Here is a 72,089-nt window from a genome sequence, read left to right on the forward strand (position 1 = left end):
GGACTTTGTTTTCAGTGTGGCTGTGACCCAGCAAAGGAAATGTACAGTGTAAGCAGCTCTACCTCGAGCTGGTCACTGTGTGTTGCCGACCCTAAATCCTTTCATAGTTTGATATTGGTGTCATTTTGATCCAGCTCTCCAATCCCATAGTTGTTCAGTTGATTTTTTTTTTTGGAATTAAATATAGATTTTACCAGTTCCTTTAGATTACCAAGTATGAGTTTGTTAACTCATGAGTTGTGTCATTTGGTCAAAACTAACTGTATTTAATAGTCTACGTGGTGACTTTAACAATAAGTCAAGAGTTTGACAAAACACCAGATTTGAGAAACAGAAGGGCCTTCCCTTTCAGAGTTGACAGTCAAATCATATTAATATCTAATTTTTCTTTATTGATGGGCATGTTCCTGTCCCTTTGCTAAGGATCAAGCAGTTACTGCCTTTCTTAGTTCTCAAAACAGTCATACGAAGAAGGGAATATTATTATGGCTGTTTTGTAGTAGAGGAAATGGCATTAAGCAATGGTTAAATAACTTGCCTACTTTTCACAGCTAGTGAGTGAAGGAGCTGGGCTGAAATCCAGGCAGTCTGCCTCTGCAGACAGTACCTTAAATCCATGCTGCAGCATCACCCAGGAAGCCCCCACTGGCCTCTGGCTTGAATTTGTCTGATTCCAGGTCCAGAGGCAGTCTGGAATGTGTGGACACTGTCCTTGGAAATGAAAGGACTTGTCAGCTTGTTTTTGATGGATCACATTTCTTAGAATAAGCACAAAATAAATATTTTCCATTTGCTAAGTGATTTTATCAAGCCTCTCTGGGCTGAGCTTTGGAGGGGAGAGAGGAAGCAGGTTTCATGGTTAAAGCCTGATAAATACCTCTCAGGCAGTCATGGGTGAGGGGTTAGCAATGGGTGACTTCGGCCCCTATTCATGCTCACCTGGCACAGGAAGCGCTGGGTGGTTTGGCCCAAAATATTCACAACAAGCTCCTCATCTGTCCTGAATTGATGCTCTGGTGGAGAATTTGTCTTAGGGAATGAGTTCCAGGAGAGACCCAGCTGCATCTGGCAGGAAAGGGAGAAAAGAAAGACAGAGGCATAAATATCTGGCCTTTTGCCTTTTTTTCTTGGGAATCTGTGCTCTCCAGCCAGGAAGCATGGAAATGAGTAACTAGTGGCTTTCAAAGCCTGGGTGAGTGTCAAACCCCTGGGCAGATATATGGGGCCCCCCTGAAGAGAGAGCTTTCCCTTTTGGAAGAAACCATCTATATCCAATATTAAAAAGTTACAATAGCCATTAAGCACATGAAAAAATGCTCACCCTCATTAGTCATCAGGGAAATGCAAATCAAAACCCCAGGGAGACACCATTTCACACTCATTAGGTTGGCTATAATCAAAAGGATAGGCAATCACAAGTGTTGGTAAGAACGGAGAGGAATCGGAACTTTTACCCATTGCTGGTGGCAACGTGAAGTGGTGCAGCTGTTTCAGAAAACGGTGCTGCAGTTCCCCAAAATGCCAGCCATGAATTTGCCACATGACTCAGCAAGTCTGCTCCTAGAAATACACCCAGGAGCACTGAAATGGGATGATGAGGTGGAATCTCTTGGGAAGTCTCAACCATCTTGGTAGTCCCCTTTGGCCCTCTGTCCTAGCCCTGTTTATTTTATGCCATTTTCTCTAATGACAAAGTTTTCCAAGATGAACTATGAGATGCTCGCCTCCCATCTGCTTCCCATTCAGGCTGCCTCATCCAGTCACTCTGTCCGCTGTGCCCCTGAAGGCATCTGAATCTGTGTCTGGCTCCTCCAGTCAGGGAGCAGCATTCTGTGGGACCCCACAGAGGGAAGAGGGGACACTGGCTGAAGCCAACACACCTGTAATTGGCTGCTGTCAGAGGTGGGGCAGGGTCTTCAAGAGGGAGTCAAAAGCTGCAAGATAGGAATGGCTGGTGAAATATTGGGAAACAGATTTCAGAGCAATTGTGGAGGTGAAAAGAAAAAAAAAAACATTTGCAACATGAAAGAGAGAAGAGTCTAGCCCTCTGGGCCCCGATCAGTGATGCAGCCATGGTGGAAGAGGACCAGGAGCTTAGGAGCAGCACCGTATGAGACCTCCTCCTCTGGAGTCTTGGGTCTTGATCCCGGGGACTTCTAAAGGCTTCCCATTTTTGGAGGCCCTTAGGAAAAGTAACAATTCTTTTTAAAAGATTTTTCCTGTTGGCAATTATTATCTTCATGTAGAATGCGTATAGGTGGTTCCAAGCAATCGATCAGACATGTCTTCCTGGGTCTGAACTTCGCTTCTAGGCAGGGCTAAAAAATTCTGTCCCACGGGAAAGCTGGGTGCCCTCTGACTCCACACGCTGTTGTATGCGGCTAGTAGAGTTCTTCTAGCTGTTTTATTCCTTCAAGTTTTTGTTCTCCTTGATCAATCCCCTCTCTAAACCAAAGGCAACTTAGTATTCCAGTTGTTTATCCTTCTTGACCATTTACTGATATTTCTAAGATTTACATACATAGCCTTTTTGTGTGTAGTGTGTTTTAAATTTACGCCGATCTGACATATTTAAACCTGTTTCTGCTATGTTTTCTATTTACCATATGCGTTTTCTTTGCGTGCCCCAGTGCTCCACTCCATTTCTTGTTTTCTTTTGGGGTGTTCTAGCTAGGTTTTTGTTTTGGGGCTTTTCTCCTCTTTTTTTTTTTATTTGTCTACATGTTCAGAAGTTATATATTGCTTATTATTTTAGTAGCTACTCTTAAAGTTTTAACATGCAAAATTATCTTAACAAAGTCTCCAGTGAGGCAACCTGTCTCCTTTCTTGGCATCAAAAGGACCTTTCAAATTCCTTAACTTGGGTCACTCCACATTATCAATTATCCCCTAGATAAGGCGTTATTACTACAATTATTACATTTTAAAGCAACTAAAACAATTTTTAACATGTTTACCACTTTCTTTCTTAACATTGCTTCTTGTATTTCACTTCTTCCTTCTTGAATCAAATTCCATTTTACAGATGAAAAAAGGCATGGGGAGGAAAGTGCTTCACCACAATCACAGAACTGGTACATTTCAGATGCAACCGGTTGTTCTATTCAAAGATGTACAAGAAGCATCATACTTAGAGCCAAACAGAAATATCTTGGGCTAATCAAGAAGCAATTGGGGGGTTGTAGAGTACTGGTAGGAAGACCATGGTGCTTCGACTCAAGTGATCTGTATAAGAAACTTACTTATAAACCATCTATTATTCCTAAAAACCTGCTTCAATAGTCTTCCAAGCCTGAGGGTTACATTTGGCCCATAATTAATCAGGAGCAGGGAAGGGTGCTGTGATGGGGAAGGTAATGATATCAAATTGCCAGCTTGGCTTTATCTAAGTACCTGAATCTTATGGTTAAAGAGAAAATGTTAAAACCTAACAGTTTATAGGATAACATGTTGGGGAGTAATCATTTAAATGTTAACTGCAGAGATTTTTTTAAAGACTTATTTTAGAGCAGTTTTCAGTTTACAACAAAATCGAGAGGAAGGTACAGAGATTTCTCACAACCCCCCTGCTCCCACCCATGCATAGTCTCCCCCATTATCAACATCATTTCCCAGAATGGTACATTTGTTACCAAAGATGAACCTACATGGACACATCATAATCACCCCAAATCCATAGCTTACCTTAGGGCTCTCTGCTGGTGGTGTACATTCTATGGGTTTGCACAATGTGTAATGACATGTATCCTTCATTTTAACATATATAGGGTATTTTCATTGCCCTAAAAATCCTCTGTGCTCTGCCTTTTCATCTCTCTCCTCCTACCTCTGCATAGATTTTTATTTTAAGTTTTTCAAAACATATCTGAGTCAGAGCCTGGGCAAAACACATTACACTAAAGCTCATTCAGGGTGGCTCCATGATGGCTGGTGATGCTTAGGAAGATAACATGATATTAGTAAAGAAGGGAAAGGAGACTTCCGTCATAGCCTTTGGTGGTATTTGTGGTTGTTCGTGACTCGAGCACTACTACTACTACTACTAATTTCAAACATTCATCCAGAGTCAATGTTAAGCAATCACAGACAAAACAACACCAAGTGTTAGACATGCGGCACTTAAAATAATACACTCAGTCTGTCCGTGGATTCCACACTTCTCAGAAGCCGGAGATCCACTTTCGCAATTAAAGCGAGATCGTTAAAACTGCAGCCTGTTGGTGGTGACACATTTCGCAGCTCAAATCCTCTTTAAAACAAAACTTGCAGTCATTAGAATGGTGACAATGTGCTGAAAACACTCACATCCACCCTCCCTTGGGGCTCTATTCTTTCTGGCTTGCACTTCAGCAAGTTGGCACCCTGGTTTTATGGGCAATTTTAGTAGACTGCTGACTCTGGTGACCACCCATCCTCAGGTGAGCTCAAGCAGAGATTTTCTTCCTCCAGTTGAAACACATGCCTCAACCTCATTCAAGTGACTTTTGTGCATAACTTTCAATGTCTGGGGGACTTGGATGATGTAAAAATACCAGTGTCAGGAGGACTGGCATCACTGAAGTGCCAAACCACATTCCGGTGGCTGACTGGCTGTGTGACCTTGGTTGTATGACTCAGTATTTCTCTGTCTTGATTTATTCATCTGTAAAATGGAACTGTTAATACGTACCCAATAAGAATGTCAATGGTCCAGCGAAGAAAGGCAAGTTATTTTCTTACTGAATGATCAGTAAATATTAATTACCACCAATTTATAGTAGCTGAATTAGTTGGTGATTGACGCAGGCATAGGATGGATGGGTCAAGGTCAGGGCAAATGGGTAGTTGTTTTCAATATTGGAGAACCTATCACTTGAGTTTTTTTTATTAAACATGACTGACTTACTTTTATAGTACTATTACTCTATTGCCATCATTACTAATGGTGATTGATAATATTAATAATTCTGAAAAATCACACAAAAAGGAAATAACCGCCCAGTTGCACTATTAAAATGTATACAAATTTAGAAGTGTGCCCCTGCTCACCCAACTTCACCCCTCCATAGTACCACTCCGACAACTGTGCCGCATCTCCTTGACCTTACAGACAAGCCTTGTCTTCATCTATACCTATGTCTGTATCTACATATCTCATCCACATTTTCAAATACACATTTGCTATGGATCATGCAACTCATAATGGCATATAATTTGCTTATCTGGTAACATCATGAACATCTTAACCGATTAGTACACACAGATCTCCCTCATTATTGCCAATGATTGCACACTACTTTTATCTTAGCGGTCTGAGCTTTCATCTGGCAGTTTTTATTTTCTGTGGTTAATTACATTTAGACAGTGGTCACAAGGAAGTTGCCATTGGAATCAGCCTTAAACAAAAAAAATCTGCTTCTTGAATTAAATATATTCATCAATTTCACTAAGGTGAGAAAATTAAGCTGCTTTGCATTACTCAGTTTCTTGGTGCCATTCATCTCCTTCCCAGTGGGTTAGTGCTTTGGCTTGCTGGGCTGATGTAGACAACTCTGCTAGGCCTGGGAATGACCTCTGGGAATGTAGCACCTGAAGTACAAGCCCAGCTAAGCTAAAATGTCAGTCTCTCCATATTCAAAGCTTTGTGAGAACTCAGTGTGGCAGAGCTTAAATCTCTATTACATAAACCCCAAAGGACCTATAACAATTGACTGCATGTTCCAGTGTTTTTAAGATTTGCTTAAGTTCGAAAATTCAGTCTTATTTTCCCTTGAACTTGACAGACCTCGACCTCAAATTTGGGAGTTGGAAAATATGGCTTAGTACTCATGTTCTAACTTCCACTGAGGATTCTAGAGAAAAGAGAATGCATGTGCCGAAGTGAGTATATGTTACTTTGTAAACAGATGAGTAACAGTCACCAAACGACCTATAACAACAATGCCTCATGAAGCAATAAGGAGGAGGAAGAACAAGAGGAAGATGGAAGAGGGATGGAAACTTCTAGAGCACTGTGCTGTCCAATAGGGTAACCACTAGTCACACGTGGCTACTAAGCAATTGAAATGTTGCTAATTTGAATTGAAATGTGTTATAAGCATAAAATACCTATCAGATTTCAAAGACTTGGTGTGAGAAAATGTCAAATACATCATTAATAATTTTTATAATGATTTAATGTTGACATGACAATATTTTGCATATATCAAGTTAAATACTATATTGTTAAAATCAGTTTCACCTATTTTCACTTTTAAGTGTGGTGACTGTAGTATTTAAAATTGTATATGTGGCTTAGGTTCTATTTCTGTTGGGCAGTGCTGCCCTACAGCTTTCTTTCATGAACAGGTAAGGATAATTTCCTATTTATTGTATGTAAATAGCATCTTTAGAAGAATGAGAACAGTTTATACATTATTTATTTAAGTATGCCTACTGAAATACCAATTTCCCAAAAAGCTCTTCTCACTAGCCCCAAGGTAAATCTAAGCCCTGCCCTGGCTGTACACTCACAAATTATGAATTTGTGGATCCTAAATGAAAACGGGCTCACCACACAGAGCACATGAGATAAAAATAAATTAACGTGACTCATTTGTAAGCTGAAGTTTGACTCAGAAAACCAAAGATTAACATCTAAACAGATAAATCAGAGACCGAACAGTCTAAGTGGCTTGAACATATCTCTCAGAGAGGTCTCAGATTCTGATGGACATGTGGCCACTATGGCCATCCTGGCACCTGTACGTGCATACGGGTGTTATGGGTTTCGCATTATAGATGCGTCCTTCACCCCCAAGAGATGTCTCACTGGCTGGAGGAGCTCTCTCTGCTCACAGCTGCAGGAGCACGAGACTGTGTTGAGAGGACGGGAGTGCTTGGCCTGACTGAATTGCCTGCTGTGTGCTCCACATCTCCCCAGTCCGCTGATAGCCTCTGTCAGAAGACACTCTCTTCATCCTTCCTGTGCATCCTGAGCTTATCTTGTGGGTTCTTTTCAGGCCAACATCTCTGTGCAAGTAGCAGTGACCAAGAAGCCTGGCTGTGCCGTGTTTGGAGAGGAAAACACTTGGCTCGATGACATCCGCAGCCTGCTGCCAACTGGTAAATTGCAGGGCCGTGGGCCAAGACCAAGGGTACCTGTTACAGTAAGACCTCTTAACAAGCGAAGTCCTGCCAAAGCATAGCTCTTAGTCATAACCCATTACCAGAGGCAAGACAATAGTGGGGGTAGAGGGGAGTGTTCCAGGGCCTCAGAGATGGGGTATTATTGCACAGCCTTCTCTTTAAATGCTCAGGAAAGCAATGTGAAATGTTCCAGAAAGCATAATATTATGGCTCTAGGAGTCAGAGGTAGGGATAGGGAAGGGATGCGGCAGCGCGTATTTGGGCGCGGCAGCGAAGTGAGTCTGGAGTGGAGCAGGACAGTTACTCAAGCAAGGAAGGGGAAGTGAGGGCAGCAGGCAGGGATGTCAACAAAAGTGTTGACAGCAGCCACTGGCTTATTAAGTCCTTATTAAGCATCCGGGGCTCTAAGTGCTTCCCCTCTTGGCTTATGTGCTCTTTAGAACCACGCTGCTGTTCTCTCCTCTTCACAGGCAAGGGAGCTGTGGCTGTGGGTGGCTGAGTAGGTTGCTCAGTATGACACAGCCAGTTTGTAGGCAGCGCCAGGATGCAAACATAAACCTGTCTGATTCCAAAGTCTCTGAATTTTCTGCTGGGCCAAGAGGCCAAATCATGAATACAATCTGTTCTCTTTTTCTCCCAGGGTTGAGAATTTTGTGAATATTGTCCATGTAATTACTATAAATCATTACTATAAAACATTTGGCTGAGCCGTGGCTTATGGAAAGTTGATGTCAGTGTGTAACTCCAGATCACTAATTTGTCAATGTCTGGAGACGTGTTTGATTGCCACCACCGGAGTGCAGGTGCTACTAGCATGGAGAGGGGAGGCCAGGGAAGCTGGTAAGCATCCTGTGATGCCCAGGGCAGCCCCCACATGAAAGAGAATCAGCCAGTCCCAATGACAATGGTGCAGAGGCTGAGAACTGCAGTAGGGGGAAAGCATGGCTGTCTAAGTAATCGCCTGCCTCTTCCTGTCCCACCCAGTCCACTTTAGAGCTCAGTTGGCCATTTATTCATTTAACAAATATATACTAAGCCCCAACTAAGTGGCAGGCACCATGTTAGGTTCCATGAACTCACATTATTAAAACACCAAATGATTTCACTATTTGTCAAAAACACAGTTGAAACACATAAGCCACGCATTTAGGTGATGTGACACTTTCTGTGAAGAGCGGTTGACACACAAATATTTTGGAGAATGCACCATGCTGGGTTAGCCTTTAAATGTTTTTAGAAAGATAAGGAAGAAGATTAAAGAATGTTTACATATCAGTTACCAGATTTGTATTTGAAGTTAAATCCATACTTTTGCGGCATCTTGTCACTGTAATGCTTTTTGTCTAATTAAATTACTAAAAAGTACAAAGAGCTTTCTGAAAACATTGAGCGATTTGTTTTAAATACATCTGCAAAGAATGTTGCCTTGTAACCTTCAGACTTACACACTGGTAATGGAAAATCACATTGTTGGGCTGTTTGTTGTAGAGAATTACATTTACTCACAATTTAAGTACTGTTTGTCATAAGAGTTGAAGTGTGTTCACATAACTTCTGTTTATTAACCCACTGACTAAGACTTCACCAAGGCTGGGAAGAATGTGGCCTTGAACTGCTTAAGCAACATTTTTCAAGGTCTTCCTCCTTGCATCAATTTATACAAGCAAAAATGCAAAACTACTTCACAGAGATTAATTTTGTAAGACAAATCACAATCTTCTACAGGACCAGGAATTCAATGGTTAAAAGAAATCAGGGCAGTTCCTACCTCAGGAGTTAACTGACTGACAAGGGAGGCAAAAATCAAAGAAGTAATCACACAAAGAACTAAAACTACTACCACATAGCTGCCTGAGGAGTGCTCAGGATTGGAACATGGCCTCGTCCGGAGGGCCAGTGACCGCTGCTCAGAGGAAGCGGCATGTGAGCTGAGAACTCACCAAAGTGGGCAGCGTTACTCCAGGCAGAGGGACAAGCTGGTGTCAAGGCCTGGGGTCTGGAGAGGGTTGGCGGGGGGTGCGCCTGGAGCTGTGGGAGGCAGGTGCATGCTGTATGTGATGGACTCGGAAGGGTGGGCAGGGGCTGCATGTTATGAGCCGCAGGAAGACCACGCTGTCACATTTATGTTGTCACTTTGCTATGGGCATGGAAAAAGCAAAATATCAACATAAAGATGGAAAGTGAGAAGGGGCTTTTTGAAGGCTTGCACTGCCCATTGGGTGCTGAGTAGATAATTGTAAGAGCAGCGAGAAAGCAAACAGACAATCTGGGAAAAAACTGTGTCGATCAGGATGAAATGCTGACAAGTGGGGATAAGAGGGAAACAGACCTGGAATAGGGAATGGCGAAGAGAAAGTGAAGTGGAGAAAGGAGGTAAAATTCTAGTGCTTTACATTAATGGATGGGCTCTGACAGAGGCAGACAAGGGAAATGAAGGTGATGAGGACTCGTCTTGGGCTTGGGGCATATGTCTCATACACTGGGAACAGCAGAAACTGGTGGTGGTTCAGTAGAAGTTTCATGGTGTGTGCCTGCACGGTCTCCTGTGAAGAGGAGAGGGGAAAGACCTCTCTCACTATCACTGTATGCACTATTGCAGGTGTTTGGTAGGCCCTTTAGGAAACGCCCACCAGATGTGAAACAGGAGGGGAAGTCTGGGACATCTGAATAGTTAGCTCAAGGAATTCAAGCCCTGCCAGGTCCTAATCACAGCGCAAACCTTTATGCCCCCATTTCCCTTGTGCCAGTAATGACATTTGAAACCGGAGGCAGGGACCTACGAAGGCCGGATCCCCCTCAGTGAGCACGCTGGTCACTCCTTGCTGGGCTGTCAGCTTCGGCTGTTGATTTGCACAGCAACAGGTTCTGGGTTGATTCTGTGATGGGTCTCTTGCCAAGATCAGCCATTTAGAGCTTACTTGCATTTCTGCTTTCTGCACATGACACAGCGCAGGGCCAAGGAAGAGTGAGTGAGGTGCAGAAACCGTAGCCTGAAGAGGAAGGAGATTGGACAGTTGCCAAAAGTCAACGACTCCGGGAGAGACAAGGGGCCAAGGCTTGTTGGATGGAGCCACGGCATCGGCTTGACACCAGGCAGAGAGCAGCCACTCTCCACAAGGCAGCAGCATGGGTCTCTGAAAGGACTCTGAAGTCCAACCTGGATTCAGACCCCAGCTCTCCAAGTTGTAAATATCAAAACAAGTCACTTTACCCCTAGCCTTTTTTCGCAAAATGAAAATCATAATGTCTATCTTGGGTGTCTATGAGGATGAAATGATTTTGCCCTTTGGCAGAACCTAGTTTTAAGAAGTGAAAATGTACAAAGGAGAGCGGTGTTACCTCGAGGTCCTTTCTCATTCCTTCCACTCTCCCGGACCAAAACTATATGGGCCCCTAAACATCCATAATCTTGGATTCAATGCATTGGCTGATTTAGTAAGTTTCTCCACTGACCGAGGGCAAAGCAGCTGAGGCAGGCATTCAGAGGGGCCTTCCTGTGTCACACACTCATCTTTGTGAATCAGCCTGGTGAAGTAATGGGGTGTTAGTCACATGCACACTGAGGGGTTAGGGGATTTAAACTACCTCACTCCAGTTGTTATTATTTCATCTGTTAAAATTAGGTTTTTGCCTGTAATTGCTTAGTGACAATACTCCTGGACTGTCTTCCAAAAGCCGTAAAGATGGGCTCTCAAATTTAGAAAATGCTGAAATTGTTGGAAAGTCTTATTAAGCTGTTTAGAATTTAGAACAGCAGCCTACAGCAAAGCAGTTAAGAAATAAACAGCATCGCACGGTGTTTTCCAGTTCCTTCACCAAGCAATTACTCAAAGTCTTGTCACATTTGGAAAAGGAGGCAGACCCAGTGTCTAAACATCCCAAGTGTCTTTAAGGAAAACCGTTCTCCCTCTGGAACAGTGAATCCAATATTAACAACATGGCTGCTTGGTGAGTTACATCAGAGCATCTTAGATCTGGGAAATACTTCACAAGTCATTTTTCAGCCTTTTTTGCAAGTCAACAAAATTTTCCTTTACTTTCTAAATAAGGGGTAAAGTTTTCCTTGTAAAATTTTTAAAGGCTAATTGTATCCATTGCAGACCAACTCTAATCTGTGTTTCCTTTCCAGCTCCCACCTAAATCTGTATGTGTCCTACCCCTGACAGGCAGGGTACTAATAGTCCCTTACCTCAGGGCAACCAGAGGAGGTACTCAGAAATGTTCTCTTTTATTTGCGTTGACATCTGCTTTAATAGCCCTACTACATACCTATCTCTGTTTTCCTAGAGGATAGTGGGCACATCTGTGGATTTTTAACTTTGTCAGAACAAAGTTACATGAAGCTGAGGACATGCATGCATGGAAACCTGATAGCATGGTATACCTCAGACCTATTAACAGAGGGGAACTCTTAAAAGTAGTGGATCTTTGTTCATAAGGAAAGAGATGCTTATTTTGACATAAAGCAATGGGCTTGACTTTTTACAATGATGAGCCTAAATATTGTCCCTAATGATTAGGAAGGCAATGAGCTTGCCTAACTAACACTTAATGTCTTTCTAGAAAATGTCTATTCCCTTTAATTTCTAGAAGTTGTATCTCATCGCCTGTAGGGAACTGTTTATCTCTTCATGGTGATGTCACCATTCAAACCTATAAGGCTGTGAGGTACTTGATAGCAGAGAGCACAGAAAGCTTTTCTAAACTGACTATTTTTATTATTTTTCACTTTCTATTTTGAAGTAATTTCAGACTTACCAACAAGTTCAAACAATATACAAATAATTTCTGTAAGGCCTTCACCTAGATTCTCTGCAAATTATAAAAGTTGATCATATTTGTGTGCTATTCTATCTATTTATCTATCTATCCACATGTGGACATACAAACATACTCATTTTATCCTGAAATGTATGAAGGAAGGTTGCATGTGACACCCCTTCATCTCTAAATGCATCAGTATGGATTTCCTAAAATCAAAGGCATTTTCTCCTGTAATCATATTTCAATCATCAAAATCAGGAAATTATCATGCCTTCAATACTATAATCTCATCTGCAGGCCTTATTAAAAGTTCACTAATTGTCCCACTAGGCCTAGAAACTTTGTCCAGGGTCAGATCCTGGATCACACTGATGTCCTTAGTTGGCATGCCCCTTTTTTTCTCCTTTAATGTGGAACTGTTCCTTAGCTTGTTTTTGTCTTTCGCAATCTTAACTAATCTATGTTATTTAGTAGAATGTCCCTTAACTTGGGTTTGTCTGAGGTTTCCTCATAATTAGATTCAGGCTATGCAATTTTGGCAGGAAAACCACAGAAGTGATGTTATGTCCTTCTCAGTGCATCATATCATGAGGCACATGGTGTTGATTTTTCCCGTTTTTTGGTGTGTGTATTGTTTAATTTCCTCACTTAAGTGGTGTCTGCTGGGCTTGTCCACCGTAAAGTTACTGTTATTCTTTTTGTGATTGATTAGTATCTTGCGGGGAAATTCTTTGAGACTATGTAAATACCTTTTTTTTCATAGTACCTTCACCTACTAATTTTAGCCCATTAAGAAACCTTGACTGAAAGAATTACTACTAGGGTGGTAGCCAAGAGGTGATTTTCTAATTCCATCCTTCCTTCTCTATTTATTAGTTGGAATTCTGGTATGTCTTTTCCATTTGTGTCCTCTGCCTAGTTCAGTTTGGTCCAAAAAAGGCATTATGTTGTGTGAGTTGTTTTAGTTAGTTACTTACTTGGTGTTATCATTAAAACATTTAAAGCAAGAACATTGTTTTAAAGAAGAAATCATGCCAACAGAATAGGATGTGCTGTTCAATAAACTTTAAATGGATTGCAGTTTAAGTGGATCCTTAAAAAATTAGCATGGATAAAGGCATTTTGCAAAAGTTGTCAGAATAACAAACTGGCCCGTGACCCCGGGGGCGAAGTCTTCCATCCTCTCCTGCATCAAGTGGGAGAGTGTTGGCTCTCTCGGAGATGGAGGACTGAGTCAAACCAGGCACCCGCTTTGGCTTGTGGGTCAGCAAATTACCCAGATGAAACTTGGCATTGGGATGGCATAGTTGAGGAAAAGCAGGCAGTCTTCACAGATGGTTCCTGCTACTCTTTCTGCTTTTTGACTTGCTGCTTTTCAGTTTCTCCCTGAACCATATACAGTGGGGCTGATCTGTATGCCGCCCCATTATCTTTGACTCTAAGGAGACAAACTTATGGTCATGGTGGAGCCATAGATGGGTTAAATCTTGTATCACAAGATGAAACAACAAATTCCTCAGGATCCTGTAAACACCTTCCCTTCCCTCCCTCTCTTTTCTCAAGTTCCCTGGATGTTTCACTATCCTAAACTTGACCCTAGCTGCTGACCAGTTTCTCCCATGACTCAGCCAAAATATTGCCCAAACCTTTACCTTCAGCCCTCTGGAGTTTTACAACTGGGCAAGTGGTTCTCATTCCTGGCCAGCCTCTGATCTTTCTTCCTGGAATCCTCTACTGCCACATCTGTCAGTCTGAGGTCTCTACCCCATCTGGCTTCTCTTCTGGGCCACTGGCCCTCTCCCAAGGACAGCCAGAACTCCCGAGTTAATGATCTAGGGTCACATTGCTTCCATGTCTATGCTGACTTAATAGGGGGAAAAAATCAATTTCCCTTTTGGTTTTCCAAAAGAGGTCAGGATTTCTCAAAAAGAATTTCCACTAGAAACAAGAATAAAGCATAAGCCCAAAGGTTAAATGAGTAAATAGTTAAGGAGACCCCAAATTTCACATTAAATTTAATTTTGAGTACAGGTTATATTGAGTAGCCCAAGGGAGAATATAAGCACCCACAGTGCAGATGACTTAATACCATCCATCAGTTTTATCCTTTAGGGAAAACCCTTAGTGGGGGCCATTTTTATGAATTATTGAGTGTTCCCTGGTACTACCTTATAGGCAAGGGACCAAAATATAGTCCTACAATCTCACAGGTGCCCAACTCAGTGAGGACCAAGGATATGCCCATGATGATCGGTTACTGACAAATCACCCAGAATGCATACAGAGTCTGGAATAGAATAGGTGACCCAGTGAACATGCAACTGAATTTTCTCAAAACATCCTCCAGAAAACTTTGGCATATCCCCAGATTTCCTATATTTAGACAGCAAACTAGCTTCCAAACTGGGGGACTAGAAAATAGTTATATGCATATGGGCAACTTTCAAATGACATTAGACATTTATGTTCATCATAGCAACCCAAATCCACACTAGACAGGGTAAATAGCCTGGTGTCAAGCTAGTCTGTTCCTACGTTGTTGGAAGGAGTTTACTGTGCATAAAATCCTAAGTTCTGAGATCACCAAAGGGTTGAGAGAAGACAAATGGGAAATACGGAAGCAGGGTTCCATAATATGTTGGGTACTTGTCTCTGATAAGCATGCCAGTGACCACATCATGTTCCATGCAAAAAGAAAGTCCTTTCATGACTGTCTGGCTTTCACATTCAACATGTATTTTACCATATTTTCAGACAAAAAGTTGGAGTCGTGGATTAGGCTTACTAACACTGAGACCTGGAGAAAGTTGCTAAATGGCTGAAGAGTTTCTTCATCTACTAAGTAAATGGGAGCATGACTCATCATATAATGTTGTTATGAAGATGAACTGCAAAAGAAAGGAAGGGCTTTACACAGAACCACCCTGAAATGACCTGGAGTAGTTTCATTCCCAGTCTCCAGATAAGAGCCCAGCTCACTTCCCATGTTGACATCAGCCTTGTGAGATGCTCAGCAGAGAAACCAGTTGAGTTCATCTGAACTCTGAAACTTATAGAACTAAGAGATAAAATGAGTCTTATTTTAAGCATTAAAGTTTGTGGTAACTTGTTATGCAGCAGAAGAAAACAAATACATGTCCCTTCCTTCTTCCTGGAATGAATAAACATTTATTCTTGCCATAGTTTGTGTGGGTGCTGCTTCAGACACCCTATAAAAATCAGGACATTTAGCTCACAGAAACACTGCTGAGAAGTAAGTTTCAATCTCTCCATTTTCACAAGCAGGAACATAGAGTTATAGAATTTTGGCAACTGGCCTCTACCCCAAATTCTTCTGCAACAGCATGTTTCCCCTATTTTTCCCTCTTCTCTACAGGATTTGGATTTTCCTCTGTCCCCATGGTTGAGTGGGGCCGAAGAACCTGGGAGCAGGGGGAGAGTGAAGAACATCATTCTTGGGGTTGCCAGGAAGAGAGCGCAAAGTGGATGCCAACGTCATGAGTTGGGAGCAGCATATGGGGAGACTTCAGAGAAACTCTGACTATCGTCCAGCTTGCTTCCCCCGTGATCCTCTCATTTCCTCGGGACTGGGGTTGGCACAGCCAGTCAGGAGCTCTGGTTCTGCTTTGGAGATCATGAGAAGGGATTGTGATAATAATGATAATAAATAATATTTAATAAATATTTATGCTGTTCCAGCTATTAATTCATCTTCAAATCTACCTCCTGCTTTGCCCTGGGGGCTGCCATACCAAATCATATTGGCACCTGAGACAGAAGGAAACACATGCCCTGGATTTAATGGCAGCAAACACATCAACAGTATTTTCAAAACTTCCTTCATTTTCAACCGAGAGAGTGTCATGTTGACAAGTTCTCGTCACCAAGGGGCACGTCTTAAGCAATTTTTAATGAATTTAAGCTGTAGTAAAGTGATCGTGAATTACATTTTGGTATAAATAAAACAAGCTGAAAATAATGTCAGTTTTAATACATTTACATTTCAATTTCTGTATTTTCCCAACTACTTTAATGTTCCGCCAACAAAAATGAACCACAAACAAAATACACAAAAACGTGTAGAGGGGCATGTATTTTTTTCCTTTTGCCTCAGGCTCAATGTGGCTCAACAGAGCAATGGTCATTATTTAGAACTGCGATATTTTGTTTTCATGGTTTTTCTGCAGCAATTTTGATTTCTAGAAAATATATTGCAGCAAATTATTTATCTTGATTACTCAGATTCTTGGTGCCCTCTTTAATTTTATTCCTGAGGGGAGTGCCTCACTTGCCTCACCCTAGTCCTGGCCCTTGCTCAGGGCAAAGACCCAGCTTCTAGAAAAATGTCTCTAGACTTTTCTGTACATTGAAGAAAATCCTGCTATTGGCTCTTATTTTTCAGACATGTATTGGTAAATTTTAACTTTTCACAAGTCTTGAGGGGTCTAATTTTCTTAATAACTTTAGCTTGTCCTAAGATACACTAGATGGGCTTTGCAAGGCTTTGGTTTGCAAAAAGGAATCTTGTAGAGACCATGTTGCACTGGCATAGCGGGACTTTTAACTTTAGCCTGAGGTATCCTCACCCTAATATTTAGGGGTCCAGAAGACCACTGAGGGTCAGTTTACTACATGTAGAGCCAAGGAACTCTGGGAAAGAGAGAGAAGGCAGGTGCAATTTTCCACAGTGAGTAGATGTTAATTATTTGACCAACAGTGTCTTTATTGTTCTGATAGTGGAAAAAAAGCATAAATGCAAATATATTCTTGGTCATAGAGATGACTGCTCTGTAGATACTGCTAGATATCATTATTTCCCTATGCTTCCATTTGTGTTTTACCCCTTTATCCACCCCCCCCAGAAAACAAACCAAAACAAAAAAACAGACAAAAATCCATGAGAGGAGGTCTTACTGCATAAGAGAGGTGCCTTTTCTAAGCGAAGGTCAATTAATGTCTCCAATCCATTTGTACGCCCAAAGCCTTTGTAGCAGCTCAAACAGGCAGACAATGTGAGAGAGTGCGGAGGGATACTGAATCATCACACTGCATTGTAGTATCGGCTTGCCAGCCAGAAAAGATACTGTAGAAACCTAGCAATCAATGTCATGTTCAGATTTCAAATGGCAATTTAGTTTCAGGAACACAATACAAGATGCCACACTGAATTAATATTTTAATTCAAATGTAACAGCTATTGTTACTTTGTTTCTATTCAAGTAGTGAGTGAATGGGTTTTGTGTTACTGTTGCATGAGATGTGAGGATAAACAGTTAACACCGAGCTCTATGTTTGTATACCTTGAAGTTATATTATGATAGAAAGTATATCAACACTGGACATACTTTTTTTTTTTCCTTCAGAAAGGGCCCTTATGTTGCCCAAGTTTTAAATCCTGGGACTCGAAGCAGTATCTCAGTTAAAAGGGACTATTTGGGAAGGAGAGAGATGGTGGTACTTGACTCAGATGGTCAGAAACCTGTGGTACCCTGTCTCATATCTATGATGCAAAAGAGATTTGGGAGCCCTGAGCCTCCTAGACACCTTTCAACTCTACCTACAGTCTTTGCTTAATGCTGAGCAACTCTGCAGTTTGTTCACAAAGTGTTAGAACAAAGTTAGAAGGACTCGTGTTTCCTCCTCACACCAAACAGCCTAATGAGATTGTTAGCAGCACTGTGAGAAACCGTTATCGTCGCGACATCTTGGCAAGAAGGTGTGTATGTGCGGGTGGGCATGCCCATGTGCGGACGAAGTGTGGAGTTCTCACTGCTGCTACACTTCCAAATTGTGGGAGCTGTGAATTTGGCTGGGCAGGGTCTGGGCTTCCAGCCAGCAGCTAAGCTGTCCAGGTAGATGACAAACTAATTAGGGGAACTGCAAACCAATTAGCATTTGGGCTGGATTGGCTGATGTGTCTTAGAGACAGGTTCACTGGGTGTTCCGTGATAAGATCCAGCCCAATGTCAATGCCCTCTTCCCCTATCATCCAGGTGGGTGATCCAATCTGTCCTGGAAAGGGGGGTACTTTAGCTCTAGGGGCATGTTAATTTTCCAAGGGAATTTTTCAGCACTAAAATGTTAAGTCTTCCTTTAGACGCTGACAATTCTTTCCTGAGAGATGACCATCTTGCTTTGGGGCAGGTGGACCAAGAGAGTTCCACGGTGAAGAGAAGCTAAACAAAAAACTTGCTTGGAAGACTGGAAGGTAACTCGCTCCCCAACCAACACCTTAATCCATATATGTCATTGTCGCCTCTGATGCAGATTCCAGGGTTGGGTTTCTTTTTCTTTCTTTTGAAGCGTCCTTATCCCCACCTTCTGCAGACTGCAGACACCTCACCTTGCTGGTAAGCTCTGCTGCTTTCCCTCACTGGTGTGGTTCTGCTACACCAGTCCTGCTCTGTTGACTTCTGATGGCCTTGTGGCAGAAAAGGAGAGGCAAAGCTAGGGCCTAGAGAGGAGGAGAGGGGCTCCTCAGGGTATCTTCTGCTTAGTTAATTTTTATTTTATATTTTAAGATGCTGTTTACGCATCTGAGGACATTGTTTACTTCTGAACAGTAGCAACAAATCATCAGGGAACATGTTTCTCATTTCTTTTGTAATAAGGTAACAAGTATTTTATTAGTATATAACAACTTCCAAGTGGCAATAAAAATTGGAGAAAATGAACAAGGGACTATGTTCTGGAGTCCTTACCATTTTATGGGAATCACACCTGAGAACCTAATTCTAGATGTTTCCCCATGTGTGTCCATGTGTGTACACTCTGTGTGACCTAGGACCCCAGTCTTGCTTCTAGCATGTGAGTCATTCCATCCCAACCAGAGTCTGACCTCTCCCATACATAAGGAAAGGGAATTTTCAAAGACCTCCTCTTTGAAAATAGACTTATCATAGAGCTCAGGACAATGTTCCCTTAGTTCATGGTTGTGTGCAAGATTCTATCACTTTGGCCTCCCTCATTTTGGAAGAAACAGGCAAACAAAAAATGATACATGTAATTCAAACAGTAAGTCCCCCACACCTTTGAATCAGCAGCCTCTGCCGTCCGCATCTTAGCACCTTGGCGTGGTGCTTGGCAAACCTGGAGAGGTTAGCATGATTGGGATCAGGACTTTGGATTGGGGACATAGGAGCCTCTTTGGATAGAATTTACTCCAAATATGGTTTACTTCCCTTTCCAGATCCAATCAGTTGAGATCACCGTATTGGGAAAAGTCCTCAATTGTGTCCCTGATCATCCATAAATCATACTGGAATCTATCCGCCATAATTATCAGGGAGGTAGGAGGTGAGGATGGTGACATATATAATCTCTGCCTTAAAGACAAGAGAAAGACAACACATGAAATACTGATTCATGATTAGCTTGCATTACTGGTTCTTACCCTTGCCCTTCCCCACGTCTACAGGCATGCTCTGGCCTCACCATAGGTGGGGTACATTTCCCAGACCCTTAACTTGGGACTTGATTGCACGATTTTGTTTGATGAATGGCATGTGGGTGGAAGAGACAGTGGGCTGATCAGGGACTAGAACTTAAGAGGCCTTGCCTGTTTCTACTTGCCCTACTATGCCTCTGCCACCACGGAGAGTTAAACATGCCTTCACTAGCTCGCAGTTCCAGGATGAGGCAGACAGTCAGAGCAGAGCTGGCCCAGAAAAGCGAGTCTCGCCAAGCCCAACTTGGAGCAACTGAACTCCAGCCACTCAGCAGACTTTTGAGTTACCAGCAGTAAACAATACAGTCCACAAACAAAACCCTGGTTACAAAATGTAAATGTAATTCTGGAGGCAGAAGAGTGTCATTTTCCCAGCCTACCACCAAGCGGCTCATGTGTGATTCCCTGGGCAAGGGGGCTGCAAATAAACACTGCCAATAAAATGGCAAGAGGTGTTTCATTAATAAATCATAATAAAGACCAAGAACCTGCTAATGCCAGGCAAAGCAAGTTTTTAGTCCATGTTGCAGAATGTAATACTTAGGGGTTTGGGTGTACGGGTGCAGTGGTTTCAAAATATGTCTGAAAATTCTTGACACTCTTACCACTAAAAGGTGGAATCTAATTCCCTTCTCCTTGATTATGTGCCAGTTTTAGAAGTTGGAAATGACTTGCTTCTAATAAATATTATACATTGCAATGACACTGTGTGGCTTCCGAGTCTAGGTCATAAAAGGTAATAGAGCTTTTAAACAATCTCTCCTCTCTCTCTCTCAATTTCCTGTGTCTGCATCCTCCCACTGCAGGGCCCAGACACCATGCCATGTGAAGACCCTGTAATGGGGTTCCATTCCCAGCCCCAGCTAAGGTTCCATCTCACCATCAGCATTGTCAGCGACAGGTGTGAGTGAGCTCCCTGATGACTCCAGCCCCCCATCTTTGATGCTGAGATGACCTGTCCATGGAGGCCTGGTCAAACTACAGATTCATGAGCAAAATAAATATTACCATTGCTTAACTAACTAGGTTTGCGGGGTGATTTTTATGCAGCCATAGATAAGCCAGGATCGAGGGCATTTCTTTTTAGAGGATAATATTGGCATGGGAGAGACACAGCTGTATGGACTCGCAAGCTCCGTGCCCAGACAAAGAAGAAACCAGTTTCCAAGGGCTGGAGGGAGAGATGGCCTGGAAGGTGCGGCTTGGGCCCCACATTCCCTGTGATATGGGGGCAGGACTGCAGCAAGGAGGACAGAAGCACGCACTGAGAACATGGAGAACGCTGTGGAGTAGCAGAGAAGGCCATGTGCGCAAAACCCAGAGGCACCCTGGGGAGAGCACCCCAAAATACTCAATAAAACACATCAGCAGGCCTGGCCCTTCCGCGCCCCTGGCTGAGACAGAACGGGGACCTGTGTGTGGGACCTGCCTTACTTTCCCGGGCGGCTGTGGCCTGGAAAGCAGAGCTTGCACATTTGTTACAACCCTCTGGTTTCCCGAAGCCCTCACATGCATCACCTGTCCCGGGGCTCACATTACACCTGTGAGGTAGGCATTATTATTTCCAGCTCTCACAGCCCATAAATGGCAGCTCTGCCAGGAAATCAGGATCTGGTTTGTTCCCTGCACCACAGCGGCCCTGGAAAATTAAATCTTATTTTTAATGTAAGTCCATAGAAAGCTTCTTAAATTAACCCTGGGGTGAATTCTGCCCCTCGTCCGAATCCCCTACTGATTTATCTATTCTGTGAGTTGTAAATTCTCATTAATTCAGTTGTCATGAATATAGAATTTGGGGTAGGAACCAGATAGTCTCTCCTTGATGCTTAGTTTGGCCCATTGACCCAAGTTTTGTGTTAAGGCCTTTCTTAAAGTGATCTCCAGGGCAGGCACTTCCTGAGTAGAATCTGTTGCCTTATAAACCGAAGGCCTGGCGGCTGGCCTGCCTTGGTCTGGCAGGTGTGGCTTCCATACCTGCCTGAGAAGAGGTCTGCCTGCAGGTGCTTGGCCCCTCGACACTTCTGTCCCATGTGTGGGTTCTAGATTGCAGGACTCTGACTCCTGCTCACTGGCCTTACCCACCTTACAATTTTGCTTCCAAGGAAGACAGGCATTTTGGCTGGTTCAGGTTCCCTCTCTCATGTTCATAGTTGCATGGCACTGGCCACAGACACAGGCCACAAGTATCTGCCAAGCAGCACAGGCCAGCCAGAATGAGGACATGACTGCCCTTGGTTTGGCCTCTCCTTCCTTAGAAACGTCAGAGAGCAACTCACATCAGTCTGCAGCTGGGAGTGTCTGCACATCATCACTGTTCTGACAAAGGTGGTGTCTGCCCAACTTGAACTTGTGGCTCCTGATCCATCCCTCAGTTTCCTCCTTCCTTAGCTGCAGGGTTGTCATTTGGATCTGACCCTATGCAGTGCCGGGAGGTTGGAGGGAAATAGGCCCCCTCCTCAGCTGTGTTGAGTGTGAATTGGAGGGCAGCTTGCCACCATCTATCAATTTTCTAAATGCACATCAACTTTGCTCCTGCAATTAGATTTTTAAGAATTTACCAGAAGTCTGGGTATCAAAACAATTGAGGAGGCTTATTTTAGCTCTGCTCGTAATGACAAAGGATCACTAATAACCTGAATACCCAACAGTGGAAAACAGTTGAATAATTTGTCTCATCAATGCATAGGAAAGTGTCCAGTCTTTATAGAGAATGAGGCAAACTTTTAGAAACTTCATATGACATATATTCGAGGAAAAACAAACTAAACAACAAACAAATGAAAAAAAAATGACACAATTCAGTAAAGTGTGTAAAATAAACACAGGGAGCACACACACATATAGAGTGCTAATTCTGGAAAAGAAATTTTGGAAAGAAAAAGACAGAAATAATGATAGTGGTTACATCTGACATCCTGCTATGGAAGAAAATTTACTTTCCTAATACCCTTTTGCCATTTGAAGTTTTGTCCTATTTCATTTCTGTCTTTCTTTCTTTTTAACCATGTATTTGTGTTAATTTTTTAAACTAAAAGCAAGCAGAAGAGTGGTTCAGGAAGGACTGTTAATGTGTAAAGTATGAAGGCACAGATTTTTGAAAACTGGATCCCAGAAAGGTCAAGGAACGCCCAACTTTGGAAAGCAAATAGCACCCCAGTCCAGGGAAAAGTCTTTTAAAGAACTGGATGACTTGGATTGGAAGACTTTAGGCCTAGGGAATTTTGTGTAAAATTATTCTTTATATTGTAAAGTGCACATGCTCCTGGGGTTGACTCCATTCAACCTTATCAATTCGTTTCTTCTTACATTACAGAGTAATACTCTACAGCACTCTTTCTAAATCAAATTCGGTCCACTTGGCATCAGCTGGTGCTGCCTGCTGGTCAATAGTTCTACTTTATCAGGTTTCCATCCTCCACAAAAAATGCTGTCTTTCTTTTTGTTTACTTTTTTCGAGTCTGTTATTGGAATTCTATGGCCCAAAGTTTCTCCAGGAGAAAATTTAGGTGTTGTCGAGATGCAAGGGGCAGTTGCCAAGACCCTCGCACCTCCCCAGCCCCTGCTCCCTCTTCTGGGACCCCCAAACTGCTCATCCCACTTCAGTTGGGAGAGTTCAACTTTTTATTTATCTTGGGATTAGGGGTAAAATTTTATTTGAAAGATAGAGTTCTGCTACTTAAACACATTTGGAAAATAGTCTTTTGCTGCAGTTTGCACATATTATTATTTCAAAATAAATAGAAAATAGACAGATTCATTGGCTAATGCTAGTGCTGAAATGTGAGACTTTCCAAAATGTAATGTAACTGAGATAAATATAGCAGTTGTTATGCCTGCAAAGAGGTGAGTATTTAAACAGAAGGAGGGTTGAGCACATAACTTGTAAGCCAGATGTCTGGGTTTGGGCTCAAGCACCTGCTAATTACTAGCTCTGAGACTTTGGGCAATTACTTACCCTTTTTTTGTGCTCTCATTCCCAAATACACAACATAAAAATTGTCATGGTGGTGGTGATAACTCATAGCTTTGTTGTGTAATTACATCAGCTACCTGAAGGGCTTAGACCCTGCCGGGTACACAGTGTCTAATAAACATTAGTATTGTCACTCCCTTTAATCAGATGCCATTCATTGGGTTTAACACTATGTTCAAATGTGAATGTGCGTGAAGTATTGGAAACACGTTAAAATTATTTGGAGTTTTATAATATGCTTCGGCTTTAGGGGACCAGAATCACTCTTAGGATATGGAGGTTAATTCAACTTCTAAACACTTAAATTCCATACACATTTCCAGGAACCCACTAAACAAGACAGTAGAAGCCCAAGGATCTTAGTAATTTTTCAGACATAACTGACATACAGTAAAGCACAGATATCAGCTGTACAGACTGATGAACTCTGACATTTGTAGACACCTGTGTAACCACCACTCAAATTACAATAGAGAACGTTTCCAGCAGCCACAAAGGCCCCCCACCTGCTCGTTTCCAATCGATATCCTCCATATCCGGAGCTCTCTGTCCTCTAATCCTGTAATTAGCTTTCCCTGTTCTTGGACTTGATCTAAATGAACTCATTCAGTCTTTGTGTCTGGCTCCTTCCCCTTCAGCATGTCTGTAAGGTTTGTCTGCGTCAGTCTGTGTCTGCATCCCACGGTATGGTTATACCACTGTACTTTGATCTGTTTTGTTGATGGACCTGTGGGTTGTTTCCAGTTTGGGGCTATTTGAACGACACTTTTCTGAGCATTCTTGTGTGTGGCTTTTGCTGAACATAAGCGCTCACATTTCTTGGGTGTATTAATAGGAGTGGCATTGCTGGGCCATAGGGAAGGTATAGCATATACAGCTGACTAATCTTTTTCTTAGCATCTCCCAAAGCAAGTTCCATCATTCTTGTCCCAGACTAGAGGCCAGCCTTCCACCAGCACTCTGGCAGGATGGCCCATACAGTTGGTAAATTCACTGAGTGAAGCAGAATTCTTAATGGGTTAATGAAGCAGCCAGCAGAGCATTGCTTCAGCTGAGGGGGGTGGTCCAAGAGCAGATGTCTGGGATAGGAGACCCTCAGACCCCAGCTGCATGTCTACAGTTTCTGTGGAGGAAGGTTCCTTCTGGCAGGCCAGCCCCTGCCTTCCAGGGCACCTCAGGCCGTGAGGGTGCATCTCTCCCTTCAGGCAAGGTCAAGTCCCACATTTCTGGGCCAGGCAGACAAAATCATTTGTGAATTTATGACAGAGAAAATCTGCTTTAAACAGAATCTTCCTTGATTAGTGGAACAAACCTGGCTGCTAGAAAATCCTTCTCCCCATTAGCTCTTTGAGAACAGAGGTGAGTTTTGTTCTCTGCTTAACCCCCTATGGCCCTGTTCCTTGCCATAGAAGGGACCGGCCAAATGCGTGGTGAGTTAAATGGAAGTGATTGCTCCTCCTTATAAATGTCACCTCAATAATGCCTGTCATTCTCATGGTGCAAAGCGGTATGATTGGCCTCCTTTCTCCTCCTACTGAATCCTCATGTCTTTCTTCCCCCATCCACTTGCCTCACCTCATTCGGGACTGGACACCCAGTATGGAATAACAGTGGTTAAAGCACAAATTTTGGGACCAAAATGCCCACATTCAAAACCCTGTTCTGCTCCTTCATCACATGCTTGCACTGTACCTCAGTTTCCTTGTGTGAATAAATAAATTAATGCATGTAGAAGTGCTTAGAAGCTAGCCAAGCCAAGCCCTGCCATTACATTGGTGTGAGCACCTATCGTGTGAGAGCCTTGGGTGGGCAGGGTGGGAAGATGGGCCCTGTTTGGCCAGGATTCATCCTCTACAAAGGGCTTCACCTGGAACCACCACCCCTTCATCACTCCCAAGACAGTCTTCACACTCAGGGTCAGTGGATACAACTGAGCCCACGTGAGTGTATCTGATTATACCATTAAAGTGCACAAGCACCTCATATTCCAAATATGTTTGAATTTTTACAAAAGACGTTGAAAAGGGGAAGGACTATCTCCATTTTGCAGCAAAAAGAAACTAACACTCTTGGGTTTTCTTTCATCCATCCATCTGAACACCCATCCACCCATCCGATTAATGATTCTGTGGCCTGTGATAAGCTCCACCCTCTGTGCTCCATCCTGTGCTCTGCATAGTCAATTAGAGCCCCGTCTTCCGGTTACCATTCAGCACTGGTCCCTTGGCCAGACCCCACCTCTCCCGGGCTTTCAGTCCACTCCTCATTTCTCCATGTCTGCTTTCTACCTTTGCCTCATCCAAACTTCCCACACCTGACCTTCATGTTTACTGCATTTGAGTTAAATGACTTAATAACTTAAATGAAAATTACATATTTTCATTATGTGCCATATGTTTAATATTTAAATGAAAAATGTATGAAAGAAGAATGAGTGAATCAAAGAAAATACAGATAAACCAAATAATGGAAAAGAAAGCTCATAATTTTACCAAAGATAACTACTGTAAGCCCCTAAACACATCTTGTTACTTGCTTGTGACAGCCACAGCTCTATCTTGAGAATATGTAAGATATAGTTAAATTTATAAATATAGTTAAATTTCAACAACTTTGCTCATATAATTTACCTATTTTAAAGCATGCTTTAAACTGTACAATATCTTTCCATGCCAATAAATATTTATCAATATCAATTTTGATTGACTGAATGATAGCATATAGATACCCATTACCTAATTTCACCTGTTATTGTACATTAGGTCATTCCATTTTATAGAAATGTTTTCCTATTATAAACAATGCCGAGGTAAACTCTTTGTTGTCCATTTCTATTCATAGGCTTAAATATGTACTCAGATAAATTCCAATTGGTGACATGGAGGGCCTGTTTTGAAAATTTGTCATAGCTATGCAACATTGTCCTTTGGAAATATGAAGGGACCCAACACATGTCTGCACTGGTAAATATGGAATACAAACTACATAAAAATAAAGGTTCTTTGTCATTCTCATACAAAACTTGTAATCTACTTTAATTTGCACTCATTTTATTAACAGTAGGGTCAAACTTATGCTCACAATTTTATTGTCTATCAATCATTTCTTTATCTTACTGACCGATTTATAAGATGTCTTTTCATATTGAAGATATCAAACATTTGCTTCCACATATGTAGCTAATATTTTATCTATTTTCCTTTTTAAAATTTTAGGCTTTAATTTTTTTAAATTAAATAAAGTTTAAGACCCAAAGAAAGTGCCACCTCTTCCATGTCTCCTTGAATCTGACAGACAATCTCCTATTTGGACTGTAAGTGCATCATTAACAATTGTGTATCATGTTCATCTGTGCATCCTCAGCTCCTTTGATTTATGGAAGATGCTGGAATAAAGTCTCTTCAAGGAACACATTAATGATAGACTGGCCTCTAAATAAACCAGTAGAACTCTATAGCTGACTATATCAGGGACATTTCTTGGTTCTCTTCCCAGTACTCATTCCCAGCTTCACCTCAAATTGGCAAGATTTTTTCCAACAATTAGGAGGATGCTAATTTCCAACATGGAATTCACCCCTCTCCCATGCTGCCAGCATGCATTTGAAGTGAGACTATCAGTCCAGAGTCGCTGATTGACTTAGGACAACCAGCCCATTCCATCCTAGCCACAGTGGAAGCTTCCTTCCTCCCTTCCTTCCTTCCCTTCCCTCCCTTCCTCCCTTTCTCCCTTCCTTTCTCCCTCCTTTCCTTCCTTCCTCCCTTCCTTCCTTCCTTCTTTCCTTCCTTCCATTTCTTTATTAAGGTATCATTGATATGCAATCTTATGAAGGTTTCACGTGAGCAACATTGTGGTCACTACATTCACCCATATTATCAAGTCCCCCCCCCACACCCCATGCAGTCACTGTCCATCAGCACAGTAAGATGCTATAGAGTCACTACTTATACTTATCTTCTCTGTGCTATGCTATATTGCCTTCCCTGTGACCCCCCTACATTATATGTGCTAATCATAATGGGTAGCCTATTTCTTGAGAGGATGAAGTCAGAAGCCACACCACCCAGCTCCCCTACACACACACACACACACACACACACACACACACACACACGTGTGAATGAAGGAAGAAAGGTAGAAACCTCAAAGGCCGTTGATAGTCCTTATCAGACCTAAAGAGCTTTCCAGAAAATGTTGCCCACAGTGAACAAGCACAGCCAAGAAATGAGTAGACAGAAACCCATTCCTTCATATAATATTTAAATCCTGGATCACACTGCATCTGAAGTGGATGCACTGCAACACTTTGGTTACATGAGCCACTGATTTCCCCAAATCATGTAAGTCAGTTTGAGTTGAGGTTTCTCTTAAAATGTGAGATGTGGTAAATTAATGCTGCAAGTACTAAAGGTTACCATCACTGACCATGAATACTAATATTTCTAGACTGCTTTCCAGATACCAAAATCACTGTAAGCAAAGTAATTTCCCATGTATTTTATTAATTGCTTCTATAGATAAAATGTTTGCATTCCCCCAAATTCATCAATTGAAACCTAACTCCCAAGGTGATGGTATTAGCAGGTGGGGCCTTTGGGAGCTGATTTGGTCGTGAAGATATTGCCCTCAGGAATGGGCTTAGCGCCCTTATGACAGAGGCAGGAGAAAGCTCCCCTCCCTCTCCTACCACATGAGAACACAGTGAGAATGCACCATCTACAAACTGGAGAGCAGAATCGTACCAACCCTACATCTGCCAGCACCTTGATCTTGGAATTTCCAGCCTCTAGTACTGTGAGAAATAAATTGCTATTGTTTCCAAGCAGCCCCGTTTATGGTATTTTGTTACAGCAGCCTGAACAGTCTAAGACAGTTGAGTGGAAGGATGTAAAGTTCCTTGCCCAGTCGCGGCACAGGGTGTCCTTCAGTAAACAGTGATTCCTATAACCCCACTTTTATGACAATCAACAATTCATCTTAATGTAATAAAATGACAATGTGCAATCATGAGCTGTTATCCTCAACTTTAGAGAATTCACAAAGTTTAAGAAAGTGTCAGATGGAAAAATGTAGGAAGTTGACTCATTCCCCTGCAGAAAGCAAAAGTTAAATGCTAAGTGATTCTTTCTGGAGGAATATGAATAGTCACAGCCCTGGGGGACAGAGCACAGGGCAGAGGAAATTTCACTGTACCTCAGCAATGGTGATGGAACCCTACCCCATCTGTATGGCCAATAGTGATGGAGAGTCAGGCATTGTACCTGGCATGGTGGGTTCTACATTCCAGTGGAGAAACCACCCATAAAGCCAAGTATAGTAATTTAACTTGTAATAAACTGTGTGTTTAGGGATGATTCAAGTCTCTCAGAATGGATGGCTTGTCAGCTGAGATACAAAGTGTGAGAAAGGGCCAGCCAGGCAGGGGTCTTGGGGAAGAAGAGTCCAGATATCTGGACCAACATGTATAGAGTAAAGCACCAAACACTGTGGGCATCCAAAGAGGGCAAACGTGGCAGCTTACAACTTGCAAGAGCTGGGGTGGAGGGCTGCTCATGGAGAGAGGCCTGCAGAGGATCAAAGGCGTGAGCCCCAAGGATGGGAGCGGGGCTGGACCTGACTGATCCCCTTAAAGCTGGGCCAACAGTGACCAGAGGGAGGGCTGAGGCCACTGGCACTGGCAGGACCCAGGCGGAGCCAATGCTGACATCCCTCTGCAGTGTGGTCCCACAGCACTGGGGCCTTCAACAAGGGGAGCATCATCAGTGACCGGGCTTCGGGGAGGGAAGAAGACACACAAGCAGAGAGAGAGAGGAAAGAAGGCACGTGGGAGGAAGAGAGGTCAGGCCACATCATGGTGCTAGGGACCCAGGGCCAAGGGGGTGGGGACCTTAGCCTCAGAGCACTGGCTTTGACCCTGGGCCCTTGAACCTCTGGCCCCACTGCTGCTCCTGAGAGGGGAAGTGTTGAGATATTGGGGCAGAGAACATTGAGTTTGGAGGGTATTCCTGGTAGTGAGAGCTTCACTTGCCTCCTCTGAGAGGAACTGACTCTGTTTAGGGGGTACCACCTCAGGCCGGGCATGACATTGCTCCCCAGAGAACTAAGTATCTTTCTATTAGGTTAGTATTTTGCAAGAAGCTGCTAAGTTCCAGGCACTGCCGCAAACACTGCCTCCTGAATAAGTGGTCATATGAAATATCATCTAAAGTGGGACTTCTAAGGATTAGGGGGTGAGACAAACATTGAATCCTCTGGAGTAGCAAGACAATTGGCATTAACTGGGTAACTGAGGTGAACAGTGGACTTGCTTAAACCTCTTGACCCTTAGAGAGGTGTTGCTGGCCAAATTAAGGGGTCAAGGGTGTTCATAATTACACATTCTCATCTGGTCCTTTAAGAGGTGAGCAAGTGGGAGGCCTGAAGAGTCAAGAATATTCTGGGGGCTCAATACTGAAGCAATGCAGCATTTTGGATAGAGTGTAGGCCTGGGCTTAGAGCCTCATGACTCGAATCCTGCCACCATTGCTAATTCTGAGCAAGTTGTTTAGCCTCTCTGAGCCTCAGTCTGCCCAGGGGTAAAACAGGAACAACAATAATGACATTATAAATTTGAAATGAAACAATGTGTATGCAGGGGTTAGCATGGTGCATAATAAGCGATAATAAATGTTAGTTAATAGGATTAATTCTCAGGTTTAGAGAGAAACCAATAAAAAGTTGCATCAAGACTCTGTTAGATACATCTCCAACAGAACTATGTCATCCGTCCCCAGGGCCTGGTAGGTGACCTCTCCTTTTCGAGGATACACAGACACACATACCCTCCCCAGAGCATGTTTTCCCTTGTTACCCAAGAGGAGAATGTCCTGATCCATTTTCCCTACTAGCCGGTTGAGTGGAGAAGGCAAGGGGAGACCTGTGGTCATTGGCCCAGAAGCTTCATTTCAGTCTCTCCAGAGAATCGGTTTGGATTTATTCACCAAAAAGTGACAGATGAGAACAACTTAGTAATTGGAAGGCCTGGGTAAAGAACACATATTCTAAGATGTTCCCAGTGCTGGTTTGGAATGAGCATTGCTCATTTCTGCATTCAGTGGACTGTGCTGTTCTTAGCATGTTTGGTGGCTCTAGAAGTTCTGAGATTAACCCAGCAGCTGAGACTCAGCTCCAGGGATCTGCATCTGAGGTGAGGCCATAGTCAGTGTTCAGAACATGCCTGTCGGCTTTTCAGCTCCTCTCACGCCTATATACCCACTCCCTGCCTAATTTCCTGCCCTCAATACTTAGCTTAATTTCTGTTTCAAGACACATCCACAGAATGGAGTAAGATGGCAATGCAAGAATAAGACCGTGAGACACCACAAGTGCACCAGTTATGTCCTCAGGTGCTGGCAGACAGGGGAGCTAAAGGAAGAGGCGACATGTGATTGGGGCTTGGAGGATGAGTATGAGGAGTTTAAGGAAGAGAGGGAGGGAGAGTATTGGGAACACAGGAACAATATGAGCACACTCACGGAGACAAGTTGTGTCTGGCAGATAGATGTGCATGTGTATATAGGTAACATCTGAGGACAGGCGTGGAGGAAGAAGTTGCCTCGATCTGCTCTCTTGTAAATTAGATCAGTATTTTTCCTGGCCACAGACTGTGGTATCCAGGCTCCAGTGAGACTCTCCATGATTCCTTCCCCCTGGTTTTCCTGTCCTTGGGCATTTTCCTCTCCCTCTGAATATGGAACCAGTAGGAGTGGTCGAAATTAAGGTGGCCCTTCCATGGCTAGGTCATAAAATACCATTTCTACTTGGCTGTCTCTTAGCTCATTAGCAGTGGAGAAAGCCAACTGTCATTCCATGAGGACATTCAAACAGCCCTGTGGAGAGGCCCATGTTGTAAGGAGCAGAAGCTTTCTGCCAATAACCAGCACTAACTCGCCAGGCAGGGAAGTGGGACACATTGGAAGTAGATTTTCCAGCTCAGTCAAGTTTTCAGATAAAGGTAGACTTGACCAATAGCCTAACTGCTATTTCAGGAGCCAGAATCACCCAGCTAAACTGCTCCTGGATTCCGGACTCATGGAGACTATGTGAGGTACAAAGTACTTATGTTTGAGGATGCTATGTTTTGGGACAATTTGTTATGCAGCAATAGGTAACTAATACACAGGTCACCAAAGTTATCTCTACTTTGAACTCTTAATTAGATAGTCCTACACTGTCTCTTTGGTTGGAGATTCCATACAAAAGGATCTTCGTCATGGATAGCACTGCTGCAATAAATAGATCTCCCAGAGTAGCATATGAAAGGGCAATGTGTCATTAGGTACACTGGCCTTAGACTTTTGCCAGGGTGGCTCCATATCACTGCTATCCCCTGCACACAGACTACATTCTCCTCTGTGCAGCCCCCTCCCTTTGTAAGGCTGTAACTTTCTGCTTCCTATACATTTAGTTGGCATACGGTTTGCGGTGGGAGCCTTGGCTCTAGCCTCACATGATCCCATTATTCAGTCAATCCTGATCTTATAGCGCATTAGGCTCGTGCATATTCTCAAGAGTGAAGTGGATTGACTCCACCTGAGTCAGGCACCTGCCCATGAGCCTTTCCGGCAGGACCAAGAAGCAGCTAAGCATGGCTGTCCTGGCCTTTCCTTTGGGATGGACTAAGAGAAGCATTCCCAAACAAGGGGCTCTGGCAAATCCTTCCAAAACTGTCTAGTAGGATAAGCCCCAATTTAGAGCTTCCCGGCAAGCCTGCTACAAGATCAAGATCACACACTCTCTCCATTTTTATTAACTCACTGGGGTGTGAAACATTCTCTTCCGAATGAGAAGAGACATGAACCATCCCCCTCAGCATGACAAAAGCCTGTTGGCAGCCTGGCATTAGGATTCATGACTCAAGTCCCATATTTCTACAAAAGCAATTCCAAACCCTCAAAAGCAATTATACATCATATTATATCATCAGAATAAAATAAATATAAATCCCAGGATTAATATGAAGGCATAAACAACTGCTGACAGCCTATAAATTGTATTAGGAATATTTTCACAAACTCCCAGTTTTCCACACTTCCCTCAGCCTCCTCGTAGCTGCTTAGAGTCAGCACACGGGAGGGGCGTGTGTGGTAAGTGTCTCAGTGGCAGTGAGGAGGGTAAGGAGGGTTGGAAATGAAAAAGAAAAGCAGAAAGAGCAAGAGAAAAGGTGGATGAGTAATGACTTTAAGGAGGGAAAAGCCAGAAAAGAAGTGAATCTGGGGAGAGTTCTTGGTCCCTTATGACCTTCTCTACAAAAGGAGGTGACTTTGATCTTCACGCTCCACCTCCAGCCTTCAGCAAAATGGCAATTCTGAGTGCGTTCTTTATTTAGTCAAGAAATACTCATTGAGTGTCCATGGCTGAAGGGAATAAATAGGATCATGGTCTTGTGCAACTTACAGACCAGTGCAGGAGATAGGTGAACAAACAACTGAAGTTTAATGAGATCATTGCTATATTATAAACATTGAAAAAACTAAACATGTGCCCAAAGAGGTGGGAGATGCTCTCAACTCTGTTGTACTGAAGCACAGAATGGGCATTCCTAAGGGCATTGAATTGTACTTCCTTAAAATTCGTACGTTGAAGTCCTAATATCCAGTATCTCAGAATGTGACCTGCTTGGAACAGAGTCATTAGGGATAGAATTAGTTAGGTGAGATGATTAGGGTGGGCCACATCAGTCCTTCTATAAAGGGGGAAATTTGGACAGTAACATGCATGCAGGGAGAACACCTTGTGAGGATGAAGGCAGAGATCAGCATGATGCTTCTAACAGCCAAGGAATGCCAAAGATGGTCAGCAAACCACTAGAGGCTAAGGGACTGGCATGGATCTGATTGTTTCTTAACCTTCAGAAGGAACCAACCCTGCCGACAGACACCTTGGTTTGGGACTTCTAGTCTCCAGGACAGTGAGAGAATGAATTTCTGTTAAACTGCCTAATTTGTGGCATTTTGTTACAGCAGCCCTAAACTAATATGGGCATTGTAAGGGCTCTGAAGTTTGAAAGAAAGGAAGATCTTCCAGGCTGAGGGGTCAGAATGTGAACTCAGTTGCTGGGAGAAAAGGAACTTTCAAGAAGACAGCAAGATGCCTCGTGTTTCTGCGAGGACATGCTCATGAGTGGTAGGAGTGTGGCTACAGAGAAAGACCAGGGGGATTGTGAGGAGATGCTTTCTGAGGTTGCAGCATTTTATTATAAAAGCTGGTGAAAAGAGAGGGATCAAAGCACTGGAATAGCACGAGGGCTGTCCTGCGCTGTGCCTGTGACATGCCTAGTATTAACAGACATTCAAGGACTATTTGTTGAATGAATGGACAAGAACTGGCTATAAGAATTCAGTGCAAATAGGCAAGACTTTGGGACCCCTTGTCAATCTAGTTCCAGTCTCCACCAGGTAGCCTCCTGCATGGATGTTGCAGTTGCTTCCTAGTCTCAGATGAAGAAAAAGTCTAAAGTTAGAATGCCATGTACTATTATTCCTGGAATGCAAAAGGCCAGCACTAGCAAAGGGGGGTGTGGGTCCATTGTGCTTCTGTCTTCCCCATGCCCCTCTACATTTCTGCCTGACCCATTCATCATATGTAGCCTGGCACTGTGGATTGCCAAAGTTGACCTGCAACTCAGTTATAGATTTTGGCATCTAGAGAAAACTGTAGGATGTGTTGAGAAGCCAGGAACGGTAACTAGAAGGTAACTAGAAAGAGTTACCAGCAACTGGGACCCTGACCTTGACTTGACCCGATCCTGAGCTGTGCTTTCTTACACAAACTTGATTTCTCCACAAATCACATTGTGGTGGGAGCCAGAGGGGGGCAGCCTTGTAGCAATGCCCAGAGGCTGTATTAACTTCTTTCTCTGGCAACTTAGAAGGCAGCTAATTTACATGCTAGCTCCTATTAGTTTTGGGGAAAAAATATAGCTAACAATAAGGAAGAGAATGCCATCTATTTCTTCAGCTTAAACATGCATGCTTCAGTGGTGAATGGTTGATCTCTAAGCTTGCTGTTTTCAGGCTATAAAAGCTGTTTATTTCACTCTATAAAAGAACATTTGAACTTACAGAGCTATCTTAAGTTTAAATGTTTGGGTGGAAAGAAACACGCAAAGGGAATTAGCAAAGCAAAGCTGAAACCTGATCCTTACCGGCTGCAGGGTTTGCATAGAAACTTCCTTCATTGCAATTCCTTCCTCCCTGTCCCCAGCACACCCCCAGCAGCCCCTCAGCAGGAAATGTACCCAGCTAAGCAGGGCTCCAGCATTAGCAGTCATCTCAGCAAAGCTCTCAGGGTCAGTCACTTCTCATGCATTGCTGTGATCTGCACTCACTGGGGACCCCTTGGCTCTTAAAAAGCAGCAGCTGCCCAAAGGAGGTGACAGACGTTGACATATCTGTGTTGTTTTTCTCCTAAAAACCGTGAGTTTGTGGGAGTGCTCGAGAGAGAAGTGTGCTTCCCCTGCATACAGCGTGCTGCTGATCGGCTAGCGCTGCGGACGGGAGGCTCCCAGGTCCTGACAGAGGAGCTAAGTGCCTTCTCCTGGGGAGCGCGCAGAGCCCACTGGTCAGCCAGCAGAACTCTGGCCTGGACACCTATGGGAAGAGGGAAAGCTTCACTGGGACAGGCATGACCGTTTGCCCACCACAGTTCCGGTTTATGCCTGGCGTCCTTTTGGTGTGCTAAAAGTAGTGACCCCCTCCCTCTCCAGAATGCCCTGGTTTAGGTCATATATTGTATGACCAATCTATTCCCAGAAGTTTGTTTGGGCTTCTTAGGTTCACATTTTGTGCCCAACTTGGGGGACATATGGGATCTTAGGGCCACAGAGGAGTTTGAGAGAAGAGTTCTCTAGGTGTAGGTTTCCAGAAGAGCAGACTGGAGTCAAGGAATTGGGTGCAAGCAGTTTGGAAAGGAGGTGCAGACAACACCTGTAGGGGAGTGGGGAAGTGAGGAAAAGAGAGAGCAGCCAAAGAAGGGGTGCCAGCTAGCACACCACACTGTGGGCACCCGCAGTTCCATCCTTAAGGAACCTGGCAGATGATGAATGCCACAGAGTCACTCCGTGTGCTAGGGGAACACTGTTCCCATCTTCTCAGAGGCGTTATTTCCAGCACTTCCTGTCTGTCCTGTCTGAGGGCACAGCGCCCTTCAGCTGCTTTGGACAAAAGCTGTAAGCAAAGAGTTGCAGACACTGCTGCATATTCTGAGCAAGGTGAAGGGATATGGGCAGACGCTGATTGAAACTGGCTGCTACTGGAGAGAAAGACGGAATAGAGAAAGAAAACACGAATGTAATTGAGCACCCACATTTTTCCTGATGCTTCAGAGTAGCTTAATTGACATATATGCTCCCTCAGTAAGTTTATCATCATCACAGTGAAATTATTTTAAGTGCGATGTTTAATGTATGTCTCTCCTGCCCACCTACGATCTCCATAGGGCAGATTGCATTCATTTTCTTTACTATGTTCTTTCAATGCAGTGATATATATATGTCAATAAATGAATGAATTATGTCAGCCTCTTTCATATACTTTATCACCTCATATTTTCCACTCTGATTATGAGGTCTACATTATCATCACCAACTTGTGGACAAGGAAACCAGAAGAAACTTTCCCCAGTATTACATTGCTGAGAAATTCAAATCCAGGCCTGTCTAACTTCTAAGCTCACCCTCTTCCATGATAATCTTCCAATAAACGGGAAATATTGATTCCGAAAGATCTTTTTTTTTTTTTTTTTTGTGTGTGTGTATAGTATATTTTCATCAAAGCCCCAGGCAATGCCTAATACTAGTTGCCATCACTTGACTCTCTAGTTCAGGGCATGTCTGACTTAAGCCTGCTTTAACTACTCGACATCTTAGCATGGAAAAGGACAATTATTTGTTTATTTAAATCTTCAGGCAAGAGAAAAAAAGCCAAAGTTTCAGAAAATAGTGTCTACTTTTCCCTTGAGTGATCCTTCTCATCAAAGAGGTAAAGGAATTTAAGGATCTGTGATATTATTATTTTTTCTTTGTAGTTGTTCAAACTATGATCAAGATTCAGTGGGGAGGGGAGACTCCAGTGTTGTGCTGGTCATGTTCAATAACCAGATCTCTTATAAATAACCAGCCAACCAACCATCCTTGATTTGTAGCTTATGCAAATTCTCATGATGTAAACACTCCCACCATGGCCCACTTATCAATGGGAGGTCACTGAATTCAGATGTTGGGAATAGATGGATAGTAGCCCACCATTATTTCCACCACTTAAAGAACCTCACAAGCATAGGTAATAGTAAAATGTAGTAAATAATTAGAAAGCAGTGAATTTTGAGCAATAACTACCTTTGTTTTTAATGCAACTTATTTAACTGTGAGTTTATTAATTCAATTTCTCATAATGGCTATGTCTAACAACTGGCACCGAAAATTCCTGGAAGTTTAGCAGTCAGATCTCGTGATCTGGTAGGAGCTGATTCTAGCACACCATTTTGGAGACTCTCTTGAATAGTCTACTTTTTGTAGATTTTACCCGGATCTTGGTCCTGAATCCAAAAAAGGAAGGTCTTCAGGTGCAATTAGTAAATGGCACATGATTCAGGATTCTGGCTGACTAGGGCACGAACCAACTGTCTTCTTGACGTTATCAAAGTCTGAGATCCTTTGTGTATGTTACTTTACTTGGTAAGACTCTAATCCCTGACCAACTACCTGCCCTTCACTGCCCTGTGTGTCCAGAGGCTGACAGCACAGGACGGCACTGTTCAGAGTCCTTTGACTTCTTGCTTTGATAGAGTTCAGCAAAAGGAGGCATTGGCAAGAGATATGAAGGAAGAAGAAGAAAGAAAATTGGGGGTCTGTATAGACACCATTCTTTCCCTGCCCCTCTGCAGTTCTGACAGGAGCCTCCTCTGAGGCAGCAGTAACCCCTGGCGCTCCCTGGGCCAGTCCCCTCATGCCTCTTGTCTTCCCCTTGGAGCCATTCCCCAGATGTTTCTCCAATCCTCAGTCCACGCCTCTGTAAATAGTCCCTTCATTAAATTATTTCCAGCTAACCCCTCTTGAGTGTGCCTTGTATGATAATGAATTCCTACATGATATACCAAGTGCATCTATCCAGCGGTATATCCAGCTGCATTGGTCTTTAGGAAACCTAGTCACCTAATTCCTTGCATTTCTGTGACATTTTCATTATGCTCACCCCACCACATCCAGGAGGCTTTCAATATCACTATCTCTGCCCAGTTACCATCCATAAGCAGGAAAGAGGGGACAGAAACAACTACCTTTCCCAATACAGAGCTTCCTTACTTTCCAAATGCAACTCCATCCATTCAGGTGGGTGTACAGTCTAGTTGCCTTGGCCAGTGGGCTGAACATGGCTCATGCTTTGCTCTGAGAGCCAGGCTCCAGCTCCAATGTCAGATGTGCTCTGTGGGAACTAAAATGAAACCAGGTACCCGCTAAGGCTCTTTTATAGCCCCTATCCTGTTCATCGGTCACTACAATTCTCTTTGAAGTCTGAGTCCTTATGCATACCTTTCTCCAGTCTGACATCCTTCCTGTACTAACATCCCAGTCCCATGCACACATTCAGTTGTCAGAACTTCCAGAATCAATAATGGGACATTGGACTAATATGAATTGAGTGTGTACCATGCACTGGGCACTGTGCCAAACAACTCACACATACAATCTCTTCTATCATGGTCACAATCCAATGAGACTGGCACCATCATTATCCCACCTTTCCAACCTATTACCTACCACTAGTGCAGGTCATTTATCTGTTGGCACTCACATACATTCCCTACCATTCTCTCCACCAGCTCTGTATTATATGAAATTACAATTCCAGGTTCCCTTGAGTGTTAGTTTCTGAGCAGGCACCACCATGAAGGACTTGGCAGGAGATAAAGACAGGTAAAAGCTGGGGCAATTGTCTCCATCTCTCCACTTGGGGCAGCATCTTTCACAGCAACTGTGCTGTTGTGGCTCTAGCTCCTGCCAGATGGCCTGTCTCTGCATGATCCCAGCAGGCCTGCCCCAGTTCCAGGTTCCGCAGGACTACTGGGCTCCTGCAAAACTGCCTCCTTCCTTTGTCCCCCCAGCCCTACATAAAGAAATGACTTTCTACAGTTGCTAATCTCTGGATTGCCCCATCTTCTCTTTGCTATTTTAGCTCTTCTTATATCTTGAAACTAATTTCCTACATTAAATTCTCCCTATTGAAATACCTGGCATGTGATTTACTTTCTTGTCTGCACCTTGATTGATATGCTTCTCTAACTCTTGTCCTCTGTACTCACACCTCTATGGAGTGTGTGTGTTTAATTTATTGAAAGCAACCTCAATTTAATTATTTTTTCCCTCTGTAGCATTAACTAGCTATAACCAGTTAAAGTAATAACTACTTGTTCCCTTTTCCTTGTTTATTATCTACTTTTCTGGTAGCTTATAAACTTTGTAAAGGCAGGCATCCTACATTATTTTATTAATTGTTGTGTCTCAAACACTTAGGTAGATGACTAACTCATGGGCATTCAAGTTCAATACATGGATGAAGAAATGAATGAATCTTCATTTTATGCATAAAGACACTCAAACTTAGGGAGATGAAGTAAGTTTTCAGATCACTTGATTTTGTGCTGCCAACCAGACCACAGCACAGCCTCCCTCTTGCCAACTGCTTTCTTCCATGGAGTTTAGAATTGTGACCCAGATTCCTCATGGCAGCAGCCACCCTATTTCATCTTAGCATCCTACTCACATTGTCCTGTTTCTCCAGCACTGTGTGTGTGTGCCTGCTGTCACCATGACCCACTGCTGTGTGATTCCTTCACGTGCTGGGCTTTGATTCTTCCCTCCATAGCAACCTGGGCCTTACTTACCAATATCTCTCCAATGCTGCGGGTGGGCTAAATTTCATTACAACCTTGATCCTGTCCCCATGAACCCAAATTCCGAGACTCTCGAACAGTGTACAGTGTCTGGTGGAACTGAGGTATCCAGATGCAGGCCTAAACCAAGGGGCCTCCCCAAATGGCTAAGTATCAGCATCTCCCTCCCAGGTTCAATCCCAGACATAGTTGTTAGGTGGGACTGGGGAATCTGCATTCTGTGAGTCAGCCAGGCTTGAGGACACCTTTCGTTGCTGCCACAATGGAAGCAATGTGAGGAAATTGCTGGATGCAGGTAGAAATGAGAACAAATGAAAATAAAGAAACAAGTGTTAGGTGAATGCCAGGAATGGGGCTCTCTGATTCTCAAATATTGTGATTCTCAGAGCAGAAGGGAGGGACTGCCTGTGCCCAGAATTGTTGACTTTTCATGTCCTGGGACTGCTTCCTGTCCCCGGACCCCATCCTTGCCTCCTCAGCACTCTGTGTGGCAGAGTTCCTGACTGTAACCGGGCAACTCTGGAGTCTGACCTGAGCTCCTCACTAGGGCTGCCAGATAAAATATAGAATATCCAGTTAAATTTGAATTTCAGATGAACAATGAACAACAAATACTTTATATATATATATGTGTGTGTGTGTGTATGTATGTATATTCTAAAATTCATGTTTAACCGGATGGCCTGTATTTTTTTATTGCTACACCTGGCAACCCTACTGTCTACACTTATTTGACACCAGCAGCAGAAGCACTAATCAGAACCATGTTCCCTTCTAAGAGGTCATACTGAACTTCCGTTTCTGTGAGTCGCTCATGGAGCTGGTGATGATGAAGAAGTCCCACTTTAATAAACATGGATTCCCTTTTGGACACATTTATTTAGTATCTGTGGCTGGCTGTCCTGAGGGCCCTCAATCTACCCCAAAGATCATGATGGCCAATGCTCGGTGCTCTGAGGGGACTTGAGGGAGAAATTCCATCTATTTCAGAAGAGCAGCATCAATTCCACTAAACCAGCTCAATTGCTTTAGGTATACACTTTGTCTTTTCCATTTTTGTTTTTTGGAAAGGTGCTTAATAATTTGTTTAAGGGCCCATCCCACCTTACTTTGCATTTCTCATAAATACGCATCAAACACGGAAACTTTTCATGAATGATGGGATTATTTTCTGTTCTTTGGGAAGCCTCTCTGTGTGTCAGTTATTTATTCACTCAACAAATCTTTTGAGAGTGTTGTGTGCCACATACTATTCTAGAGGTGGTGGGGATGTCAGAGTGAAGAAAAGCCCACACAGCCTTGAGGGATCTGCGCTATGGAGAAAACAGAGGAGGAAGGGAGACAGGGTGTGCCTTTGGAGAGGTAAGGGGCTTGCAATTTAAAAATACTGATAAGATAAGACCTCACCAAAAAGGTGACATAAGCAACAATGTAGGATTTTAAGAACTCTTTAGTGAGTTTGTTTAGTCTTCATTCATCTAAAAATATATACATTTACATAAACAGGAGTGCTTTATACAAATTCTATCATTTTTCAAAATACCAAATTTGCAAAATGATATTGAAATATGATGCACTTAATGCAAACATCCACTTTTGCATCTCAAATGGACCAACTTAGGAATACATGGTGTTTTGCAGTTGTTTCCAATTAATGTTTGGGCAGGTGGCATAACATTTTACGTGAAGGCTCTGGAGTGTGAACACTTGGTTTCAAATTCTGTCCCCACCACTTGATAATACTATGTATGACAAGTGGATTTATCTTTCTATGCCTCAGTTTCCTAATATTAAATTGAAATAATGGCATTAGTTACCTCAGAGTATAGTAAGGATTAAATAAGAAAATGCATGAACCCTGTCACACAGAAAGTTCTTCATGGTGTGCTAAGCTGGTTCTCCAGAAAAATTTTTTTTAATACAAATAAAAAGAGTATGCACCATTGGCCAGTTTCCAAAGTATAACTATCCCCATCCTGGTCAAACTATCAATGTTGTCATCAATTGTGGATTTGGGGGGATATGTACACATGAAGCTCTAATGAACTAGTACAAGCTGGTAATAACACACCACACCAATGATTCATAGTGCCATGTTATCAATGGTAAGCATTTATTTCTAGAAATATAATAGTGTGAAGAAAGTACTATGTACATTTATTTTGAGAAGTTTCTCAACCTTAGCGCTGTGGGGTTGGATAATATTTTACTCTGGAAGTTTGTATAGAACATTTAACAGAATTAACCTACTAGATGCTGGGATTGCTGCCCTGTTCCTCTTGTAACAACCAAAAATGTCTCCAGACATTGCCAAGCGTCCCCTGGGGGACATGCTGTCCCTGGTGGGGAATGACTGACTTAGAGAAATACAAATGTAAGTGAGAAAAAATCATTTCTAGAGGAAATATTCTTAGAAGAAGGTAAATGTAATAAGATGCCCATGTGGCTGCAAATACACTAAAAAAGACTTGATTTTCAGGTAACTGTAGGCTAGATAAACTGAGCACTGGATTAACAGATTAAAAGGTGGGCTTGGACATCATAGGTGGGAAGCATCAGGGTGGGCTGGCTGGGGCACTTAGTAGGGGTGGTTGTGCGGCGTTCACACTACAACCGCCTCTTGATACTCTGATAGGGCTCAGCTCTCGCCTAGACACTGCACGGTATTAGCTGTGTGATTCTGACCCAATTGTTTAACCACTCTGAGCCTCTGAGTCCTCATTAATAGAAAAATGATGAATACTGACTTAAATAGGTTATGAAAATAATAGTCAAATCTTATAAATATTTATTAAAGAGGACATAAAAGGTTGTTAGCTTTGGGTTTGGGGGATTGGTTAAATCTTGGGCAGGGACTGATGGAGAGGGGAAGGAAAATGGGAGGGGTGGGCTGGGGGAGGCAAGCTGATGAAGTGCCTGTCCTGTCACACATGGCTGCAGGTCACTGCTTAGAAACTAGAGAACAAAGTGGGACCCCAAGCTAATGACTTTCAGGTGTATTGGCCCAGCTATCTGGCCACCCGGGAATCACGCTGAGACCCAGGCTACCGCTCCAGGGCTGCCAAGGCAAACACCCAGGCCCAGGGTGAACCCACCAGAGCCAGGGGCCTGGGGCCTCCCACCAGACTTTCCAGCACCCCGTGCTGGCCAGTCCCACACCTACCCACTGTAGACAGAGCAGGCGCTGCCCAACTGCCCCTGCTCCCAGAAGTCCTTGTTACCCTGTCACTTGCCCAACTGAGCCCAGGAGAGGTGCCATTGTTCCTTCTTTTCCACAGCTCCAGTGAGAGCCCTGCTGGCTGGGGTTAGGTGTATAGAAGGTCAGTCTGTCCATCCTGCCTCCCAGACCCCTTCCCACTCTGATCTCTGCACCCTGAGTCCCGCTTGGCTCTCACTGGTACTCCATGGTGCTCCCTTCCTCCCTCCAGCACCCAGCTATGGAGAAGGACCCAGCCCGAGCTGCATTCTACCCGAGCTCTGCTCTGGGCAAGCGACGCTCCCTGCTGGGGCTGCAGGGCAAATGCGGCACAGATGCAGTATTCATGACTCCCGAGGGCAGGACGGAAGGAGGCCAGAAAGGGAGGCATGCAGGTGGGCAGAGAGCCAGCTCAGTCCACAGGTGCCTGCTGACACCACACAAATTCCACCTTGCAGATGCCTGACCCTAGGCTTTGAGGAGGATCTGCTCAACGCCACAAAGTAAGAATCTTGTGAAACTATTTTTGCTTTGTACCTTACGGACATGAATCTGAATTTAGACAACACTGCTTATTTATTAGCTGTGATTAGCTGTGCAAATGTGAATAGGCTCTGGGGATTCAGATGAGAGTACACCATAGTCTCTGATCTCCAGGGGTCTATATTCTAGGGGAAAAGCAAATGAGAAACTAGAGTGAGGAGATACATTATATATATAAAATACCTCCTATCTATTATTTACATATTTCTATCCTTAAACTCCTTCCACCAGTATCTGCAGATGTTACCCTAACAATCTTGAGACCTTTGCTCAAGTGTCATTTTGTCATAGACATCTTGCCTGACGCCCTATGTAACATAGCACCCACTTTCTCATGCTCTATTCCCCTTATCCTTCATTTTCTTCCTACTCTGAAATATACTTTTTTTTAACTTTTTTTTTTACTTTTAATCTTACTTCACTCCCTTTCCATCTCTAGAATGTCACCTCCATGAGGGCAGAGATGTTACTCTGTTCATTGCTGTGTCTTCAGCACCCAGGCCTATGTCTGTAATGTGCTCAAACACCTCCATAATTATTTGTTGATTGAATGAATCAATGAATAAATGAATCGAAATTGGAGTGAGCAGCGAGTCAAAGACAGAATTCTCCCCGGTAGAGTCACAAGGACAAAAGTGCTTGTGAGAGACTGGAGGAGGGGTAGGAGCTATTTGGGGGGTGCAGGGAGGGGTGAGGGGAGGACATGTACAAAGGACAGGTGGAAAGTCTTGCTTTTTCCCCACATTGTTGGTATTTTTGAATATCTAGGGAGCTGCAGATTAGGATCAGAGGCACTGGTAAGAAATGTGCGCAGAGAACAGGCTGGAAAGAAGTCTCATGTAATTCCTCAGTATTGGAAACACCCCAAGCTGGAGGTTTCAGTCTATGCAGGGTATGACCTGCCAAGTGCGGAGGTACAAGCCACCCACACAGTGGTTGCTACTGCAAGCAGCAACCCGGGCGTCTGAGCAACCACTCTGGGGAAGTAAACACACAGAGCTGCTTTGATTGAAGGTCCAGTTTCAGTACTGTCACACAAAGGAAGTAAAGTCACAGGTTTACTACCTTCAAGTCCCAAAGTGGCTGTGCAGTGAGCTGCTGGGAGGGCAGTCCTCCACCCCAGGCACAAGACACCAGGAGGCAGAGAGCAGGGCAGCAAGCTCCCGTTGCCTACAAGGTTGTTGTGGCAGTGGTCACGGATTTTTCTTGGGCTCAATTTTAAGTGGTTATTTTAAAAGGTGCCCCAGGAAAAGCAAAGCAGGAAATTGGGGTGGGACTCCTTGGCTCAGTCCTTAGCTGAATGTCCGGACTCTGGATGCAAACAGGTTGTCACAGGGCAACATGCCTAGGCAGCCACTCAGAATGGCTGTTTCCTCATCATAGACTCTTAGGAAGATTGGACTTGGTATGGAACCTAGAACAGAATTTAAGTTTTTAAAAGGACCACAGTACCAGGTGAACAGAAGATGATCACTGCTTTCCCAACCCCTGCTCCCCCTACATCAGTCTAGGAGGACCACATGGAAATCCCCAAGGGAACAGGCTATGCCTCTGACCCCCTCTGGTCCCACTGTCCCTGAACCCAGGGGAGGGCATGATGGCTGTAGCTCTATATCAATGCGCAACTCAAGACAATGCTTGTGCCTTCTCAGAATTCAGTCAAGGCCGCCGGTCCCAGCCCGGCCGTCCATCCCATTTTGAAATTCTCCATTCCAAATGTGCTGCTCCCCAAACTGTTGATGAATTAGGGCTTAATTACCCCAGCTCTAGTCCACTCTTCTCTGGTTACGGTAAATAAACCAGAGCCTGCTTAAATGGACTTTTACCATGGGGTGAACACTTGCCTAGACTTTTTACAGAAATAGTATCACTGCTTTGAAGAAGACCCACATTTCAGAGAAAAGGTTTGTGGCCACTTCTCCCCTGCTCTGTAGATGTACCTGGAGAAGGCAGAAGCTGATGCTCACACGGACCAAAATGAGGGAGTCTGGAAACTGGAGTCAGCAGTACTGACTCTGTCTCCGGGTCCTCATACATATCGGGGGTTTGAAGAGATCGCAGTCTATTAAGAGGGGTCATGGTAACTTCTGTTGTTTTGTGAACTCATGTTTTAAAAAAGTAGTATTTCAGAAACGAATGAGCACAGTCATTGTGGTGTGGAGGCATGGTGTGAGGTAGGGGTGTGCGTGTGTATGTGTGTCTAGTAAAGGGAGTGAGTATAAACTTTGGGAAGTGGGTTCTTAGGCCAGCTCATTTATGAATGGTATTACAATTTTCTAATTATTTTAGGGCCTCATCACCTCTCACCCAAAGGAATTTAATTAATCCCTATGCCTCAAAGCTCACCCAGGTCCAATCTATGCAATGATTTCACCAGAAAAATCAAATGTACAAATTACATAATGCACTCTTGCTCAAAACCCTTTCAATATAAGCTGATGTCCTAGAGAATAATGTCCAAACTCTTAACCTGGCGTTTATGAGTTCCTCTCAAACGGCTTCTATGTCCCTCAGCTCCTGCACCCCACATCCTATATTTCAGGTAGAAGACAGCAGCAGGACCTGCTGTATCATTATCCTTACTGTTGAACATACCCACCTGTCAAAGACTTATTACTCATCCTGTTGAGAGGGCGACCAATACAGATTTCTCTACTGTAAAAGTAAAGGTCTATGACAGAGGTACCCAAAGACAGACATCTGTTTATGTTCTCTCCTTTTTATCCTTTGCTTTCTTATAGTCCCAACATTTGTAACCATATGTAACTTCTCTGATGGGATCCATGGGTACATAAGTCAAGGAAAGAGGACAAGCTATTGAAAGGGTAGATAAGCCAAGTTCACTTTTCATTTCAGGGCCCAGCATTCTCAGAGACGATCGCCCATGTCTTGTATTGAGAGCACTGTGCCATCTTTGGGAAGTTCTGAGACAATGAGTCAAACACAGACTGAGTGAGGATGACTGAGCCTTTGCCTGACCCCACTGAGGAGGGAGGGAGGGTTGCAGGCATTTTCATCCTCCCAGATTTGCCCATGGAGCCACCACGATCCTGGTCACAACCAGCCTCCATGGACTTTCTCCTCCTCTAGAGAAAACCTTTGATGGCAGCCTGCTCTTGACAGTGGCTGCTCAACTGTTGCTTGGAGTCCCAGTAAAAAGCCAACTCCAATGGCCAGCATCTCTGTACTGACCGCAAAGGAAAATGCTGCCATTTCAAAGAACCAGGGAGACAGCAACAGGCTATAAAATTGCTGATTTCAGAACTTTTTTTTTCCTAACTTATCTCTAGGAAACAAAATAAGCCTTTTACTTAAAGTGAATCTTTAGAAAATGCCTGGTCTGTGTTCCAGTTAGCTTTGATCCTGGAAGCTTGAGATTCACTGACACCAACAGATGCACAAGAATGTGGGAATGACTGAGAACCCTCAATGGTTCTGAGGGGTCCGTAAAACAAGAGATGCCTCCAACCATCAGCCCTAGATGGTTGAGGGCTCTTCTTCTTTTGTTTCCACCCAAGGGCTGGACGTGTGTTGGAGTCCAGCTGACCACAAGAAGGGTAACTGCAAAGGGATGAGATCCCTGGAAGGAGACGGGAAGCTCGTGTGATCCACTGCGCTGGGCCACTCAGACACTGGGAACAAGAAGGTCCAGGAATAGTGTATGGACAAAGTCAGGGTGTGAATCTGGGTCTTCTTAACTTGAAATCAGCATGTGCACATGCAGTCCCATGGTCTCTCCCTGAAGTCCACATTACGTCTACTGGGGTTTATTGTTAGGCCATACCAAAAAGGAATCCTTCATGCCCTATGTGTGTACCAGCACACAATACCCAACCATGACCCTGGAGGTTGTGTTTCTGTCTTTGGTTGATTTTAATATGACATGAGGACCCAGAAGTCCCTCTTACTCATTTTATTTATTTATTTTAATGGCCTAAATTCAACTCCACTAAGCAAATCAATTCAATGCCAAGGCTGGAATTTACAATACACCCACCAATACTATGGCTCAACAGGATGCATTAAGAGGCTAGTTAAACACCAAATGTGGTATAAATCTCGGCCTTATAGGTGTGCTGAAAACGTAAATAGCTTCCAAAGAGCTTTGATCAATACCAAGATATATTAGCTCAAAGTGTGCAAATAATTAAAATTTTAAATTAGCCCCTCCTTTGTAACCCTGCCCCCATTTCCTGGGCTCTGCAATCTCTGTTAATGGCACCAAATTTTTAGTATCTGGATATTGGTTTTTGAATTTCTATTAAGATATCAAAACTGGGGCTGAGGTGGCATCAGTGTCTGTTGGTTGGAATCCAGACATGAAAATGAGAAAAATCTGAAGGAAATCACAGGGCTTGAGAGAAAGGGTGGGGCTGTGGGAGATAATCTAAAGGTACCAACAGGTAGGCTAGAATTCAGGGTGGGTAACAAGTTGATACTGAGGAAACCGGGAGCAAGTAGAAGGTGCCAGATCATACAACAAAGGTGTCTTGGCAATGCCTTAAAGGGGCTGGACTGGACTTGTTCTGGAAAGCCATGGATGCTGAGCACAGGCACAAAGTGAGGGCCTCCCCCACATGAACACCAGACATAGTCGCAAGATCTAAGCGGCATCAAAAGCAATGCAGAACTGATGCCCACTGCTGAGGAGTGCATGCTGGTGTCGGCTCTGAGGCTGAGTGAACAAAAGAACATGTGATATATCACGTGGTCCATGTTACCAAGGAAAACTGACAGAGAGAGGCGCTAGAGAGTAAGGGGAGTGCCTATTTAGCTAAAGTAGCCAGAGAGAAAGCCCTTCTGAGGAGACATGTGAACAAAGACATGAGTCAAGTGAGAGAGTAAGCTATGCAAATGTGTGCAGGAAGAGGGTTCCAAGCAGAGGAAATGCATTTGTGCAAAGGTCCTGAGGCTTTGCCGCAAGGAGCAGCAGCATAGCCAGAGGGGCTGGAGCAGCGGGAGCAAGGAAGAGGGGGTAGAAGCAAGAGCAGGTGGCCTTGCAGCCATAGTGAAGATGTTAGTGTTTACTCTGAAGGAGATGGAAAGTGGAAGGTTCCGAGAAGGGCAGCTCCATGTCGTGACCTACAGTCCGAGAGCGCAACAGTCGTCCCTGGATGGAAGGTGGAAATGGGGGCTTCTTAGGAGCTCCTGGCAATTCTCCAGGGGAAGGTGATGAGGAAGGCAGTCCTCCTCCTTCACGCAGTTGTCGTTGGTACATTGCCTGGTACAAGCTAAGACCACGGTAGAAGTTGTCTACCCTTATTTCATTCTTCAGTGCTCCCTTACTTGCCTCTCTCTCTCATTTTGCCCCTGGGGCCTATGCAGGACCCTGCCCCAATCTTCCTGGTCCTGACATCTGGGAGTACCCTGTGGACCTCCCCTGTGAACCAGTGCTACCTGGTCAGCAGAGCATCGGCACAGACACAGGAAACACCCTCATTGCCTGTGTGTGGGTGCTAATGAATGGAGACACACATCCCATACTGTGGATGGCTTGGGGGCACATGCAAAGCCATCTGGTCCCCTTATCTATGAAGCACCTTTCTGCCTAGTCTCCTTGCTGTTCCACTGATCTACTAGGTGACCAGGCTGACCTACATGTGGCCTGGAGTTCCAGGAAGAAGTCAGCAGGGAGGGGTCATTTCCAATGGACATCAGTTCCTGTAACTGCTGGGTTCTGAGGCCTCACTATCCCACCTCAAAGGAGATGTCATGGCCAAATTAACAACCAAAGGGAAAAGGTGGTAATGGATATAATCCAAAGACAATATACTCTGCGAAGACGGCCTGGCAGGCTGTGGACTGGCCCTTTAGTTGGAGCTGCCAACCTTCTTGCAACTTATACGTCAGGTCACATAAGGTGGTCCATCTTCCAAGACTTCCCGCAGTGGGAGGGGCTTATCTCAGCTTCCATAGCTCCTCCTGGGACTGACAAACAGCTGACAGGGATATGAGCACAGGTCCATTCCCGTGAGTTTCACTAAGTTTAGTTGTTGCTTCAAGAAGCCTTTACCACACACACGTCTTTGGTGCCACCAGTTTACTAAGTCTTTCCATCCAGCCTTCCAAATATTCCATCAGCCTTTCTTTCTCTCCCTCCAATGCCCTGGTGCAGAGGAGTCTGTATTGTCTCTAGAATGGGTGAATGTACCAGCCTCTTGAATGTCCATCCCTTCTATCATTCTTGTCCCCTTTCCAATCCTAACCTGAGCAAGAGCCCCACCCCACACCTCAAGGGCCTCAGAGGAAAGTACAACAGAGCCCGTGTGACTCATCTTGCACCTGCCACCACCCACCCTTAGTTGTTCTTCAGCTCAGCCTGAGTCTGCAGCTCTGTGGAAGGATGAGGTGCCTTCATACGCCTCTGGGCATTTACACAGGCCTTGCCTCCCGTCACCTCATGACCCAGAATCCAGCTCAAGAGCTACTTCTTCTATGAAGTTTTCCATGCTTCACCCAGGAAATGAGATTGCCCATTCTCTGGGTACTCGAGACACTCTCCTACCTTTGTTTCAGGTTTCCCAAACTGTTCTCCAATTATCTGTGCCCAGGATTTTCCTGCATGGGGACACTGACTCTGAGCACAGTGGCTATTTTATGTTGTCAGGCATCTGGCATTGGGACTGAGGGTTGCACAGTATCCTGCTCAGTAGATTAAGGCAAATCGGATGAGCAGAGTGTGTAATGACACAGTGAGTCACAACTACATTGGGAAAAAAAAAAATCCCCAAACACATTATAACAATATTAGCAAGTTGTTTCTCAATCATCGACTCATTTACTCTTCACGTAAATCCCATGAGGGAGGTAGTCTTATTCCTATTTTGCAAATGCCAAACTGGGGCTTACATAGAGAGGTTAACTGAATTGCCCAAGGTCAGGCAAGTAACTTGTGGTGTGGAAGCCAGAGTTTAAAGCACACTCCAATCCAACCCATGAGCTCTGAGCTCCTGTAGACATACCTCTCCCATAGTGGGAGGTGTGGATTTCTTGGCCTGTGCTTGTCTAGCTCTGGAGCTGGGCTTGCAACGAATTGAGGAATTACAGAAGAGAGGCGATGGCAGCTGGTCTGCAAAGTGTCTGCCTCCAACTGGGTTTACAGACTTGTTTCTCTGGGATGTTGACAGTTCAAAGCACTTAATGTAAAAACAAAGTGAAGGGGACTTACATGGCTTAGCCGGATAGTTTAGAATTGTGTAGAACTCCAGATCATACTTAACTTTACCATCTGAGGCAGGCCCTTTCTTGCCTTGCATAGAGTTTTCAGACACAAAAGGAATCTTATGTAATCAGTAATCATTACAGAGCCTTAATTTTGCCCTGGCCTTGACTGTGGGGTGCAGTTATTTGTGGTTGACAGTGGTGGATGAGGACAGAGGCAGCAAGGGTTGATGCCCCCAGGGACCCCGAGCAGCTCATGGATTGCTTGTCCTCAGCAAGCTCCTCATGCCGGAAGTTTTGCTCCATGATCCACCCAGAGCTCCTATGGATCTTCCTGTATTCATTCAGCAAATTGCTTCGCCTCATTAATACTTAATATACCAAACCCTGTTCTAGGTGTTGGGCAATGGTGGCAAACAAGGAGAAGGTTCTTAAAACAATGAAACTTGCATTTGTATGGAAGGAGACGAAAAGTAACCACATACATTTTTATAAAAGTAGATGATTTTGCATTGCAATATGTTTTATCAAAGAACTTAATAGGAAGCAGGAAGAGAAAAGAATGGGGGTTGCCTTGTTTTAGATAGTGTGGTCAGGGGAGGCTTCCCAGAGGAGGTGTCCCTGAAGTAGAAGCCTGAAGAAAGAAGCCAGGCATTTGGGAAGAGTGGAAAAGAGGACTCCAGGCATAGCAGGCCAGACGGCTGGCTTGGTAGCTGTGTTGTTAAAAAGCATGTGTAAGGTGAGGGCACACAAGTTCTGCACAGCATCAATATTGTCTCTGAGATTTAATTTTGAATACCAGGGTGCTTGTGCCCCGAGTGAGCAGGAAAAGTACTTCCTTTTTTTCTCCTCTAACTGTAAGAACTAGGTCTCCTATCAGTATTCTGTTTTATCCCTGGTGTTCACAGAAGTTGAAAACATACCATTGGAGAATATCCTTGGCTCAAAGTCACCAGAGAAAAAAAACAATATGGATGCTCATTCTGAAACCATCCTACAGTGACTGGGGCTTCTAGTCCAGTCCTGCAATGGCCAGGAGACCAGAGCAGCTTCCCCAGCACCAGGGCCACCTATTTTTTAGACCCTAGTGAGAGAAGCAAGCTACCAATTATCAGCTACACTGATCACTTCTCTTTGCGTGGCACTATATGGTTTAAAAGCAGTCAGGGAAGTCTCTTGGAGGAGGTGACTTCAGGATGCATGCAATGACAGTTGGTGAAAAGGAGAAAGATGCACATTCTAGATTGAAGAAATAGCCTCCTTAGTTTTGGAAATGTGTATCAACTGGTTTGTGCACACGTGGAGATAAGCCAGTTAGAAGACCAGCAACGGGATCCTTGAGAGCCAAGTCTGAGCACTCTCATCCTGTGCCTTCATTCCATCCGCGCTCTCCTTTCTTTGGTGTAACTGGGACTTACTCCCCATCACCCCCACGGGCAAGTGTACAGCTACTATCTCAATTCTCTCAACCAACCTTGGGAGGTACACTTACTCCCGTTGCTAGAGAAGGAAACTAAGACTCAGGGGTTAACTGAAAGGTGGCAGAAATAGAAATTGGACCTCTGCCTTCAAAGCTGCACCATAGCTGCGTCCTCTCCTACCATGAGCCCTGCCTCACCTCACTGCATGCATGTGTTCAGGGCACAGCCACACTTTGCTTCTTTGTCTCTGCACCTCAGTGCACGTAGCTACCATGATTATCTCCTTTTTACAGATAAGCAAACAGGTTCAGACATTTAATTCCTCCAGTGCCACACTGCTAGGAAGTGGCAGATGTGTTACTCAAACCCAGGGCCTTCCTGCTCTTAACAGCACAAACCACTGCCCCCAGTACCTACTAGTTGTGATTGGTGGATACTTAACTATGGTTAATAATAATAATATTATTACTCTGAGACAGCGTCAGAAGCTCAGCAGTGAGTCAGCGAGCTAGGTGCACGGGCAGCTCGCTCAGCCACGCCTGCCTTGGAGCTGCCGTTTGCGTGTACACCAGGGGCCCTCGGAAGCCTTAGAGCTGTCAGCACAGATTCCACTAGGGAGAGAGCAACACCCCACGCTTGCTCGGGCCTCTGAAATCCAGCCAAGGAGCCGGCACTGAGCTAACACTCAGACAGCTCCTGGGGCCTCCAGCCCTGGGCATGGTGCCCTCGCTTGTGGAGATGGAAACTGTGAGGCCCGTCTGACTCGAAGACGCCTCATTGACCCTGACACCTCAGACTTAAAACCCACCATCACTGTCCTTCAGCATGTACCCCGCGGGGCATGATGGGGGCAAAGCCAGGGAGAGAGAGGGAAGGTACTGCAGAGGAAGGACAGGGGAGGGGAAAGAGGCCGGTGGAAAGAACTAAGGACTTGCTTGTGGGAATCCTCTGCTGTGGAGGATCGAAGGGACCCAGCACAGCCCAGGCCAGAGGATCAGCACCTTGCAGCCTTGATCTCCCTTCTCCTCAGCCTTTGAGGACAAACTGCAACCACTGACTGAGGAAATGCCACCCGGGATGCAGGTCTCCCCTTGGGCCTGCACAGCCTTCCTGCAAGAGGCCCAAGGGGAGTCTCGTGAACCTGGATTATTCCACAAATCGTGAGGCAAAATCATATCAAGAAAAAAGTAAGTCATTTCCTTTCCAATTGTCTTTCAACCCCCAGGTTATGCCGGGGACCGCACATCAGATTAGCTCTCGAGTGTAACACCTGACTCCTTCCTCAGCAACCTTAGAAACAGGGAGTGAGCTAAGTTGCTGGAAAGCAAAGGTGTCTAAGTAAAGCAAGATAAAATTGTCTAGTTTTTGTTGTAGTTATTTTCACACTAAACTGCTGCTTAGAGCAGGAAGTACTTGTTTCTCTCAAGTAATAATACAAAGTTCTGTTTAAATCCCTGGGCTTGACGTTTATGAAGGTGAAAGGAAATAACAGCTCAGCCCTTCGCAGATACTCTGGTTCAGGGCCACCTGAAGGTAGGGAAACAAGGCCCAGGATGACACATCTCTGAGGGATGCCGGAAGGTTCTGGAGTCGGGACAGACACGCCAGGAGCTGCCTGGTGGACAGCCGGCTCCTGGCAGCCACAGGAGCTCCTGAGCAGCGGCCTTTCTCTGGAGCAAACATTCATCTCTCTCCTCTGTCCTTAATGACCACAGCCGGGGGGAGCGGCTCTAACTCCCAAGGAGGCTGTTTGTATCCAGCCGGCGAGGAGAAGCCTAAATTGGCATTCCACATCATAATAAAAAAATTCCCAGCAATTATTAAAAGATTCTTATCTCTTGCTCCCTACGTGGATAATGAGGTCCTTCTCTGCTGGACTGAGACAGGCTGTCTCTGCTCTCACTTAATGAAACAGGCCCGAGTTTGCAAATGAGCTGCCCCGGCTCTCCCCTTAACCTCTGCTTGTCGAGTTGTACATCAAACCTCCCGGCTTCTGTCTTTCCTTATTAACAGCCCGTAATCTTCACAGGGCCCCAGGCCTGGCACTTCCCCTGTGCCTGCACAGACCTGGGATGCCCTGCACGGGATGACGGAGGGCTGCCTTTGTCTTTCTGGGACTGAGGTTTTAGGGGCTCCAGGAGCTTCTGGTTTCAGCTAACAAGAAGAGTGCAGAACGTGAGACAGAGAGAGAGAGAGATGGAGGGAGAGAGTTTTAGCTGAAAAGTCACTAGCGCTTTTTCCCTGGGAGCCACGGGCGCCGTAAGTGGCGTTTGGTAATGGTTCTCGCTGAAAACCTCTTCCCACGGTTGTGGATTCCAGGGGTTCACATCCCTCCCCAGGCGCAGTCCGCCTCTGGGGGAAGGATCAGATCAGCCGAGTTGTCATGATCGAAGTCACCCAAGTCACCCTGCTTGGATTCCCAGGGACTTTCCTTTATTTTGACCCCATTTCGGCAAAACCCGTTGGAACAGGGATAGTGCTTGTAAGTGGAGAGTTTGGCAGCTTTGCCTTAAAGGCTCGTCCCCTTCTAGGAAGGAGGGAGATGGTGGGTGTGTACTGGAGGGACAGTTTTATGGACTAGGTTGACCCATTTGGTCTCTTGTGTGTATAGGCTAATGTGTCCATAACACGGGAACGAATGCACCCTGCTCCCAGGAGGTGCTGACTGCCTCCTTCTGGTGAAGTGTGGCTGACACTACAGCTCTTGGGGTAGATGTTACTTGGAACATCAGCCACCTATCATTTCAGGAGGGCTTCACTTATTCTCTGAGGTTCTGTTCCAGTTGCCTACTGCTATTTAACAAAGTGTTCCAAAACTTAGTGGCTTTGAATATAAACCAGCTTATATATATATATATATATATCCTATGATTTTATGGATGAGGAATCCAAGCAGGGCACAGTGGGGGCTATTCTTCTGCTCCTTGTGGCATCGCCTGGCATCTCCAGGTAGCGTTCAGCTCTTCACTTGCTTGATCCAACTATCGAGGACGGCTTCACTCAGACGTCTGGAGGAAGACAGACTCTCTTAGCAGGTGCCTCACCTGGACTCCTCCCCCCTTCCACGCTTTCACAAGGGCTCTCCAGTGATCGGACCCCTTCCATGATTGTTCAGGGATCCAAGAACCAGCGCTTCCAGAGACAGGAAGTGGAAGCTGCTGGTTTCTCACAGCCCGGGGCTGGGCTTTGGTTCGGCCTCACGCCTGCTATACCCTGTTTGTCACAGCCGCCCTAGTCGGCCCCAGTTCCATGCCTTAGGAGTAAGAGCTGGGTTCCAAGCCCAATGCCTACAGCAGAAAATACTGGAAACACACAGAAAGGCCCTGGAGTAATGCTGGACATGGTCTCCTGACGGGCCTGACCGAAGGAGTAGCCACTCTGGGGCAGCCTGCCAGTCTCTACATGAACTTGATCTTAGAAAGTGACCTCAGGGTAAAGACGTTAAGTCGATGCTGGTCTCTGTTGCCAGTGATCCCCCCGCTGCACAGCCCTTTGCAGCTTGGGAAACAGGGTGACCCTGTGTCGAGGATGGCAGTCCCACCCAGCAGAGCCAAGCCCCGAGCTGCTGCCTTCTCTTGCTGCATCTGCTGCTCTGAGGGAGGCACAGAGCCTCTGTCAAATGGGATTCTTCCTCAGGAAGCTGGGGTGTGGTGGCGCATCTCCATGAAAAGTCTCTTCTGCTTGTATGAACATTACTGTACTACCAGCTTATTTTTGGGGGTTTTGGAGACACCAGAAGCAGTAGCTCCTTTCTTACTTCCTTCCTTCCCTCCAAGGCAGGAATACTGTCGCCCTTCGTCCCTAGGCCCCTGACCCTGTTACTGTCAGCTCTTCCACCAGCCACAAGCACAACAGAGTAATAAACTTGAGATACAATGCACACCGACTTATCTTCCATTTTTCCCAGCTCAGCGCTTGTAGCCTCCACTCTACTTGATTATTCCTGGAGGCATATGAGAGGGGAGGCTATTTTCAGTGGTTCTTAAACCTAGCTGTGCAATAAAAATAACCGGAAGGAAGCTTAAGGAAAAATGCAGATTGTTGGGATCCCCTTAAAGAGACCTTGATTCAGGAGTCCTGGGCTGGGATTCAGGAATCTGCATGTTCCCTACTCCTCCCTGGTGATTTTGGTGGGAGCTGTGCCCTTCTAGATACATTTTATTAACTCTCAGCTATGCTGGGTCCTCATTTCAAAGGGATGGGGCCAATTAGGCCTCTCAGTTGGTGAGACCAGCTTGGTTATTGAGTACACAAAGGCCCAGGGTATGTTTTCTATAGCTAGAGCCTGACCCATGACCTTAGCCAGCTGCCTTGCAAATGCCATCGGTCACCAGGGCAACCCAGCCAGAGAGGGTTAATGGTTGGGAGCAAATGCATCTTCACTACTGGGGTGGGAGGGGGAGGGAAAGACATCTCTCCAGCAAGAGCATACTGACTCTGTCACCTCTGAACAGTGCCGTCATCTCTTATTCTGAAAATATGTGAAGGAACTGGACGTCTCCTTGGCACTTCGAGTGAGGTTTAAGCTTCTCTGCCATGTCAACAGAGTTCCACTCCTATTCCTTTCTTTCAAGGAGATATTTGTTCAAACCAGGGTGGAATAACATACCCACGTTACACAGTGGCTGAGATGCAGGCTCTGGATTCAAGGCCTGGAATGGAACCTTGGCTTTAGTGCTGTTAGTGTTCTCTGGACAAGCAAGTGAAGGAACCTCTGCACCTCCCTTTCCTCATTCTGCAAAATGCTGGTAAAATCAGCACCTACCTTGTTCTTAGGAAAGAATATTAGATAGGACTAAGAAAGTTCTAAACTCAGCAGTGCATGCTACATGGTAACTACTCAAGAAATATTTGCTATTATTATTAGTGCTATTATTTTTATGAAAGGTGAATCCCTTTCTCATACGTGGCTCCAGTCTGAGCCTCTGCTTCAGTGAAAGGCACCACCACATGCCAACTGATCAAGGCATAACTGGACATCTTCCTCCCCCTTCCTTCTCCTCTCTAGCTCACAGCCACCATTCAAATGTGTCCCTGATTGAGCCCATCCTTCTTATCCGTAAAATGACTTTCCAACTTGTCTTTCATCACCTCTATCTTCATGGCTGGCATCACCCCAAGCTTGTCTCCCTACCACTAACTTCTCTTCCTGTGATACTTCCTCATCTTTGGTCCAGAGTAATCCTTCTAAGACGAACTTAATAATTTATTCTGCTTACTGGTTTTCCTCTCCCATGACACTAAGCTCAAATCCTTTGCTTGGTGCACAAGGTCCTTCTCCCCTTGTCCCCTATCTCCCCTTCAGGCCACCCCTATTGCTTTCCTTTGTATAGCCGGTACCAATCGGAATTTCATGACCAGATAGATGCCCTTCTGTGGTTCTCTCTGCAATGTATTTCCCTCTGGCCAAGACATTTATCTCCTTTTCTCCATGGAAAGCCTCAAGTCATCTTTAAAAACCTAGTCCTGATGTCAGAGGTCCCTCCCTGATGCCCATTAGTTGGAATGAGTCTTCTCTGTGTTCCCATACCTTTCTCCCCATACTTATCTCAAAGTAGGGACTTGTCTTAAAGAACTTATTTAAGGACTTACTGTAAATATGTGAGGTTTAGGCTAATGTGATTAAGATCTCAGGCTCTGAGGGCTCAGAGTCCTGGGATTAACTCAAGTCCTAACTTCACTGTACCTCAGTTTTTCTCCTCTATAAAATGGGCATAATGAAAGTACTTCTTCCCAATTTATTGTGAGAATTAAATATCATGCAAGGCGAATATGCAGCATAGCATACTAGTACTATGTAAACACTATTTTTTGTTTTTTGTTTTGTGTGTGTGTGTGTGTCTGTAGATCGATCTTCCATGTGAGTTTCTGAGGGCAGATCCTTTGTCGTTTACAGCTCTGCATCAGGAGCTCCCAAGCAAGGCGTAGCACTTACCAGCTGCTCGATGGATGGTGAAAAATGAATGAACTAGTCCCATTCTCAAGTTAATCCTTAACATACCACCTGCTTATGCTACTATCTGAAACGTGGGGGGAGTTCTGACCTCTGACACAGGGCCCCGCCTCCCTCTATACTCCGTGCCCCCATTCCCTATTCTTTTCTCTTCTCACCCTCTTTCCTTTCTTTCCCTCTTCCCTCCTCTTTTTTCTCTATCCCATCCTCGAGTCCTTCCTTTTTTTAGCTACTAATGATAATGATATATGATGTCATACCAGTCATCAAACGATAACTGATCAATTTACAATGAAAAAATAGACCTGTTGTATGAACAAGAAATATTTTTATCTTAGGAATAAGCCATTGCATTACCAATTTCAAGCTGTTGGGTAGCTCATGTCACAATGAAACATCTCTTGGCTTCTTCATACGGAATTAAAGCCCCCTGCGCACAGCCATGGAAGTCAGCTTGGAAGTAGATTCTCTAATCCCAGTTCAAAGCCTGAGAAGACAGTAGCCACAGCTTAATGGCTTCACTGTGACCTTACAAGAGGCAGAATCACCAAGCTAAGCTGCTCTTGGACTCCTAAACCTCAGAAACTATGTGAGATAATACATCTTTGCTGTTAAATATAAACTGACTGCTAAGTTTAGAGTAATTTGTTGCATAGCAATAGACAATGAATACAATCATATCAACAATGTGTTCTCTACTTGCAGGTAAGGAGAAAATATTTGGACTTTGTAAGTTATTCAATAAATCCATACTTAGTATAAAAGGAGAAGTGATAACGAGTCAAGTGACTGACAGAGGTTATTTTTAAAAACAAAAGTATACACAATGGAATATTATTCAGCCATAAGAAGAAAACAAATCCTACTATTTGCAATAGCATGGATGGAGCTAGAGGGTATTATGCTCAGTGAAATAAGCCAGGTGGAAAAAGACAAGTACCAAATGATTTCACTCATCTGTGGAGTATAAGAACAAAGAAAAAAACTGAAGGAATAAACAGCAGCAGAGTCACAGAACCCAAGAATGGACTAACAGTTACAAAAGGGAAAGGGACTAGGGAGGATGGGTGGGAAGGGAGGGATAAGGGGAATAAGGGGCATTATGATTAGCACACATAACGTAGGATGAGGGCACGGGGAAGGCAGTATAGCACAGAGAAGACAAGTAGTGACTCTACAGCATCTTACTACGCTGATGCACAGTCACTGTAATGGGGTATGTGGTGGGGACTAGATAATGGGGAGAGTCTAGTAACCATAATGTTCAAGTAATTGTACATCAATGAAATAAAAACAAAAAAACAAAAGTATTATTGAATGATTATAAGTAGTCATAAATGTTAGAAGAACACAAATAGTGTAAATACTAAGGAAAAATAGTATTTTTGGATTCTCCTCCTTTCTCCAGTCCCATACCCAAAACCGAAAACAGTATTTTCTTTCAGAATATATCTATTCATATATAAGTAGAGATAAAATGATCTCAGACCCTGCATCGGTGGATTTCAAAGTGTCCCAGGACCAGCAGCTTCAGCATTAACTAGGAACTTGTTAGAAAAGCAAAATTTCAGGTTTCTCAGACCTATTAAATCAGAAATTCCCATATGGGTCTAGCGATCTGTGTTTTAACAAAACCGTCAGATGATTCTACTGCATAGTAAAGTTTGACTCTACATACCATTCTGCAGCCTGCCCCTTTCATTTAGTAGACTTTAGACAACTTTTCATGACATTAAACATACATGTGTGTGTGTCTATATTGCATTATTTAAACTGCCACCAAAGAATTTGTCATATGTATATATCACACTTCATTAAACAATTCCACATTGATGTTTGTTTCCAAGTTTCTTTAGTATCATAAGCAAAGTTAAAATAAAAAATTAAAAAGCTCTGTGTTACATTTACGTGTTACAGATTGTAAACTTCATATAAGTTTTCTAGGAGAAATTTCTGGAAGTGATATGGTTAGGCCAAAGATAAAGTGCACTTTGAATTTGGACAAATTTCATAAGTTCTCTTCAAAAATATTGCACCAGTGTTTATTAGCAGCTCTAATCCTTGAAATCTGCTTCCATTTTAGGCATTATTATTAATGTTTAAATGTCACTTTGATGAGTTAAAATCATTATTCCCTTTATCTACATTTCTTTATTTATGAGTAATATTAAGCACTTTTCACAGTTTTATTGACTCCTCCCCCCCACCATGAACTGCCATTTTTTATATAATTCCATGACAAAGTGAAGACTTCAGCAAAGAGCTTATTCTGACTGGTTTGGGGTTGTTACAAGATTTGAAGGAAACCTGTATTATTAACATCCTGCCAATTGCCCTGAATGTTTTATTATGATTTGTGAGAAGTGATTGATCATAATAAAAAAATTAATCACCAATTAGCCCTAGTGATAAAGCCATTGTCATATTTGCATAAATGTGATAATGGAATATTATTCAGCCATAAGAAGGAAATTTAGATGGAAGTTATTGATTGTGGAAGTCCTACCAAAGGTGTCGGTTGTTGGGATGATGATCTTTACTTCACTGTGGCTGGATCCCTAATGATCAGTTCACTGGACTAAATTTAGGCTGGGAGAATGGTGCCAATGGACTATTTGGCATTTTTTTTACCCCACTAGCTGCACCCTGGTACAGCATTTTACCAATGGGTTTTTAAAATTTAAAGGACCATTAAAATATGGATGGTTCAAGGTAAATCCAGCTCTGTGGCTCCAATGGAGCTCATAGTGCACCCACATACAATGGGTCTGAAAGATAGACATTAGGAGCTGATTTAGGTCAGGGTCAATAAACATTTTTGATAAAGGGCAAGATAGTAAATATTTCTGGCTCTGTGGACCAAAGGGTCTCTGTCATAACTACTCAACTCTGACATAGTTAAAAGTAGCTATAGGCAATATGTAAATCAATGTTCATCAATATTCCAATAAAACTTTATTTACATAAACAACCAATGGGCCAGATTTGACCCATGAACCACAGTTTGCTTACACCTGGCTTAGACATTCTTGGCAGACCAAGAGTTTTGGGCTCATGCCTGTGGTGAAATGTTCTTTTTAGTTGTCCTTCTCACATCTTTCCCCCTCATTTCCTCTCCTCCTCTTTTACTTCTTTCTCCTCTTTGCTTTTCTTTTTAACAGGTAGGTGATATAAAAAGTTTCTTAACATCTCTGTATCTTAGTTTCCAAATCTGTAAAATGGTAATAATAATGGAACTATATAAAAAGGTTACTGTGAAGGGTAAATAAGGAATTACACAAAATTCTTTGAGAGAGATTCACATGTCTGTGTGTGTGTGCATGTGTGTGTGGTGTGTAAAAATCTCAAGATGGGGGAGAGTAAAAAACAAGAAGTAATTATAATTCTGAAATGAAATATTTCATTTTCAGACTTGAGAGCATCCTTGATGTGTATTCTATTTTTTTTTTTTTGAGAGGGCATCTCTCATGTTTATTGATCAAATGGTTGTTAACAACAATAAAATTCTGTATAGGGGAATCAATGTACAGTCATTAATCAACCCCAAGCCTATATCTATATCTCAACAGTCTCCAATCTTCTGAAGCATAACAAACAAGTTCTTACATGGTGAACAAGGTCTTACATAGTGAATAAGTTCTTATATGGTGAACAGTGCAAGGGCAGTCATGTCACAGAAACTTTCGGTTTTGATCACGCATCATGAACTATAAACAATCAAGTCAGATATGATTAGTCGTTTGATTTTTATACTTGATTTATATGTGAATCCCACATTTCTCCCTTATTATTATTATTATTTTTAAATAAAATGCTGAAGTGGTAGGTAGATGCAAGATAAAGGTAGAAAACATAATTTAGTGCTGTAAGAGGGCAAATGTAGAAGTTCAGGTCTGTGCCTATAGACTAAGTATTAATCCAAGCTAGACAAGGGCAACAAAACATCCACAGATGCAGAAGATTTCTCTCAAAACAGGGGGTGAGGTTCTAAGCCTCACCTCTGTTGGTCCCCAATTTCTCACCTGATGGCCCCCCTGCGACTGTGCCTGTCTTAGGTTGTTCCTCCCTTGAGGAATCTTACCCGTCTCTGGCTAACCAGTCATCTTCCGGGGCCATACAGGGAAATGTAAAGTTGGTAAGTGAGAGAGAAGCAATATTCTTTGAAAAGGTTAGCTTTTTACTTCTTTGCAGATTTATGCCCTGTGGCTTCTATGCCCAGCATTTGTCTTGAGGTATCTTTACCACTTGGAAGAATTATGATACTCGGTAATTTCGATATGAGGCACGAATTCTACTACAGGGTTGTAATTAGGAAGGAAGAAGAAAAGCTATAGAAGTAGCAGGCGGAAGAAAACACGGGAAGATTGATTATTTCTTTGACATATCTTCTTGTAGAGTAACATAAGCATGTATAGGTTTTAAACTACTAATTAAATTGCGCACATACATTAACATAATAGGAATACAGCTACATAACCAAAGCAGACCTACAATTACCAGCCATCTCCAGTGAAACCAAGAAAACCAGTTAGGCACCCTAGGCATTCGTGAAAACTTATCAATGATATGATGGATATTGTCTAACTGAATTTGAATAGTTTGAGAAAAACTTGATGTGTATTCTTATCTGCTGCATGACGGAAGTATTTGCCAGGCTGTAGAAACTGTGAGGCGGCAGCTAACTGAGAGCCTTTCCCCTCCTCAAGTTTTGGTTCTGCCTGGTGGATGGACAGATCTTCAGCTCTCCATTCTTTCAACCTGGAGCCAGAGAATCTTCTCCTGACCCACTACTCTTCTCTGGCTGGGGCTAAACTTTGTCTATGCACTTACTTAGGATGGTAGATGTACTCACCAGTCACAGTGCTTTTCCAAGCCCAGCCCACCCACTTGGAAGGCCTTGGGTAGCTGGAGTGACCTGAATCCAGCTTGGTGTTGCGACATCATTGCGAGTACTTTCTACTGGACCAACGGCCTCCGCACTCACCCACAAGTTCTAGCTGTGTGTTATTCTAACCTCCGATTCTGGCTTTTTCCCAGCTTCACCAGCCCTTGTTCCTTAGGTCCCAACATGACCACAAGGGTCCTCCTGACCAGACAGTCTGAGGGAAGCTGAAGCCTAACTTCAAAAACTACATGGCTATGGTCACGTAGGCCTACAATTATTTGAAGTATAGTAAAAAATACACTTGCTGTAATGGGTTGGGTTTTGAGTATTGACTCAAAATTTATGTGTTGAAGTCCCAACCCTGAGGGCTTCAGAATGTGACTTTACTTGGGAATAGGATCATGAAGGATAGAACTGGTTACGATGAGGGCATCTGGAGAAGGATGGACCCCTAATCCAATATGACTGATGCCCTGATGAAACAGGCAATGTTGGAGACAGGCGCACGCAGAGAGAGAAAACCCTGTGCAGATGAGAGCGGAGAGCAGGGTGACGCTCTTACAAGTCCTGACGCACCAGGGATGTCCGGTAAACCACCGGAAGCGAAGAGAGAGGCAAGCAACAGGTTCTTCCCCGCAGCCTTCAAGAGGAGCCCAGCCTGCTGACAGCTTGCCTTAGGGTGCCGAGCCTCCAGAAGGTCTGCTGCTTAAGCAGCCAAATTTGTGGTACTTTGTAATGGCAGCTCTAGTAGCCTAACATACTTGTGATTATACTCTTACTAATAATAGTAGTAATAATAAAAACAAGACTCTGTATTGAATATTAATCATGCACCAGCCATGCGTTAGGTCCTTCTATGTGTGCTGATTCAGTTTTGTCCTAAACACCCTGTGAGCTAGATGCAGTTATTATCCCCTTTACAAAGATAAGGAAAGGGAAGCTTGAAGCTTAGAGCATTTAAGTATCGTTTTCAAGGTTACACAGATGGAAGAGGTGCAGCAAGGATTTGAACCATCCTAATGCCAAATCCTGGGTCCTGATTCACTTTGTAATTCTGGAAACACACCTCACGCCAGGTTGGGGGCTTGGGTCCATCATGCTGAGAGTCAGCAGATTGGGACAGAACTAAGTTCAGAGGTTAAGTGGAATCAAAAGATTGGAGCCTGTTAAATTGTTCAATTAAATACGTGCAACTCCTCCCTGGCTCTTCCCTTTTTTGCCTTCACACCCGAGTAATGGCCGGTGAGGAAAGGGCCCTTTCTGCAGGTGGGTGTTCCCCTTTAGCCCGGGGAGTCAGCAACACCTGTCACTGGGGTCATCCAAGAAAATATACATACACGCTCTCAGCCATGCACCTTCTCTGGGAGATGGTGCTCTGGAGATGAGAAAACTTGTGACATAACATCAATCTCTCCCTAATCTAGAGCATTCCAAGCTTTGTGGGAAGCTGGATAAAGTGTCTAGAGGCAGAAAATTGACCTTTACTCCCAGTGTGGCTACATGCAAAGACTTGAAAGGCAGGCTGACGTGGATCTTCTTCCTGGCTCCACACTCACCAGCTACGTGCCCTTGAGAAAGTTTGGTATCTTCTCTTGCCTCATATGCCTGATGCATAAAATGGGAATGATATACAGATGTTATAGTTGTGAAAATCAAATGGGATTTTGCTTCTCAAGCACTTAGCATGGTACCTGGAAACAGTAATTACTGAAGTAAGCCTCTTCCCTGTGGGTGCTTTGCTGCTGACAATCTAGGGCTCCTCCCCTCTCCTTGCTCCTGTCTGTTGCAACAAATGGGCAGACCACGGCTGCAGGTCCTGACGGATCCCCGTGTTAATGACCCTGACTCCTAGGACAGCTTCCCAGATGCTGTCAGATCTCAGTGTGAACTGTTGGCTTGGACCCATCTTTACAGAAAGATGGGTCCCATGTGAGACGGATCTCAGCCTCCAGAATTCACTGCAGGGCCCTTTTGTGCTCATTTACTAGGTGGGCTCCCATAGCCTGTGGAAGCTAATATATTTCACAGGATGTTTTGTAGATTACATCTGGCCAGATGTTCCTCTGTGGGGGTTCCCTGTGCAATGTGGGAGGGAAGGAACACATTGTGTACATGGAATTTCAGCCCAGAGGCCTGGTGTTACACTGCTTTGCTCTAGATCAACTGCCTCCGTTGCTGTCCTGGGGCAAGACTGTATTCCACCGAAAGCTCAGAGGTGATGGTCCTGAGATCACTTCTGATATTCCCCCTATCCACTCGGTTCATGCCAATGACTGCTTCTCCTGATGACACAGGCTTTAGTGTCTGAGACATCTTTCAAGAAAGGAGCCCAATTATAACAAAACACAGTAATGTGTATTCCCCAACATGGCCATGGGCTGGGTAATGTGTAATGGCCGGGGACCCTATGTCCCTGTTGCTGGAGACAGTGCCATCCAGGGTCCCATCTGGCCCTGGCCAGTCCCATCCAGCATTCCTCCCATCTACCCAGTTTGAAACTAAAAACGCATGAACATTCTCGCTCTGGCTCAGAGTCAGGCACCTTTCTGCAGGAGGCCAGCATAGACGCACGGCCGTCAGAACAAGCCTATGCAAGACATTCTCAAGCCTGACCCAGAGGGTGGAGGGAAGCAGAGAAAAGTATCATTAAGGTGTCAGGGACTTACCCACAGGGCCAGCAGGTACTCAGAAAACAGAGTGAGAAGGACTTGAGACAGGCTTAGAAAGGGAAATGTTGAAGAGCTTGGATTAAAAAGTCCAACTCACCTTGATGGGTGCTGACCATGGGGTGGGCACAGTGGAAACGATGGCAAGGTTGCCCTCTCTCTGGCCTTGCCCTGAGGGAACAGTGTTCCTTCAAAGATAAAAGGATTAGGTTTCACTGTTTCCCAGGCCATGCTAGCCTACAGAGGGTGATCTTGGGCTGGGGTTAGGAGTAAAGGGACTAGGTGCGGTAGTGTAGAGGTAACACGACAGTAACAATGACAACAGAGAGGACAGGGAAGATAGGACAGCTCCTTTACAGGGGCATTTAGTACATGCTAGTTATGCCAAGTTATTCACGGGCACCGCCATATGCATCACCGCACGGCCAGCTGAACAAGGGCCTATGATCACTGAGGAGACAGTGGATGTTAGAGGGAGTGAAGGACTTGGCCACGGTCAACAGTCAGGAGGTGGGGAAGGCAGCTCTTGACTCCAGGTGTGCCGATGCACGAACACCTACCCATCACACCACCCGGTCTCTTGGGAGTCGTCAGTCTCCCAATTTCCTCCCCTTCCAGGAAATGTCTTCCCCAAAGTCAGCTGGGCTAAGTCTCTGCTCTGTGCTACTTGCCCCAATTATACACTTCCTAGTTTTGCTACAATAGCTGGGTTTCCCCTCTAAGGTGACATGATCCCAGGCTGGGTGTTTGGTGCCATTTCACTCAAAAAGTGTGAAGCAAGGGAAAGACGCTCCCACCAAAAAAGTTAAAATGATTTTATCATAACGTCAAATGAGCATCATCAGTGCATCACTGGGCATTAGGGGTGGTGGTAGAAGAAAAAGTAATAATGGTGGTGTTAGGTAGGGTAATCATAAAAAATGACTGGTACTTCTAGTCACTACAATAAAACATTAATATCTAGCGTTTCTTGAACACTTACTATATGCCAGTTCCTACTAGGAGTTCTTTATGTGGAATAACTCACCCAATCCTCATGACAGTTCTCAAGGCCTGGGCTAAGACGAGGTGGGGGAGACTCGTGGAGACAAACTGCAGGGGGTGCTCCCGGTTGGGGTTGTAGTGCCTCCTCAGATGGAGCACCCTAGATGGCCCCCTCCTCGCCCTTGTCCCAGCCCTGCTCTGTGAGGATTGTGAGGGTGGAATATTCACAATCAGATGAAGCTTTTACAAAAAATAAGTTGGAACTTAAAGGGTGTTGGTAAGTTTTTTGGGGGGTGGGGTGGTCACACAGACTGTAAGTGGCAAAGTTAGAATTCTAATCCAGGTCTGTCTCAGCTGAGTCCTGAGCTCTTTTACCAAGTTGTACTTCCCTTAGGTTTATACCATCCTCTCCCGAGGGACCTGGCGAGAGCGTGGGGGTCTAGGACCCAGAACTGTGATGTGTGCTCAAAATCTCAGTCTTGCATAGAAGAGAATCTCAAGAAATGTTAAAAGAAAGAACAGAGGAAGAAAAGGGGGGAAAAGTGTGGGGAGAGAGTGAGAGAGAGAACTGAGAGGGGGAGGGGGAGAGAGAACAGGAAGGAAGGAAGGAAGGAAGGAAGGTAGGTAGGTTAGTCAAGGCTTGTCTAGAAGCCCATGTGAGGAACTATTGTCTCTCTCTGTATATCAGGCAGAACATTTTTTTGGTCACATGACAGAAACCCAGTTCACAGTAGCTCAGGCAAAAGGTGGAATGTAGTTGTAAATGTAGGGCTGTACCATGAAATAAAAGAATAACTAAGACCTAACTCCAGATAAGACACAGATAGGACTGGCTTCAAGAGGCATTGGAAATAGGGAGTTGAACTCTATTATCATCATCAGTAGCACCTTTTCTCCAGGGCCCCTGAAGTTTCTGCTCAAATAGACCCTCAGAAAAACTCAGCTGAGCTCTCACACCAGAACACACTTATGCAGACAAGGCCTCATTACCTGTGCAGTGGCAATCATATTACCAGAAAGAATATGAAAAGGGCACACACTTTCGCGCTGTATTATCTCTAGCAATACAGAATTCATACATGGCAGCAAGTCAAAAAGAAAAAAAAATACTATGAAGGCTATGACATGATAGGATGGGTGGGGTTTTGACAAGCCATAGTGTAAAACTGGGACTCCAAGAGGGAAGGGATGGTATCGACAATTGCCTGGAATGAGGAGATTTCAGATCACCACCAACCTTTGCATTTGGCTGTGTTGTAGATTATAAATCATGGTATTATGGGAGTTGGGCAGAAAAAGCAAGTGAAAATATTTGTGACCTTTGAATATATGGCTGAGAAATTGTATGTACTTAATGTTATTCATTCATTCACATATTATTCATCGGTAAATATTTATAGGAGACTTTTGGGACACGTACCAAGTTTCTAGGTGTGAACATAATCAGAAAACACGAATCGTTTCCAGTTTAGAGAAACTGCTCATGTGAATGGGATCTGTGAATAACTGAGGGTATCTCTTACTGATGTTAAATAGTCCTCCTAATTGCAGGGCTTCCTGGATTACTGCTATGGTGATGAGGTGGAGGCCCTTGACTTGCTCTGGCTTCACACTGTGGTGTGAAGAAATCAAGGAAGCCCTGAAGCTTTTGGACCAGGGAATGACCTGATCAAGGTTTCCCCTTAGTAAGCCGGAACTGGTGGCAGTAAGAAGGGGAGATTGGAACTGGGAGATACTGGGGTAGTAAGAACAGTGTGTGTGTGTGTGTGTGTTGATGGGCTTAATTACAAGAGTTTGGGTAAGAGGAAATAACAACTTGATTTTCGTTACAACAAAATGGTAAAGCATGGATTTGAGAATAGAAGGGAAAAATAGAAAGACATTTTAGAAGACTTGACAATCCCCTGGGTAGGTTGGCCATTAAGAGATATTGAGGATTTTGGTGGCTGGCTGGATGATGGTGCCACTAGACCAAAGAGAAAGATCAAATTTAGGAACAAGTGTGAACCAGACAAGGTAGGGGGAGCTTAGGACGTGTGGAATCTCTGTTACCATATATTTACTAGGGGCAGCTGGAAATAGGCTCAACAGCATTGAAGTTTAGTATGGAGACTGAGGATGGAGATGTTCATTTGGGGTCTTCAGCCTAGAGCAGCTCTTCTCAACCAGGGTTCTAGAAGAAGTACATCCTAACATCCTAAGGCACCCATTGTATACAAGGAATTGACTTTCCTCCTGTGCATAGAGAACGGTATTAGCTATCTACCAACCTTGAGAGAATTGAGAAGAGTCACTCAAATCACCAAATGACCCCATTTGAGAAAATGTAGTTTAGAGATAAGGGCTGCTAGAACCCCAGGTTAGAGAGAACATTAGGAAGGATAATATAATTCATTCAAAAGGGAACCTCAGTAAAAAGATTAGGTAAATTTAATATTTAGGAAGCAAGAGGGAAAATTAAGGAACTAGAATGCCAGTAAGGAAAGGAGTGGCCAGAGAAGTAAGAGAAGAAAGACCTTCCATGCCATTGTTCATGCTGTATTCACTGTTTAGAAAACTCTCTATTCACTTATGTTCCTGTTGACTCCTATGCATGTTTCTAATGTCAGCAAAGGGACCATATGTTTACAGAAACCATACCTAAGAAACTGCCACACCTTTAAAACCCAAGTATGTCAAAATGCTCCTCCAAACACCCAAAGCATCCTCTGAATACCTTTATTGTCACATGTACTATATTATTTTGAAACTTAGTTTGTATAATCATGTCTCTTACTAGATCTTGAAACAAAGACCATATTACATTTATTTTTATATCTATTTCCATTTGGTGGACACAGAGCTGTGCTACCCAGATTGCCCTTCCCAGGAGGACTTATCTCAGCTGACAGCCCCTTCAGTTTTACCTTAGCTGCAGAGATTCACCTTACCCAAGAGTAGGCTTTCCCATGGCATACACACTACACCCAAAGCCTGGTCATGCCCAATGTGGGGCAACCCAAAAGAGTTATACATATTCTAGAGCTTCCATACAGTAGCCCAAATCTTGGTAAGGCATCCACCATAAATTATTTCTCTGTGTGCCTCATCTTAGCTCTTGCCTCGCCCTCCCAAAAGTGTTCATCCCTAATAAAACACCATGTCAAACTCTGTCTCAGCATCTGCTTGCAGAGGGCTGAGGTAGTGACTCCCCAGAATCTAAAACAAAATCTGACACATACAAGGAGAGCCATGCCTTTTTGCACAGAGGAAGAAGTTGAAAGTAAAAGAAGTCACATCTTTTATTCATCCATTCAATAAAAGTTAAACATCAATCTACTATGGGTTAGGCTCAGTTCTAGGTATTAGATTTTGACACAGAGTTGGTCTCTAGAGTCTTTGAGAGCAGTGACTCAGGGCAGCGGTGCTAGTATAAGACAAGCAAAATGTTAGGGAGAATGTTAGTTGAGGTGGGTCAATGCTATGTTACACTACAGGAAGGTTAGTAACTTCTGTTTTCTTTCAAGAATGATAGAAGAGGAAAATAAAAAGAAATGAGATGTTGCTTGCAATTGTATGACTGAAACTGACAGTGCTTATAACGTCTGGGTTCTCATCTTCCTCTTGGCATTCTACTTGACTACATATCCCAACCTTCCTGCATCGGTGGGATAAAATAATTATTTCTGGCCAATCTAATGTGAGCAGAAATGACATGCATCACTGACAATCTTGGGCCATAAAACCATCCACTGAAGACCCTCCATTTCAACTCTTTCCCCATACTACAGCAAAATGGGAAAGAATGCAAGGACTCAGAGCAGAAGAGAACCACAAGATAATGTGAACCTGGATCCCTGAATGACTGCATGGCACAGAGACCCTCCACATTGGTCCACACTGTACCCTGATCCAAGCAAGAAAGTAAACTATTATTGTATAAAATCGCTGAGATTTTGGAGTTGTTTGGTGAAGCAAGTTACCTACTCTAATATATCAGGTATAGAAGTTAAGGAAAGATATTCCTCTTAGAATGGGAAAGCCTTGACTATATTTAGAGGCTGAGGGAGTGCTGTGGAAGATAAATTGGGAAAGCAAATGAGAGAGTGGATTATTGTTAAAGCAAGTTCCCTGTGGCACAGGAGGAAGTGACCCAGAACAGGACCCTCTGTTCTCCTGTGTTTTGTTGTCAAGAACGAGAAGAATATTGGTCATTTTTATTTAAGTGGTTTTACTACTAATTATTAACTAGAGAGAAATTAGGAGAAAAGGAACCAGGATAACAAACATATGGAAGGAACAAAGGTCCAGAAATCTTTTCATGTTGTTACACACATGGTGTGTTACAGGAAAAAAAATTCATAGTAAGGCAAACATGTTTACCCAAGTTTAAATCCTGGCTTTGCCATAACTTAGCTGTAAAATACGAATTAATTTATTCTAAGGTTCATTCAGTTCAGCTGAAACATGGTAAATTGGTAAACAGCTCACATGGAATGTTTGCATGTGTGTAGAAAGACATGAGATGTCATGTAAATGGTACAGGAAAATATTTGGAATATTTTGAAAATCATAACAATAGCTAGTTTTTATTGAATACTTACTCTTGTTGGGCACTGTTCTAAGCAATGTACAGATATTAAATCATTTATTTCTCATATGTTCCTTTATTATCCCCACTTTATGGATAAAGACATCCATTCAAAAAGCATAGCTGCCAGTACTTGTCTTTGTGTAGAGAGCTAGCTTATGAGTATACACTTCTTGATATTTTCATTAATTTTCATGTGCTATAAGATGTGCATATTTTACTTTTATAATTAGAAAATAAAGTGAATGTTATTTGTAAAACTATAAAAATATTAGGTTTTATTCCTTTTGAGAAGATCAGAAGTGTGTTTCTTGACGTAATATTTACCAAGCCCACTAATCCTTTTGCAAAAGTCTTAAGCTTATTCTCCAAGATAACTTGATGGCACACAGGCCTACCTGGAGAAGTGGGGATATTTATTCACCAGTTTCTACCCCTGATTATTTGAGGGTTACTCTTGCACCCTGCCTTTCCAGCTGTCCAGTGCCATGGGTCAAAGTTCCCGGTGGCCAGAGGATATCCCATAGCAGGAGAAACTGTTCCCTTTGGCATTGATGGCAGCTGCTGGCTGGTGACTTCTGATGTAAGCTGAGGTGACGGGGCCAGTCACCAACAGAACCTACTGTAGATGTTAAACAGATAAATGATTGAGGATTTAGCACCTGGTAAGTCCTCAACAGATGCTAGCTGCCATAAATAAGTTATAGCATCAGCGTTATCAAAGCTACTGCCAAACTCATAATAAAGTCTTGTGAGTCCAAGTCGCAGTGTTTTAATTAGCAAATTCAGGTTTCTTTTTGCTTATTTTCCTTCTCTCTTCCAGTCCTTATGGCAGCTTGGGCCAACTCTTAATCCCTCATTCTCTGGCTAGGAATAATTAAATGGGGATCATTTTTACAGACAAAAGTTTCCATCTCTGAAATTCTGTGCTTTGCTTCAGGAAAATCCCCAAGCAAACATTAGCCTCTATTGTTGTTTTATTTCTTAAAGTTATGCCACTTATAGCTCTTGGGTCAGGAGATAGACATCTTGTTTATATGACGGTTCCCAGGTGGTGAACCACAGTCAAACTAGGTTACTCTGGAAGACTTTAAGCCATTTTAGCTGCTCAATGGTGAGCACCTCCCAGGATGCAGGCAGGTTTCCAAGACAACTGGGGTCTGATGGGTCATTGAAGGATGGCCAAGGCAGCTGCACCTTGGTGCTGTGGAAGTCTCAGACTATTCTGCAAGAGCTTTTGGTTCAGGAAATCTAAAACACATTTGTTACATTTTTCTCCTCAATTTGTAATCGCATATATATTGCAAGGGAAACGTATCCCATCTGTTTCTGTTGTAGTTGTTGTTCATTTATACTCCTGTCATCCAATCAAAATTTTGAAATTTATTTGATCCAAATTTTTTTAAAAAACTTTAAGAGGAGGACATATTTGGTAGGAGGCAGTGCTTCTGCTCCTTGGTGGCTGCGACTGTGGGTCAATGAAGTGCCT

This window comes from Manis pentadactyla, chromosome 5 (genome assembly GCF_030020395.1).
Source record: "Manis pentadactyla isolate mManPen7 chromosome 5, mManPen7.hap1, whole genome shotgun sequence".
NCBI classification, from domain to species: domain Eukaryota; kingdom Metazoa; phylum Chordata; class Mammalia; order Pholidota; family Manidae; genus Manis; species Manis pentadactyla.